The sequence below is a fragment of the Dermacentor variabilis genome, chromosome 11, assembly GCF_050947875.1.
Source record: "Dermacentor variabilis isolate Ectoservices chromosome 11, ASM5094787v1, whole genome shotgun sequence".
In the NCBI taxonomy this organism is placed as follows: Eukaryota; Metazoa; Arthropoda; class Arachnida; order Ixodida; family Ixodidae; genus Dermacentor; species Dermacentor variabilis.
In genome coordinates this window covers 30,741,387-30,813,475 of record NC_134578.1, presented here as the reverse complement: position 1 = coordinate 30,813,475, position 72,089 = coordinate 30,741,387, and the positions used below count along the sequence as shown (strand labels likewise).

Here is a 72,089-nt window from a genome sequence, read left to right as displayed (position 1 = left end):
CCGGCCTTTGGTCCAAAGAATCTTGAGCCGCTTCTGGACTTGCGAATGCCGAAGAGGCTGATTTGTCAAGGGTAATTTAATCAAATAAATTAAAACTAAAATTCCAAAGAATGCTACTTCTACTTCCCTAGCTCACTAGCATTAGTGACGTCACTTTATTCCTCCTTGCCGTCAGGCGAGCACACAACGGGAGGCGTCACGCCCGAGTGAAGCAGAAGCAGTCCCCTCCCTCAAGGTCTCACCTAAGGGGCTTCGGCCTTTCAGTTTCAGTTTAAAGGGGAAAAAATTTGTCAAAATTCATATCCCCTGACAATTTACGAAACTTTTCGGATGACAGGCTTCAAATCTCGGAATATATAGGATAGATTCTTCTCATTCAAATTTCAAATTTAAATTTGCTGTCCCCTGCAACAAAGCTTAGGGCTCCTGTTGGCCCGCGAGTAAAGACAGCCGGCTACGCGTGTCTCTTAGCTTCAGAAGCACTGCGCGGAATTGGTGAAGTACAACTATTGATACGTGCACCTAAATATCCCAAGTAATTTGCTTAAGCATCAGGTACTTTTCCATGTTCAAAGCGAATCTTTCTTTGTTTTCACGATGTCGCGTGGGTGCCTGGCTGTTGTTGGTTCGGTTGCTAATTCAGCGGATATATTCGAGTATACATATGCGACGGTTACTTAAACCTACCAGCAAAGTGGCTTACGCAATCCCTGCATTCTGACAGAACTCGCACATAATGATTAAATGAATGGTGATTTCAACTTCCAACATAGAACCTGAACATGTAATGCCGGCTCGCTGGCATCTCTCAAGCTCACAGGTCTGTTACTGGAATGGTGATACGTTTTCACGGACTCTTTCATTTACTTTACTTTTTCGAATTAAATATATGCGTATACCGTTGTTGGCCAATCCTCCAAAACAGACATGTTCCACTACAATTCCTACATAAAACCTGAATATTGCATTTCGCCTCACATATATCTCTAAAGCAAAGCGAATCGTTAATAGAACTGTCATACTATTTCCCGTATTCATTGATTTATTCATTCTGGATGTACCACTGTGACACAAAAGGTACATAATTCCTAACTGTAGCCTTCTTAGACATGTACAGAACCCACTCGATGACTGCAAACACTCGCTGTCACAACGTTTACGTGAAGAAGAATGGAACGGCCAGCGATTTAATCTTGGTGGTGCCTCTCGCTTCAGCGCGAACTAGGTGTGTGCAAACAGAGCGCGCGCGACGCCACTAGTCATCTCGGGTCGCGCAACAATTGTCCTCACCTCACATTACCTTCAAGATAGGGTGCGTGTGGCCGCGTTCAGCCGCGCCACGCACAACACTCTTAGGCAAAGTTACACCCTTTGGGGTGTATCTCTGCCACACAGCAATAATCCTCATCTGCCGTTCCCTTTCTTGGAAACGCCGCGCCCGCTACTTTCCTGTCGCGAATGCTATGTCATGTTGATAACGTGCATGCTGTTTGGTACTGGAAAGTACCGGGCTCACCCAACACCATCTAGATAGCACAAGGCCTTTTTACTCCAATACATGACGTCACGTTACCTGGCCCGATTGCCATAGAATCTAATGGGCACGCTCCCGAATAGGCAACACTGATTTTAATGTCATCACTTTCATCACGCCAGCCTTGTCAGTGGAAATTTGGGGCCAGGTAGCGTGACGTCATGGATCGGAGTAAGCAGGCCTTGTGCTTTCTAGGTGGTGTTGGCTCGCCGCCTTAAAGGAAGGAAATGCGAACAAGACAGATGGCGATTATTCTTGTGTGGCAAAAGGGTGTAATTTTGCTCAAGAGTGAAGCAGTATCGGGAGTAGAAGAGGAGACATGCGCTAACGTTCCCTGCGGTCTCTCACCTCCTAGGTCGCGCTCACTCCTCCCCCCCTCCCCCCGCTTATGCGTGCAAGAGATCGCGCGCATTGTGCCCAGCCTCCTCTCTTGCCACCATCACGCCACCATTCCTCTAAGCCCGCTCTCGCCCGTTACAGCATACGGCTCCAGCATACGGCTCACGGCCACGATCACGGCTCCAGCTACAGCATACGGCTCACGGCCACGATGTTATCCCACTTGGACTTCACACAGAAACTAACGGCGAAATCGATGGCGACGACGACGGCGAAAATTCACTTGCAGTGTCAATACGATTCCTATCGCAGTAAAGAAGAAGCTTTCCTGAATGTATCCCAATCTGAGCAACTCATACTTCAGAGACAGTAAAGCCGCACTTATCACGCCCCTCTGAAGTACTAAGGATTGGTTTGGCCACGACCCGAAATCAACCCTGTACATTGCCAACGCTTTGCTATATACGGCGCAATTCAATACCTGTTTTTTGCAATTTTTCACTATATCCGAGCTCTTTGAATGCATAGCCGAGCACTGTTGGTTGAAATATATCTGACGCAAGTTACTGTATTCTGCTCCGGCTCTGCCGGTGTTAGGTGGCGCGTTCCAATGGTCTCGTAGGGGTACCTTGCATAATACAGCCGACTGTGATGAGTCTTCATTTAAATGTCCCAACTGCACTTCGAAGGAATGCCCGAGGATGGAGCAAGATGCTCGTATTTTTCGAAAAATGACGACAGACCAGTCTTCAACTAAAGAAGCTACTAAATCTGTTCGCCAAAGTGGCCAGCGCTTGCGAAAGAAGCGCCACAAGGCCATTTCAGAAGAAGTCCATAGCGGGGCGCTGGCGCCCCGACCACCTCTGCAGGTGCGTGCATCGAGGACTATAACCGCGCCTACTGCTAATTCACGGTCGGTGAGAGCACGCAGCGAACATTCCCCTCTATCGGCTGATACTGACACGGAATAACCTTTGTTACCCTCTAGACCCACGGCCATGAAATCGGGCCCAATGGCCCTCTGCGCCATGAAGCCGAAGAATGATAGTGCCAGTGAAACCGGTGACACTACGGACAAGATAGACGATGGACATAATGAGAAGGAAAGCGTTCAAAAAATGCTGAAGCACCTGGTAGAGTCAGTGCGCGAGATTCTTTGTGGTCTCCCCAATGCGGCCGCAAAAATTGCCCTGCATGGCCTCACCGTACTGGAGCCACCTATCACAGCTGTTTACATGGTGTAAAGCTTTTGCTTGGCACCTGTGCTGCTCACGCAGGGGAGGTCCACCCACCAGCTTCGTCACAGCGCCTTTCTCTGAAGGTTCACTTGAACTAGTGACTACAGACAAGATATGTGACCCGGCAGTGGCTTCATGGATGACATTTCTGGATGTTTATCATCAGAATGTTGAACTTGCGTTATCCCTTGGGCATCCCTCTTTCTATGTCATCATCATCATTCCTCATCACACCTTTATGTCTCCCTCCCTCTTTGCAGAGTAGCAGGCTAGAGCTCAGGCCGACCTCTCGGCCTTCTTTTAAATAAGTTATCTCTATCTCCGCAGCGATGATTGTTTATTATTAACCGCATTTAAAGAGATGTTGGTGCCTGTTAGATGGCGCTGGCTGCTCCTCCTATTTCATTGACGTGCTAAAAAACGTGAAACGAAGAATACAAAAAAGGCTATCGTGACAAAAGTTCTGAAGTTCGCAAACACAAAACAAAAACATTTTCTGAATAGTTCACAAGCCTGGAAATGTTCATGTTGACGTACACATGGCAGTCATCGTCGGTGGAGAACACAGCGCACACAAACAGACAGAAAATAATCACAGGAACATGATATCATCGAGCACGGGAAATTCGTACCAATAAAAATGTCGTTAAATGAATCCCTTCGACAAATGCTGCGTAGTGATTCAATTTTCTCGAATAAAAAATCAGTTTCGCCCGAGCGACGAAGCATCGATAGCGATAGCAAATCAGTAGACAGTTATAAAAAGTTAGGATAGTAGTTCTATCGACCGTATAATCTTGCAAACATTCGCTTACTAGCTAAATTAATGAGGATGGTGTTACATGCGCACAGGCAAATATGAACACACCACACTGGATGATCGCAGACGCTCGCTCTCGAAGCGCTGGCATGAAGAAGCGCGGCAGCAGCAACGAGTGAAGTGACCTTAGTGCTGCCTATTGCTTCGACACAAACTCAGGGGCGAGAACAAGCGTACACGAGACTATGAGCCGTCGACACACCTAGACTGTCCCAATCGCAGATCGCTTTCAAAACAGGGCCCGGCCCCAGCCTGCGGCCGCTCCATATGCCATTGCTGCCGGAGTAGAAGGCCCGCACCCCCTCCCCGCGTTGCCTTTCGCTCGACAGAAGGTAGTGCGGTTCCTGCCTGCTTTCTTCACTTGCGAGCGCGAGGTCGAGCCATCCTAGTCTGCTCACTCTCGCACACTTTCACTCGCACATACATCATACCTGCGTGGTGAGGATGTTATCGCCCTTATACATTATACCGACCATGACTGCGACGGCAACAACGACGACGGCAGAGATGCGCCTGTAGTGCCTCTATAACGGCTATCTCAACAAAATTTAGTGACCTTCAGAGCCATCACGGACATAATCTGCGCGTTCTCACCGACGCCCTGGTCCATACCGTCCCGTCGGGGATCTCGCGCACGCTGCGTGGATGGCTGCTCTTTGACTAACATTTTATACCGACAACGCCATAAGCTTTCATTGCGTAGCCCTATAGAGCCTCGTACCTGACCTCCAACGCGTTGCCAGTAAAACGTGATGTGAGAACTAAAAAAAAAGTCGCAGTTTCGCCCGAGAGGGGAAGCATCGATTGCGATAGCAAATTAGTGGACGAAGTAAGTATAGTAGCTTTGTCAGCCGCATAAATTTTCGAACATTCGCTTACTAAATGAATTAACGAGCGTGGTGTCAGCGCCCAGAAGCAAGCATGAACACATCACACTCGATGAGCGCGCACACTCGATGTCAAAACGCCGGTGTGAGCAAGCGTGGCAGCAGCAGCGAGTGAAGACACCTTTGTCGCTTCAACGCGAGAATGGCGAAAACACAGCGCGCACAAAGGTATAAGCTGTCTGCAGATCCCTTTCAAGATAGCTGTGAAAAGCGCGCACTTGTGGGTGGAGTCAAAGCTGCCCCCCCCCCGGTCTTCCGCGCTGCCTTCCCACTTTCGTTCCTTCCTCCGCGCGAGACAGAGCCGCGATCGTCAGTTTTCCTTGCGCCATGTCGCGAAATACGCACTTGCTGCCGGAGCCCAACGTTACCGCCCCCCACCCGCCCGTCCCCCCAGAGCAGACGGCGCGTTTGCTCTCCGCCTTTCTCCCTCGAGCGCGCCAGATTTAGCCGCGATGGACGACTCTCCTCCCGTGCTTTCACTCGCGCATACAGCATACTGAGCGCGGCGACAGTGCTGTCGCCTTGGGTTTTATGCGGAACCTCACGGCGACGGCGACGCCAACGGCAGACACGCGCCTGGAGTGTTGATATAGTTGCTACCACAAAAAAAATTAAGGATTACTGCCTAAGGAACCTACCAACAAAGTTTTCTCCCTGAGTGACGTATACGCTAGGCAACTTTACTCTTAGAATTGCTGATAGTTACGTTTCAAAGGAAATTGGAGGCACCGACTCCCATCGATGCAGGTTGCGTTGCTGACAACTCTTCGATAACGACAAGGCCGACGCACACCCACCTTTTGCTGACGCTTTCACCGCACAAGAGTTGCAGAGCTCTCCCATAACAGCCTCACTGCAAAAATAGCGCAGTGTAATCACACAGAGTGAACTCAAACAACCTTCTCTTGTTGAAAGTAGCGACGTGTGTATGCAGTGTGTCTTCTTGTGTTATCGTGTCCTTCTTGAACGGTAATTCATCTTTCGATGATACTTCATCGAGTCCCGCCTCGCTACCATGGTCACCACCACTACCATCACCCCACCATCTTTATTACACTACCATCACCATCATTATTAATTATTATAGTTATCTCACAAGTCTGTACGTGCATAATATAACCTTCTGACGTTAGAGAATTAGTATCCACCTGTGCTTTGCTTTGCCAATCCCACACTTCCTTCTGTATATTTTATTTTTTTGTTCCAGATATCCTGCTCTCCGTCAATCCTGTAGGGGCCACACTATCGCCTCAAGAGACTGAACTCCTCCGCTCAGATGTCACCAACGAGGTTTTGAAATGGAAGAGCGACAACGACTTATCGGCACGGCCCTGCATGTACCTCGTGCACGCGAGAAAACGAAACGAATGAGTGCATTACAAGCGAACAACGCATTAAAGTTTCGTGCATTGTGTTTTTGACTGGCGTTCGCGAGCGGTAAATGCAATTTTCATTCGCGTGACTGCGAATGGGGTAGTGAGTGCATAAGTAATTCGGCGAAGTGCCAGAAAATAGCTCGTTATGCCTGCTGTTGATGCATGTAACTAGGCGTCCAATCTGAGAACTTCAAGTGGAAAGAAGAGTGAATACGCGTTGTACTGACTTCTGAATTTACTGACACATATATGGGGGAGAAAGGGCGGATCAAGATGTGTACAGTAAACCCTCCTTATAAAGAAATCATCCAGGTAGGAAATGCACTTCTTTAGAAGTGGTGTATGCTTAAAAATGGAGAGACTATAAAATTGACATAGTAGGTGGACACGGACACTCCAGCATCTTCCGAGCTCGTGAAACGTTTACTGAAACATATGCGCTCCAAAGTGAGAATATTTAATTGCAGAAATTTTAGCAGGCAGCTGCCTGGTTTGTCGATTATTATCACGCGGGGCAGCTACAGACAAGCACCTGTTTCCACGTGGTAGTGTGACGTTCGGAGTGCTGTTTGCATTTATGCGCATGCAAAGGTAAATGTGTGTGAGTAAACTGAGTTTACTCAGTTTCAAACGGGTCAGTCATATGTGGGCTCCGTTTTAAAATGTGTGGCCTAATTACCGGCAGCTGAAGTTCTTAATGCGAGTACTCGAAGCAAAGATACAGGTTTGCTGGAAATTATGATGTCATTCCACAAGGTCGCACAAGTGCCTGAACGATTCTCGGCGACCGTTCGAACCACGCATAGTAGGCTGGTGGTAGCACTGCTCACTCCCACGGCGGGATCAGCTCGTGCTACTCCGCCAACGGGCAAGAGCCAGCAGCTATCCAGGCCTGCGGGCTCCAGGACTTCCAGGGCTTCTGCTCGTGCAGAGAAGTCCAAAGCAACAGCAAGTGTAAGCCGCGTGTGGGCATCCAGCGCCTCGGCAGAGGTGATGGATACTCAGCCAAGTGCATCCGCCTACGAGACGCCGACGTATTGGCGCAGCCCTCAGTTCTGCGCCAAAGAAGACAAGCCCCTCTTCATGGGGTCCGGAAAGAGACCAGTGGGCTACCATAGTTTTCAACACGAAATCGTTTTATGTTTGGGTCTCACATTCAAGTTCCTGTAACGGATGTGAAGTCTGCGCGAACGCGTAAAATATGCTCTCTCTTGACAGGGATGGCGCCGCAATCCAGGAGCGGTTAAGTACTGCATCATAATGTCAACGTGCGCCAATAGTGAACGCTTAGGTCTAGTCCCAGCGCTGCGGGGGCTGAAACGTGGTGTAGCCTGGTGTATGTGGTGTAGGCCTTCTGCTGAGGTGGCGACGCAGCTTCCGCACATGGCTTGTCTTTCACTTCCGATTAGCATGTGACGCCTCGTCACCTACGAAGTACACCATCAATACTGAATATCAGTGCTTACACGCCGCTTACTGTTTCGCTTGCGATGACGCCAACTAAGAAAACTGCTGCGCTGAGCAATGCAGAAAGGAAGTCAACGACGTCCACGGGCGAATCTCACTTTTATCCGGCACGAGACACGCCAGCGTGAAGCATAACGCGTTCGCGCGTTCGCAGCGCACGCTGCTAACTCTGCCACTCGCTCTCTCCAAGCTCAGTGCGTCGCAACTTGACTGGCTGCCCGATACACTACGGGGCTGAACCATACGCTCATACCTTCGCCGAAGTGTATCGGCAGCTGGACTTCGCTCACCAACAGGAGGCCCCGCACCAAGCAAACCTGCAACACGATCGCCGACCCGCAAATCGGGCGCCTTTCGTTGCAGCAAACCGTGAGTTCACGAAGCAAACATGCCGCAGCTTCTGTGAGGACACGTTTCACCTTCCTATGAAAGAAATGTCTACCACAATTTTCTCTTAAACAAACAGTTATCAATGTGGATACACAAATGTTAGATTTGAACCTGAGAGGCTTTTTTCACCGCCTCGATGACGTTGAACAACTCTTACATCAATTTAATCGAAAGGCGCCGTGTGTCGCAGGCACACCTGAATACCCCACACACAAACTTTATTCATCATTTGGTGCCTGCAGAATTCACTACTTGAGCTGGCAACACAAGCCAAATAGAGAAATACGACATGGCATGCGGGCTCACGGTGGCCCTTTCGCTTGGAGCTGTGGTCGCGTTTCTGTATTATGGCAGCGAATCCAGGCGTTTTGTGGAAACCGAAAAGGTCCGAACTGTCGATAACCTCATTCTGATCGGTCTCAAGAATTTGAGCGAAAAAAGTGTGGAAATAGCGGCGCTGTGCATGCAATCGTCCAGCCAGTCAAGCGAGCCGCATCAATTTTTTTACCAGACAAAGAGCCTTTTAAGCAAGCCGGAGTTTTAAAGAAAGTACGAAGTTTTTGTGCGTAGCGAGCCTCCGAAAGGTACAAGCACTTGTTCGCGGTGTTGCCCAAGTGCTACAGGTACGACAGTTGACTCTTTTCGACCGTCATAAGCGATTTCGCACTTCGACTTGTGTTGCAGTATGCCACATATCTCACAGGATATAGGCAGAAATGTCTGTGGTGCACATTCTCCACTAATACGACGAGGCTAAGTGCTGTAGAGTTACCTGGTCAGTGTCTTCTTCGTATAAAACAAATGAGAGGTCTGTTTGCGAGTCAAGGTGTTCGTTCCTTGTTTTTTGTTAGCTGATATGAGTAACAAAGCCATCTGCTTCCAACGACTAGCCCTTGTTCGTGCTCGCAGTATGTTATTTTCAATCTAGGACCCGAGCTTTGGAACGCAGCAGGAACCTGCCTGCCGTTGAAATTATCAAACCCTGTGAAACGTGAAAAGTGAATTTCAAATAATGAGACCGAGTTGAGTTTTTTCGGACGGGTTTCAGAATTTAGCGAAGGTTTTCCTTGAACAAAGTCAGTTTTATCTGTGTAATTGCACGACTTGAAAACGATTTGAACCAGCTCTAATAGAATTTAACTGTGTGCACAGCGTTGGAAAGCAAACTAGGGGCGCTGTGCGCAGATGGAAGGCTCCAAAGGTGGAACGAGCGCTGCTTGCAGTGCCTTCCAAATTTGTTGCCAGCAAATAAACTGGCAATGCACCGAGTTGAAGGAGAAAAGACAACCTAGTGATTGTACGGCTAAACTAAAGCATGCTATGAAGACGATATGTCACTTCGTAGCGAAACATGCGTGATGATCAACTTCACAACTTCCGAGGCAGTTACCATTCCTGCTGCAGCGCCTGCAGACAAAAGCACATGCGCGAGAATATTCCTGCGGCTTAAAGCATTAGTTGCATTGAAACTCCTAGCATTGCAGAACTCATCGACTCACTAAAACAACTGAAAATGTTCGTTCGGTTATTTAACGTAACTGTTTCAGCAAATCACTCGATACATGTACTATATCCAGCCAATGCAAAATCAGAAAGTTGGGTGCTCTACATAAACTAGGCACTAGGCACTCATCAGCTAACTGTCGCCAAGTGTCACTCATTAGTAACCACCGTAAAATAGTGGAGCACATAAAATTCATGACTATTGTTAACTTTCTAAAATCTAATGCATCTTTTACACCTGCACAGTGCCGACATGGGAAGGCGTTCTCCTGTGAAACACAGCCTGCCTTATTTACCGACAAATTGCATCGTACCCTTGATCGTTCAATACCAGTAGATCGCCTTTTTTTTAGACTTCGCAGAAGCATTTGATAAAGTATGTCATAAGCTCTTGGTTCTTAAACTGAAACAACTCAACCTTGAGAGTAACGTCTTGATGTGAATTAAATGTATCTCAAGGGTTAGTGCTAGGGCCTCTCTTGTTGCTTATTTATGTCAACAATCTCCCTTACTCGCTCTCCTTTTTGCCGACGATCCTATTATGTTTCGGGAAATAATTTCTGCTGATGACTTTAAGGACACCCAGTGTGACCCTAATAACATAGGTAAATTGTACAATGATAGATTAATGGAGCATGATGGAGTACCGCGTGGAGTGGGTATCACGACCAGGGAGCCCAGATACAAATAATGTAGGTGTGCACATCACCACTAAGTTAACATCGGTGGTCCATACCAACTACATAATTAACAATGCGAACCGAATGCTAGGCTATCTACTTAACAATTTAAACGCCCCTGTGTCAGTAAAACAACTGCCTTATACACAATCACGTCCATAGTTGGATTATGCAGGCGCTGTGTGGGATTCTACTTCGGAGAAGCTAATCAGTGTATTACAACTTATTCTGAATAATTCAGTTTGTTTCATCTTGTGTAACTATACCAGAACCGCAAGCATACTTGCTATAATACTATCTGGTGCTTGCACCACTACCATGCCATCATACAATCTCGCGTATGACTCTTTTTTTCACAAGCTCTGCCATCATTCGAATGTATGCTGCGAACTAATTTCTCAACCACATTCTACTTGTAGAATAGGTTATCGTTATAAGGCTGACCTAGAGTTCTGTCAAACTAAGTATTAATTTTTCCATTTCATTTTGCCGTATTCATCCTTTGACTGCAGCCACCTTCCGGAACGAGTTTTATGTGTTAATAACCAGCAAAATTTTCAAGCCGCTTTAGCTAACATTATATAATAAGACGTGCATTCTTCTTTTTTAGCATTATAGCCAACTGCTCATATGCATATACCATCTATATATCATTACCACATATTCAGTATATCGTGAATCACTATCTAAATATGCATAATGGAAGGCTTATTCCTGTATTTTGGTTTTTCTATTTGCGTTTGTTTGCACTAACAACTCCCCTCGCAAATGCCTTCAGCCCTGAGGGTACATTAAATAAATAAATAAATAAATAAATAAAGTTGCCCAAGAGGCGAAATTGATTGTGATAGCAAATTATTAGAAAGCCATACGAATTAAGGATAGTAGTTTTCTCGGCTGTAGAAACGTGTAAACATTCGCTTAATAACTAAATTAACAAACATGGGGTCAGCGGACCAGAGGCAGGCAATGAATACATCACACTCTATCACCGCGGGCCCTCGATGTCAAAACCCCGGTGTGAGGAAGCGCGGCAGCAGCAGCGAGCGAGGTGAGCTTCGTGCTATCTATCACTTCAACGCAAACTCGGCGATGAGAGCACAGCACACGCGAAGCTACGAACCTACCTAGACTGTGCCCCGAAAGCAGATCGCTTTGAAAATAAAATCGGAGGACGCTTAAACTTCGCCTTCAAGAGTGGAACGCGATAGCGTTATCGCTCCTCGTTCGCACCGCCGACTCATTCGCTCGACATGCTCTTGACAAGACGAAGGGGAGAAGCGGTAAAGTCCCTCAATAATTTCAAAGTATCGACAGGCTTTGATCCAGCCGACGACGTCAGTGATAGGCTGAACGGTGACATGTGACCTTGCTCCGCCTCTTTGCCGCCATGAAAGTTCCTGCGCTCCGGGCGAAGTGCGCGCGTTGCGCCTGTTGTGCTATGCACATTGCTGCGATAATTTCGTTCCGGGAGGGCCGAAATGCCTTGTTGCTGTGCGGTTGGGTGCCGAAACCGGCCGAAGGATGGCAAGAAGTTATTTTGCATGCCGCGCGGCAGCCAGAACCTAACCAGAAGAAAAGTATGGTTGCACCGAATTTTACGGAAGGACATTGAACCGTCACTAACTGCACGACTATGCGAGGCAAGTAACGCAGAGCGATACGAAGATGTGATAGAAAGTATACACGTGCGTGTGTCGAGCTGTGATAGTATTTCACTCGCGTGCATGAATGTTGATGGCCGATGTTTGTGGTGAATATTTTAGTTCGTTATGACCCCGCTGAATAGCTCAGTATGACCTAGGATGCGAAGGACCGAAATGCCTTGTTACTGTGCGGGTGGGTACCGAGATCAGACGGAGGATGGCAAGAAGTTATTTTGAATCCCGCGCGGCAAACAAAACCTAACCAGAAGATAAATGTGGTCGCATAGAATTGGACGGAAAGACAACCGTTGGTAGCTGCACGACTATGCTAGGAAAGTAACGTAGAGCGATACGAAGGTTCGAGAGAAACTATACACGTGTGTGTGCAGAGCTACGATAGTATTTCATTCGTGCGCATGAATGCTGACAGCCGAAGTTTGTGGAGATTATTGATTTTACTGCATTATCAGCCCGTTGACTTAGCAAGTGCAGCATGACCTAGCATGCAAGTAAATAGTGTGGCAGTAGCGCATTAACTCGCTGACAAATATCCGCATTGCGTTACGTGCGCAATTTCAGCAAATTTCAGCAGCGAATTCTACTTTTATACTTTCCTGTGTTTGTGCGCGCGTTATTAACTGCGCCTCACAATATGTCCAAAAAGTCATCCAACTCTGCATGTCCTAATCGTATTTGGTGCATTGCATATGTGAATAAATATATTCCTAAGTGCCTGCATTACTCTGCTTTCGAAAACAAATTCTGCATAGCCACTGCTATCGGCCATCAAATAAAGTGTAATACAATATATCAAAGTAGATTACATACATCTGCGAGCCCATTCTATCCGAGTTTCCCTTACACTCGTAGATGTTTCAATAATCGGCGAAGCCATATTACTGATGAAAAACACACAACTGCAAATTAACATAAGAAATACGCCAGAACCGATACACGGATTGCCAGCAAAACACAGTGCAGTAATAGCTAGGCCAATCCGCGTGCGTTTCGTATAAGGGCCCTCTAATTCTTACGGGGCTTTAGCGGTGCACGGAGGCGAAAAGGCATAAACGAGAACTAGGAGTCGGATTCCTGATTAATAAGAATATAGCTGGTAACATACAGGAATTCTATAGCATTAACGAGAGGGTGGCAGGCCTTGTTGTGAAACTTAATAAGAGGTACAAAATGAAGGTTGTACAGGTCTACGCCCCTACATCCAGTTATGATGACCAGGAAGTCGAAAGCTTCTATGAAGACGTGGAATCGGCGAGGGGTAAAGTGATAACAAAATACACTATACTGATGGGCGACTTTAATGCCAAGGTAGGCAAGAAGCAGGCTAGAGACAAGACAGTGGGGGACTATGGCATAGGCACTAGGAATAGCCGGGGAGAGTTAATCGTGGAGTTTGCGGAACAGAATAATATGCGGATAATGAATACCTTCTTCCGCAAGTGGGAAAGACGAAAGTGGACGTGGAGGAGCCAGAACGGCGACACTAGAAATGAAATAGACTTCATACTCTGCGCTATCCCTGGCATCATACAAGATGTGGACGTGCTCAGCAAGGGGCGCTGCTGTGACCATAGGATGGTAAGAACTTGAATTAGCCTAGACCTGAGGAGGGAACGGAAGAAACTGGTACATAAGAAGCCGATCAATGAGTTAGCGGTAAGAGGGAAAATAGAGGAATTCCAGATCAAGCTACAGAACAGATAATCGGCATTAACTCAGGAAGAGGACCTTAGTGTTGAAGCAATAAACGACAATCTTGTGGGCGTCATTAAGGAGTGTGCAAAAGAAGTCGGTCGTAACTGCGTTAGACAGGATACCAGTAAGCTATCGCAGGAGACGAAAGATCTGATCAAGAAGCGCCAATGTATGAAAGCCTCTAACCCTACCGCTAGAATAGAACTGGCAGACCTTTCGAAGTTAATCAACAAGCGTAAGACAGCTGACATAAGGAAGTATAACATGGATAGAATTGAACATGCTCTCAGGAACGGAGGAAGCCTAAAAACAGTGAAGAAGAAATTAGGAGTCGGCGAGAATCAGATGTATGCGTTAAGAGACAAAGCCGGCAATATCATTACTAATATGGATGAGATAGTTGAAGTGGCTGAGGAGTTCTATGGAGATTTATACAGTACCAGTGGCACCCACGACGATAATGGAAGACAGAATAGTTTAGAGGAATTCGAAATCCCACAGGTAACGCCGGAAGAAGTAAAGAAAGCCTTGGAAGCTATGCTAAGGGGGAAGGCAGCTGGGGAGGATCAGGTAACAGCTGATTTGTTGAAGGATGGTGGGCAGATTGTTCTAGAGAAACTGGCCACCCTGTGTACGCAATGCCTCATGGCTTCGACCTTACCGGAATCTTGGAAAAACGCCAACATAATCCTAATCCATAAGAAAGGGGACGTCATGGACTTGAAACATTATAGACCGATCAGCGTAGTATCTGTTGCCTAGAAAGTGTTTACTAAAGTAATTTCAAATAGAATCAGGAACACCTTAGACTTCCGTCAATCAAAGGACCAGGCAGGATTCCGTTAAGGCTACTCAAAAATAGACCATATTCACACTATCAATCAGGTGATAGAAAAATGTGCTGAATATAACCAACCTTTCTAAATAGCTTTCATTGATTACGAGAAAGCGTTTGATCCAGTCGAAACCTCAGGAGTCATGGAGGCATTGCGGAATCAGGGTGTAGAAGAGCCGTATGTAAAAATACTGAAAGATATCTATAGCGGCTCCACAGCCACTGTAGTCCTCCATAAAGAAAGCAACAAAATCCCAATAAAGAAAGGCGTCAGGCAGGGAGATACAATCTCTCCAATGCTATTCACAGCGTGTTTACAGGAGGTATTCAGATATCTGGATTGGGAAGAATTGGGGATAAGAGTTAATGGAGAATACCTTAGTAACTTGTGATTCGCTGATGATATTGCCGTGCTTAGTAACGCAGGGGATCCAATTGCAATGCATACTCACTGACCTGGAGAATCAAAGCCGAAGGGTGGGCCTAAAAATTATTCTGCAGAAAACTAAAGTAATGTTTAACAGTCTCGGAAGAGAACAGCAGTTTACGATAGATAGTAAGGCACTGGAAGTGGTAAGGGAATGCATCTACTTAGGACAGGTAGTGACTGCGGATCCGGATCATGAGACTGAAATAATCAGAAGAATAAGATTGGGCTGGGGTGCGTTTGGCAGGCATTCTCAGATCATGAACAGCAGGTTGCCATTATCCCTCAAGAGAAAAGTTTATAACAGCTGTGTCTTACCAGTACTCACGTACGGGGCAGAAACCTGGAGGCTTACGAAAAGGGTTCTACTTAAATTGGGGACGACGCAACGAGCTATGGAAAGAAGAATGATAGTTGTAACGTTAAGGGGTAAGAAAAGAGCTGATTTGGTGAGGGAACAAACGCGAGTTAATGATATCTTGGTTGAAATCAAGAAAAATAAATGGGCATGGGCAGGACACGTAATGAGGAGGGAATATAACCGATGGTCATTAAGAGTTACGGAATGGATTCCAGGGGAAGGGAAGCGTAGCAGAGGGCGGCAGAAAGTTAGGTGGGCGGATGAGATTAAGAAGTTTGCAGGGACAACATGGCCACAACATGACCGGGGTAGTTTGGTTGAAGAAGTATGAGAGAGGCCTTTGCCCTGCAGTGGGTGTAAACAGGCTGATGATGATGATGATGATTATGATGATGATGATGACGACGACTACTCCCCTCCTCCCTCCCGTACCCCCTGGGGAGTGGGGAGTGTTTCCTCCCCACTTTTCTCCCTTACGCACGCGAGATTGAGCCGCAACCTTCGGCTCATCCTCGCACGCTTTCCCTTGCACATACAGAAATCCGCTCGCGGTGATGTTGTGATCGCCCTTGGACTTTATACAGACATCGCGACGATGGCGACAACGTCGGCACTAAGGCGCCTGGACTGTCCAATTAGATATGAATCGAAATTAGAACATAAATGACTAAATTATCATGGAAGTTTCTGGGCGTGCATTTATGCAGCAATATGAGCTGGAGCAAGTTAGTAAAGTTAAAAGAAAATGGCTCGATCTATAGGCGTCGATAATCCATAAGCAGTCTACTTCCGTACTGCGTCAAAACAGTAGTTGTACCTTTGTCTTGTTCACTCGCATTCCAAATACCACAATTTAGTATGGTAAAACTCTTAATTAGAAGTCCGGTTAGCAATAGAAACCTATTCTTTGTTTTTCACGTGATGCCTTTTCTTGACTGTTTCAAGCTGGTCCTGGCAGTTTTTGTTGATCACCATACTGAGCAGACTTTTCTTCATCCAGAAGCATTTGCATTAGTCGCCGTGGGCAACATGGTTTATGTACGAACTCAGGTTTCTCGACTTGGCCGAGAACAAATTAAGGCACTCAATTGCTTGACCATCAAATTGTAGCTCTTTGCAATATCCAGTAAGTGGGTATTGCTGATGCACTTCGATCAGCTCATGCGCTTCGCAATCAGACAGGAAGATTGCTTTTTGATCCAGATTGAAGAAGTCGCATTGTTTTTCGCAGTGTATTTATTTCTTTGTATGGCTTTGTATCCTGAATTGTTGAAAATATTTCTTTTCGGAGTAACTTCATAGCAGGTTCTGGGTGCGCATGTGTGCTGCTCTTGTTTTTTTTGCCAAGTGTTCGCTTTACAGCTAGCTGCACACCGACAAAATAAGCATTTTGTTGAAAGTAAGCGCTGTGTCTGGGTACTTTGTGTGCCTTCTTTGTCTCCATCGGTCCTCGCACTGTAGCCTTCCACTCTTTCTTTTCCTTGTTATATTTGGTATGTACAAGTTATACCCGGTTTGTTCAACCCTTGCTTGATGATGCTAGCAACGCTATAAATTTCTTTTATGGAATTGATGCATTCATTTCCATACTGCTGTACATATAACACGTGAACTCGATCAGTCTAAGGAATGGCCTTCGTGAACTTTGTTTCTGCGAACACGAGAAATACGGCACACAAGTTCAGCATGAGTCATTATTTTCTGAGAGCATGAAACCCAATTACAGGAGATATTTGTAGAGCTACCATTTCTGTTGATCAGACGAGTATATACCCCAGGCGTATCCGCTGACACCGGCAATTTCTCATATTTCCCCTCGTGGATTTGAACGAAAAATACAAGAAATGATGGATGCAAGCTCCGAGCATACGAGGTTGTACCTGGAGCTTCCCACAGCCGTACATAAAGCGAGAAAACGGAAACGAGCAGACATGCTCGCACTATCATTTATTTTTATTTTTTCATTTATACAGAAAACTTTATGCGTCCAAAAGACATTGAACTAGTGAGGGTACATTTCGAACAATACGTGGGCGATGCTGAAAGAGGGGAAAATATAAAAAATTCACAAGAGAAAAATCATGCGCAACTGCATGAACCTGGCACACGTGCGATACATGAGTTCATACGTGAGGCACACATGTCAGGCTAAAAAGAAAGAAAGAAGAAGCTAAACGTATATCGCTGCAATAATAAAGCTTTGCAGGCGCACACCGTGTATCGTATGGTGACGTTTCAGTAGCGGTCAAGTACACCGTAGCAAAACTGTGAATGACGAAAGTAACGGCTGGGCGACCGTGTGCCCCCTACAAGCATTGCAAGTGACATTCACAGCACAACGATAGCGGCGATCGTCGGAACTCTGATCTGCGGCTCGAGCGCCTCGGCTTTCATACAGAGGTTCCAGCGCAATCGCTGGTGCCCGCCTGCCTGCCAGAAAGCACTACACAATTCATGTCGCGCTTGCAATCTGATTAAACACGGTTCGGGGAGAACATACAGAAGAGATAGAATCAACGATAACATTCTTGTCAGTTCCAGGTAACGCCGGCAGTCTTGCACTGCGCGATAACATCAGTTTGTTACCGGTCGAAATGAAGACCCTGAAAAAAAAGATAAATGTGTACACGAGTCATTGGCACCCTGTTGGAAGCATCGAGCGGATGCAGCAAATACGAGAGCGAAAACTACCAGCGCACGCATAGCAAAGAAGAAAAAAAAAGAATGAAATAGAGTCCCGGTGTTCTTTATCAAAAAAAAAAATGTGCGGGCTCACCTGCAAAGACCATCATTATGAGGCACGCCGTAGCGGGGGACTCCAGAAGTTTGAACCAGCTGGGGTTCCCTAACGTGCACCTAAATCTAAGTACACGGGTGTTTCCGCATTTTGCCCTCATGAAAGTGCGGCCGCCGTGGCCGGGATTCGATCCCGCGACTTCGCACTGAGCAGCCCAACACCATGGCCACTAAGCAACTGCGGCGGGAAGTGTTTGTTATCGCCGGTATAAGAGTTTAGGCGCACAACATGAAATGCTTCAGGTTGCGCGCGGTGACGCTGGGATTGCGTAATTCCGTATGGCGCGACCTCATAGCCCAGTGCGCCGACACGGCAGATCATATCGTAGGATCATATCGTGTTGTAAGAAAACGTCACGTACTGAAGGATGGAATCCAACGTCTTCTCTTCGATGTCGATGTACATTGCAAGCCTATCGGCGACGGCCTTGTTCAACCGCTCCGTGAGACCATTCGTCTGCGGTGGTAGACAGTTGTGCTCAAGTGGCTTGTCTGGTTATATTGCAGAACGGCTTGGGTGAGCCCTGCACTAAACGCCGTTCCTCTGTCGGCGATGAGGGTTTGTGGCGCAGCATGTCGCAACAGCATGTTTTCAACAAAGAATATCGCTACTTCCACCGCACTACCTTTAGGCTAGGCTTTCGTTTTGACGTAGCGGGTAAAGTAGTTGGTGGCCGCGAAGATACACTTGTTTCCGGAAGTTGATGTCGGAAACGGCTGCAGCCAGTTCATCCCTATCTGCTGAAACGTTCAGCGAGGGGGATAAAGCGGCTGTAGCAATCTCGCTGGCCTGGTTTGTGGTGTCTTGCGACAATGGTGGTGGTGTCGATAGTGGTGGTGTCTTGGCGTTCTGGTGCAGCCAGCAATACTTCTAATGTCTCGCGACGTACGGGACAAGCCGAGGTGACCTGCCTTGGGTCATCACAAAGGGCGTGAAGAACGACTGTGAGCAGTGCTGAAGCTACAACCAGAATGCTAGGAGTAGAAGGTTTGCAATCATTCCAATCAACCGATAAATGTGGGACAACTCTGTCGTTGCGCGTAACATCGGAGTGATCAACGGAAACACGGGAGCCGGTCGAGTCTTTCAAAACTATATGTATGCCACGCACAGGTTTAATTACGCCCAAAATAGTATTGCACAATTTCTAGGGCAAGCGCAATTACCGCACAACTCACGGCATTTGGGCGTTCCTCGGAAATTAATATGTAGCATTTAGCGCTGTACGCAATAGTTTTGCGGAAACCCGCAAGGTGGAGGAAAGAGAACATTCCGTTTTTTTTTTTCAACTGCCAGGCTTTTCTTTCAATGAACCCGTATGGGTTTCCTTTGTGGCAATTGCTACGAACGGGCGGATGTCTGCTTTTCCCTTTATCAATTCATATAGTACTGTAGATTATTATTTTTGTTTTTGGCATGGAAAAGCATGAAGTCAGCTTTCCTCATATTCAGCTTTAGTTGACAACGCCAACCAAACCTGTACCTTGCAAAGCCACACATTCGCGTGCTGGTTAAGCTCTTTCAGCTCACAGCCAGAGGAAACGACATTAGAATCATAAGCGTATAGGATGATATTCTATGCTAAGTAATGCTCGCTATGCCGTTATTGTTTACAATAAATAGGAGGGGTCCTAACATAAATCCCTGGGGATACCAAACTTTATTGTCCGAAGGTCACAGCATATATTACGTAACCTTGTATATTGTAATCGGCCTGTTGGATAGCTTTGTGTTAGTACTTTAGCGGTACCGCGAATTCCATATACTTCCAATTTTCTTAGAATAACTTAGAAAAAAAGCTAGTATTTGGTTTCATTTCAAAGTTTTGAATTAGGGCGATATTGATATAAAATTATATGATTTCAGTCTACTTGCAGTGTCATAAACAGTGGTGCTAATTACTAAATAATATCTCAAATTGCGGGAAACCAAATGAGCAGGTGTATTTTTTTTTCAGCAACCATAGAGAAAGTTGGCTGAGTTGAAATCCACCGCTAATTACAGTGGTCTGTTTTTTTTTGGCCTCTAAATATAACAGTAACACGCGCTACTTTTAATTTACTTGGGAACCCTCCAGTAACAAACATTTTATTTAATATGCGAATCATGTGCCTGATGACACCTAGAATTAATATTTAATTGGAAATGGGGCAAGAATATGATCGCTTGGAGCACATGCAGGTTTAAGTGAACCTCTGACGGCTGCTATTTCTGCTTCTGTACTTGGCGTCAAAAATTTTGTGTCAGTATTTGTACACGGCTGAATGAAAAAGGTAAAATAGCATCTGATAAAAAATCTCGGGCGGTACATCTGCCTACTTCAAGAAAATTAGCAATAAGTTGGCTCATCAGTGCTGTGTCATTATAACGAATACCGTTCATCAGCATTTCAAGACGCTGTATCATGTTAGTTACCTATAAGAGGTTTAATTCCTTTCCAGGTCAGTTTAACAAAAATTTATTATGCGCGAGAATTTGTTACTGTATGAAGATGGGTTAGCCTTCTTTACACCTCTGTTCAGTATAATAAAACTTCCTATATTCGGCTAAAATATCAAGGCATCCGGCTTTGAGAAAGTCTTCGAACATCACGTTTCTTTTCGTTTTATTCTACAGTGGAGACTGCTAGTTATCTGTTACTTCTGAACCCTTCGATGCTTCCTAACCACAACCACAGAGAAAGCAGCATATTAATTCATAAGCATTAAGATATCGTTGGCTTCAGTTGGGTAAGTTTGCATTACAGAGGTACGTCCACTTGGTTGCCGTCATAAGTGCGCAGAAAGTAGCTGTATGATTTGAATAATTGAACCTGCGAATGTAAATCGTTTCTTATTTACTGGAAAGATGACAGAAGACGAAAATGTTTACTTAAACCAGATGAAAACATGCTAGAAAGTACCGCATCACTGGGGAAGTTCCAGTACCACAGATCAATTAATGTTGCCCCAAGATTTGTTCTCACACCTTGGGGAATCAATTATGTCAACACAGCCATACAGCGGCACTGATTCGGGCAGTGCAAATTGAATAAATCTCGCTATAACACCAATATTATTATCACAAAGTGCAATTATTTATTATTTATCTTAATTAGCGAACGCTAAGAACAACTCCGTAAACGAAGAAGAGCTTCACTGTTTCCTTGTGGAATGGTACAATACGATGATAAAAAAAAGTAGTCCGGTGTGACGTGCTTACCGACTCACAATCTTCAGTGACATACGCATCATCATTCTGGAAGTCAAAAGACAGACTTTCTTTTTATGTAACCCCACGCCCCAACCTCATCTATGTTTTGTGATATGAGTTACCTAGTTGTAGCCTAAAAATCGAGCAACACCAGCATCCGAGAAAAACCATGTCTCAGTAAAGGTGAGAAAAAGAAACTGCAGTTCAGCTGCCGCATTTATGGCTGAATTTCTTCATTCTCGTTTCTCAGGCTTTGTGCATTTAGGTGATAACAAGCGCCTATGCTTTGTAAATTTTTGCACCTGGAGGGAATTTGTAATTTCGTTCGTCTTATCACAAACCTCAACTTCACTGCTTCAATGGTAAGTAAACCAGGTCCCTCAGTGTAGCTTAACCAAGCGCTCAGCGTAACAATGCTACTCAACAAAACAGGCCATTGTTGTCAAATATTTGTTCACATGCGTTGGAGAATCAATTTTGCTAACACGACCATACAGCAGCAATGATTCGGTCAGGGTGATTTCAATAGATCTCACTATAACACCAATATTATGATCCATAAGTGTAATAATCCGTCATTTATTTGAATGAGCGAACTCTAAAAACGACGCTGTAGAACGAACAGATGCTTCAGTGTTTCCTAATGGGATGATATAATAGAACGATCAAAATATTCCGGTGTAACATGCTTACCGACTCAATATCTTCAGTGACATACCTGTAATCATATGAGGTTTCACAGTATGATATTTCTGTATTTCAGCATATTTTAGCGATGAAGCTTGGTGCCCTTCAGGCGCATTGTACTCTTTCATCAAGCTTCCGATGTAAAAAGTTGAAATTTTACCGTACTGAAGCCTACTTCATAAATTTAGTAATATCTGCTTCAAATTTCTTTTCTGTTTGTTTTAACTCCTTCCAGGCCACTCCTAGGTATCTGCATAGGTCACGGCGCTATATCAACGAAAAGAACCGGCCGATCACAAAACTTGGTGCTAAACCTTGGGCATCGAATCATATAATTCGACTAGGACGTTTTAGTCTACTTCTTTCTATCTCAACCATATTTCATACAGGGCCAAAGGTAATGTGAACTGTGGTGTAGTAAAAGCGGCACTTCGCAGAATCTTTTATCCACTACCACTTGCTCATTCGCTGTGTTCATTTTCTGCGCCGCATCTCAAGCAGCCTGTCATTCTACAGGGAAGACCTCATCAATTTTGAGAAAATATAGCCTCAAATGCCTTTTTCTTTTATACAACACTGCCGCAAAACTGTCGTTTGCAATCAACCAGTTACTTTCAATCCTGTCACTTACTTAACATGGTTGTTTGTGTCTGCCACATTTGTGCAGGTGCTTACGTCACTCGTCAGTATTCCAGAATAAGGTGGTTGTTCATGCTTTCATTGCAATCGGCATGTAGGGGTAGATACAAAGCTTGCTCTACCTTTCTTCATCTTGCGTATATTGCAGAGTCCTGAAAATGTAAAAAATACTGCCGAGAAAGCAATAATCTAAGGGATTTTGTGCGACGGGGTGTTGGTGTACTCCTAGACACATCACACATCTTTAAATGCATACTAATTTTCCAATCAGACGTAGGAGTATCTAATGGTGCACCGTGGCTTAAAACAAGACATTGACACTTGTTCACTATTTTTTTCTTTCGATTCACTTCATTTCTGCCTTCACGCTGCTTCCTGTCTTCTTTCTTGAGCTGCAGCTACTTCTAATATACTTAAAACAGGAGTAATATACTTTCGTGATGGCATCAGCTGTGTCTTCGGTTTTTTGTGAGTCACCTTTTTTCCGAGCATTTCCAATTTTTCTTGTTTCAGGTGAAATATATAACTAGTAAAGAGTTAAGTAGCTGTTACATCGTGAAGCAGGAAGGCTCTGCAACGGGTGTCGCATAGGATACTTTTCAGTTAAACACGATGCTGTAATAATGATGACTACTAATGAAGCAGGTTCATTTTTATCTAATGGCACCGTTCGAGAATTTAACGAAAAGCTGTGACCGTTTTAAAAAAAACGTACTCTCCTTTCACAAAACATCTCGAAGGCGCGCAATGGCCGTCATCGCCGAGACGTATATGTGAGCCTGGTGACTTGCGTGTGGCAAAGGACACCAACAAGAAAACTTGAGTTACGTGAAATACTGCTGCAGCACTAAGTGATCGCATAAGCAACCGCATAAGCGAATTGTCCAACCACATGGCACGCCTCGCATCAGATGGCCGATGTTCTGTAAAGACTAAAGTTACACATGTCGCCCATTTAGAGCCCATTTCCTCTAGAGCCTGTGTGACTTGCCTGGCATGCTTCGGCTGCTCGGAGGGAAAGTCTAATGTGCATTGTGGGTTTGACGGGTGGATGTCTCATTTTCGCTTAATTAATTTTGGGTTTCCACTATAGCAACAAGTGGGGCACGCAACACCAGTGGAGAAGACGAAGACGACGTTCGGCTAACTAGCCGAATCTCGAAAGGCAGTCAGCTTATCAAGATTGTCGTGACTACCTCTACGTGGCATCTGAATGAACTCCTCTCGTAGACTTAATATGTCTGGCCTTCACTTGCTATGGATAAAATCAGACAGCTTTACTATACAAAGCAGGGGGGATAAGATTGCCTGGTATTGCGTTGCTATTCTAATTGCTGACTGGAGCAGGCTGCCTCAAAACTGAGTCAAAGAGCTTGTGAATGCCGTAGTATGCTTTCGTTACCATATAAGGACCGAAAAAGCTGGGAGGCCAACATGGTCCCCTTTCACGTCTTCAAAAAAATAGTAAGGGACAACGACAAGCAACTTAAAATCTATACAAGCGATTCAGATCAGGCGCGAAGGAATTCCATTATTTCTATGTACGCTTCACAAGGATATGGCTTTCTTTTGGAGCGAAAGATCTACAAAATCATTAAGATTTGCTAAAACCGCATGTAACGAAAACATGTTACAGAACTATCGCATATCTCTTGGCCACCCACTACCCACCTGCCTTACATTGGCATCGTTCTGTGGAGCAAAGAAACTCATGTAGACACCTCGTCCACAGATGGCGCTATTATCGCGTCACCCATGACGCAATAGGAGCTAAATATAGCCTCGCACGCGGCGTGCAGAGAGGCACAGCTCGGCAGCACATCTGTCCATCCGAGCGATGATGATCGCGTTTTAGAGAGGTCACTATGCCACAGTACGTGTAATTTATCAAACACATGTGTGCTCATGAGCAGCTATAAAGCCAAGTGTACGACTTGTTCCACAAATTTGCCGCTTGCTCGTCAATGCCCTCCCACCCCCCTCCTACGTTCTGCACGTAGGAGAAACTCGGTCAGCCAGACAAAGGGATCTCCAACCCCTCGGACAGCGGCGGAACGTGAATGCCCGCAGCGCAAGCGCAGGAGGCTGAGCCAAGCGCAGGAGCGCTTACGATGAAACGTGTGCAGGCTCGAGCGGGGCAGGGCCTTTTCTGGTGCCACCAGTGGCGGCTCCGTTCTTTAGCCTAGTGCCCACATACGCTCTGCAAAACAAACGGGACAATTGCGAATAGGCAGCAACCACGATTGCAACATTAGACCGAAAGATGCCCGCAAACTGCAACGTAAGTTGGGCCTGTTAGCTATCTAATGCGTGAATAAGTGAAACTTTTGCTTTTGGATACACCATATGCTCACCCCAGTGCCCATCAGAGTTGCGAAGATGAAGCCTTCCCCCCATTCCATGCCCACCCCATTCCAGCAAGTGGAGATCATAATTCCACTGAGCTTTCCTTTAGCGCCTCGGAAATGTGAGAGTTTGACCATTCCCACTCCTGCAGTGGCTGAGATGGTCCATTTGTTTTCGGGAATTTGAATAAATGAAATGTTTGCTCTTTAATTGCTTACTAGCGCTTGCGCCCCCAGCGACAAAAAAAAACACTTCTTTTTTATTCTTAACAGTGCAACAAATTTTATTACGCCCTAGATTTTTTTTACAGAAATATAAACACGCTTGGTGAACTCCTAAGTCATTAATCATTCAACAAAGAAAGTACAAAATAACGTTAAACATGGCATCCTATGGTGGGTGAGCGCAAGGATTTGACACCGAGTCGTTGCGGTATGCTGCCTTTTGTTTCACATTTATTGAGATATCAAGGGGCACTATTTTCCTGCCCACCTCTGTCATTTCCTGCTATCGAACCTTGTTGATTTGCAACAGCGAGCGAAAAAACATTCAGCGCTTTCCAAACCACCGTGAACCCACGCAGGGTGCAACCGGCTGTGACGTGGCCGTTTCTCGCCTTTATGCCTTTGCCGTAAGTAAAGCCCATGCTTTTGCTAAATAAAACAATTGTTGGCAACTTAACTTCTGTTAATTGTTTCACTAAATCTATAGAGCTCACCAAATGAACTTTTAAAGAAGGTATTATGGAGTTAACTCGAACTAGGACTTCATATTTATATTGACTTATTAAGCAGTGCAACAAAAAAAAAACTTCTCCGGCCTTCAACAGTGTACGATGTGCACATTACTGTTCTTTATAGTTACCGCAGTAGAGTTGGGGTATAGATACTGAAAGAGCCGTTTTGAGCAAAAAATCAAGAAATGGGTTAAACATTTATAAGTTTCTCTCTCTCTCTTTCAGTAGAGATCAATGGCTCTACATAACATGAAAGGTTCCGTGGTGCACTTCTGCGACATTCCCGCTTCATTGTAGATGGGCCAGCAAAGAAAGCGCGGCCCTTTACTCGGACAATTTATCAACGTCATGATATTAAAGCTGGTCGACAGGAAAACAAAGAAAAACTGTTCAGCTCTACATAAACAACCTCAAAAGCAAGATGGCGGTGTCCGGTCGAGCCCCAACGATTGAGTTTCCGGGGCTAGTTTGTAACGATTTCTCGTATCGACATTCTCACAGCTGTTAGCATCAAGGTTTAAGGCCCTTCGTGTTATGTGAGAGTAATATAAACATTCTCACAGCTGTTAGCATCGAGGTGATAGGCCCTGCCTGTTCTGTGAGGGTAATTTAAGCTCGACCGTACAAGTATAGGTAGTCACATGCTTCTTCACACATTTCGCATTGATTGCTGCAGATCCTGTCAACGACAATTCTTTTAGCCAGGCCGCCACGTAGACGAGGATTCCTTCTGCACATACAGGTGAATGAAGAATGTCCTTCTTTGTGGCAAATTTCGCTGTTTCCTTTCCGACATGTTTCACACCCCCATATATACATGTCGGGTGTCCCAGCTCCCTTGGACCAAGATTTTGAAAAAAAAACCTATGCGTTCTTCAGAACATAAATCGCGTGGATGTTGCTACCGTTTATCTAAACTCACGGTACCATTTTTGCTCGTCTTCTTTTGAGTAATTAACAGAGATAAATCAATTCCCTTCTTAAATACAGCTTGAAATGTTCAGGCGTCAATAGGAAAGTTGTGGAGCCCAACTAATATTGCCCAACCCAGACACTTCCAATAATATACGCTTAGCGTGGCCGTTCTTATTCGGGAAAAACGAAAGCCCGCGGAGTTTAAAAATACCACGCGACAGCGCGCTCTGTGCGCCCGAATGCGCCACGATTACAGCGCTTTCAACCGTGCTTTGTAAAAACATCGCTCGCTTCGCGCCTTTCGTGCTGTTCACGACAGAGCTTCGCGTTGTGCTTGGTTCCGAGATAAACGCCAGTGGGTTCGGGCGGCAGGTGAAATACAGCGCGGCTCCAGTTTCTGCGGCGATAATTGCACTCTCACGCTAGCAGAATGCATGGGGAGGAAAAATGACAAGCTCGTGAGTTCGAATTTGGGAGCAAGAACCCAACATGCAAACACGCATTATAACAAGCTTGATAACGTCGTGTGAATTACGCTGGTTTTCACAAAAGGAAGAAGTGTAAACTGACACGGAAGGTGGCTTTTTAGCTTCCTGTTCCTTCCTTGTCGGCAGAGAAGTTGTAATTTCATATTACTTACGTGCCCTTTCCAAGTCGTACAAAAGTTTCACACAGATGGCTCTTTTCATGGATAACGGTTGTAGAGATTTCTTCGCTGTGATGTCTGTCTAAAGAATGTGTTCAAACAAGTCGCCTTTTGCCGTAGTGCACTGCTGGCACCTTTTCAGCACGTCCGATGTAGTTTTTCTGATGACGCAAGACGGTATCTCCCTGTAGGTCTCAGCAATCTCTGCCTTTAGCGCTTCTGGTGTAGTTGTAGGTTTGCGGAACACTCGGTCTTTCACATGTCCCCACAAGAAGTCAAGAGGTGTCAAGCCCGGTGACATTGCAGGCCATGTCACTGGTCCATGCCGCCCGACCCACAGGCGTTCGAAAGATTCGTCAAGCTAGGCTCGGGCAAGGTTGCTGCTGTGAGCTGGTGCACCGTCGTGCTGATACCTAGTTCGCTTTAAAAATGCAAGAGGAAGATCACAGCGAAAATCTTCGACTGTGCATTCTAAGATGTCGTTCACGTACCACTGAGCAGTAAGCATGGGATCAAAAAGTATGTTGCTGACTATTCTTCCGTCAAATATACCTCACCACACAGTGAATGACCATTGATACTGGTGTCTGGTCTGCGCCACCAAATGCCGGTACGTTTCGCTCCAGTAATGCGCATTATGGATGTTGACATGAGAATTTCTGGAGAAGGTTGCCTCATCTGTCCAGAGCACTTTGTCAACAAAATCCGGTATTTCGTCCCTGTTCCCAAGGATCCAATTTGAGAAATCAAGCCGCCATTTAAAGTCTCATTCTTGCAGCTTTTTATGCAGTTGGAGGTGATACGGATGCATTTCGGCCTTCCTAAGAACTCTTGACACTGCAGACTTTGAAATGCCGACCTCACCACTCACATAACGCATGCTCGAATGATGGTCTGCAGTCATAAAAGCCAAAATGGCTCCTTCAGCCTCTTCACTGATGGTCCCCTTTCTGTGCCGCGTCTTCTTGAAGCTACCTGTTTCTTTCAGCGTCAATTAACTCCTCCTAATTGTGTTCGCGCTATGTCTTCCCCCACATTGCCAATTTTGGTATAACTTGGCAGCTTTCCTCTTGCCACCCCGCGCAGCTCCCAAGGCTAAGACCATGTTCGCAGGCACTTCAAATAAATTCTTCGAAACGGTTGCGCGGCACGACAGTAATAGACAGTCGAGCTCACATGCATCTAGCCGCTGGCACAGCTTGGACAAAAAGCGGCGTTGTAACAAATGATGCTCTCTCTCGCACAGGTTGCAGGTGTATGATGCATGTTCTGTGTCTATTTTTTTTTTATTCCGCATAGCCTTGAACGCTGGAAAAAATTGCTCTTCTCGCCATATCGGAATAAGCGGCTGATGACGGCGCGTTCTTCGGCGACAGGCGCGAGCGGCTGCTGACAAAACGCTTTTTCGGAGCGCCGTCGCCAGCCGCTGCCGGTGATGTCAGAGCCGAGCAAAAGTTGAAGCCTTTTCTCGTAAGTGATGGGAAGGCGCGGTGCTGGCGCTGTTTTTACAAATAACTCATGAGAGCGCTGTAATCGCGGCGCATTCGGGAGCGCAGAGCGCGCTGTCACGTGGTGTTTTTTAAACTTCGCTGGCTTTCGTTTTACCTGAATAAAAACAACCACGCTAAGTCTATCTCGTTGCAAGTACCTGCGTTGGACGATATTTGGGAAGCTCCACAACTTTGCTATTGACGCCTGAATGTTTCAAGCTATATTTAAAAAGTCAGTTAATTTATCTCGGCTAATTACTCAAAAAAGACGAGCAATAGGATGGTGCTGTAAGTTTAGATAAATGTTAACATCGACGCGATTTCTGTTCTGAAGAGCGCACAGGTTTTTTTCAAAACCTTGGTTTTGAGTTAGCTGGCACACTCTGTATGTATGTATGTATGTATGTATGTATGTATGTATGTATGTATGTATGTATGTATGTATGTATGTATGTATGTATGTATGTATGTATGTATGTATGTATGTATGTATGTATGTATGTATGTATGTATGTATGTATGTATGTATGTATATATATATATTGTTGTTCACTCCAATACCAAGCTAGAAAGAAAAGCCTTATGAGTTTCACAAACACAGCTTCGCAGTTGACGGAAAATTTGTCCTGGTCCAGGTCCGGGAATATTTCCTCAACTGTGAAGTTTTCTTTCTGTGAAAACCGTGTGGGTTTCGTTTGCGCTACATTTGGGTGGCCGACAATTTTCCCTTTCATGGCACTTCCTCTACCTTGCACGTTTCCGCAGGACTGATTTGCCATATATATATATATATATATATATATATATATATATATATATATACTGTCATCACTGCTAGTGTATAACCTTCAGATGCAGCCTCGGCGTAACAAAGTGTAGTGCCTATAGGCCTTGCTGGATGATTAAACAGAAGCAGAAATGCTTTGTTCGTGTTCTTATACCAGACTGATTTCATAAGTTAGGCAATATTTCATATTTATACTTATGGCAACGTGGAAAGTTGGGCTAGTTGGTGAGTGATCATAGTGCCTTGCTGGTGAAGCAGCGCACAAACACGGACACAGTGGAGACAAGCAGGAATAGACGACACTCGCTGCGAGTGTCGTCTATTCCTGCTTGTCTCCACTGTGTCCGTGTTTGTGCGCTGCTTCACCAGCAATATACTTATGGCGTTGCCCTCATATGCGGACTCGACTTACGGGAAGACTAAAAAGAAACGCTCAATCTCTTTGTATCGATATAGTATTCGGTTTCGGAGCAATAGTTTCATAAATTTCGCAGTAGACGGTTGGTCACTGGAAGACAACATGGACGCAAAACTTTCGTTTTTACAATTCCAAGGTGAAACTCCGGCGCCGAATTTCTATTATTGCTTATTACCATTATTAAGCAACGCGTACCCTAATTGATCTCAGTTACACATATCACATAATTTATACACTGAACCGGTAAAGCCAAGGGAGGGGGGGGGGTTTACTTGTTACAAAAATAGCGATAACCATATTCAATAAACACGGAAAAAAGAGCCTACGTTCATGATCGGCAGTCAACCTAGCTGGGAGCGTGATCTCGAGAAAGCAATTTATAGTCGAATAAAAATGGGTAGCTGGTAATCCCGAAAAAGTAACGGAAGCCTACGGACAATTTTACCGTGGCGCTGGTAATTGGAGTTCCTTAGCTGTTTTCATGAAGTGGCGGTGAAGTCCCGTGGCAGCGTGAGGTACCATTTATATTGGCGCGTAATTCACTATTTGATAGTGCTTTGCGGTAAGTCGATAAACGGCACGTGATATTTTGAATATTCCTTAATGCTCTTCACATACAGAAACGTTAGCAAATATTTGGGTACATTTGGGACAGTAGCAGAACCTATTCTTAGGACTTCTGAACTATGACAGAACAAGCTAATAAATGTTGGCAGCCATTGATGTATGGGTCACTCGGTTTCGCATACATATGCGAAGATTTTTTTTAAAGAAGTGTACAATCAGAGCATTCTAGCAGTACTAACCCCGGAGGCTAACTACACGTGCGATGAGCAAAAGCGAAGTTGAAACCTGTGCGAATTCTGGCCACCTAAGAGCGTACCTGAAATATCTGACAGGAGAAGACGACAGTGATAGGCACAAAATTTTATTTAAGGCACACTTCCTGCCATCTGGAATACCCATCACATTTTTAATTGCCATAAAAACACTGTAGTCAGGAGAAAAATTAACGCGGCTACACATCTCTCTAGTGACCCGCTACAACCCCCGAGCCTGGCGGGATGCAAGTAAGGAGAACGAGCAGCTTTAATCGTGTGACATGCACAGGCCGACATGGCCTCAGTGGGCTAAACCAATCATACCTTCGGCGCTTCCAAACAAGCTTTAACCCAGGGCAGACTAAGATTTTCCTGCTCAAATACATGTAAATTACAGAAATGGGTTTGTTAGACAGCCGCTGCACCGATTTGAACGCAATCTTTTTGTAGCTGATAGCGAAAGTTCTAGCAGTCATACGAAGCAGAATTTTTGTTTAGTACCAGGCAATTTTTAAGAAATTTCTTGAATATTGGTATGTGTAAAAAAATTACAAGCCCGAACTTTATAAATCGCTAGAGCTGCACAAACACACGTATTGCAGTTTCGTAAACTGCATCTGCTGGTGCAATTGAGGCGGATCGAATCCTGCTCACAAATGAATGGTGTGCTGCAGAGCAGGGCACAACAGAGCCCTGCAGGGCCCAGTTGTTCTTACAAGGGCCGCCATTAGAAGCCCAAGCCTGCATGACCAGGCGTGACCTTGCGCCACGCTCGGCCTGGACCCGCGGGAGAAACTCAGTGTACCAGCCTTAAAAAATCATTGCGTAGGTGGCGTATGCAGATTATAATGCAATAAAGGTGTACTCACAATAAAAAACCGCGAAATAGTCGTTGCCTTCCCCTTCGGAAGAACAGATCATCACTTGAATCTGTGACGCGTATTCTAAAAAGAAGTTGCAGCTTTACTGCACATTCGCAATTACAAGCCAACAAATGTGCAGTACATTATTAATTACAGTTTCGCTCGAACGTTGAAGCAACGACAGCGATCGCAAGCACGCGCGACCTGTGCTGCTGCGTGGCGTAGACAGCACCCCGCAGCTTACCAGGGGTCACAGGTTGGTCCGACGCGATGCTGAGTGCCTATCTGGCGAAACTGGGTCGTTATATAGCCCCCGTGCCATCTCGTGCGCGTGCCAGTACACCTGTTGAAAAGTCAGTGGACGCGCGAAAAACGGAGTGAGCCGACGCGGGGCCAACTGAGTGGCGAGGATTGTTGAGGATCGCCTTCGAGAAAATACCGAGAGTTCTGCCACAAGGCCAAATCCCTGACAGCGACAGCTAGGCGTACATACGGCACGTCTGAACGTTTTCTAACTACACGCAATCACAGCTATACGCTGTTGCGACCATACATGGGTTGGCCAATATTCTTGCATTCTCGAAAGATTTTACACGCCGCGTTGGGCCTGTAATGGCATCGCCCCTGCCTTGCCCGTAAAGAGCGGCGCCACTTAAAGCACATAAATTCCTGATTGCGAGTACCAATAGTATTTTGCATTTTTCAACACACGAACGACTTAAGATAAAAGGCCCAGGCTGTGAAAGAAATGATTAATTAATTGTGTTAGTGCGCCACAATTCTCGTCAATTCAGGAGAATAATTCAGACAAGAAGACAACCCCTTCCTCATCAACTTAGGCTGTCGAATGTTATGGCGTCTTCCTTGCATGTACCGCATAGAGAAGCAATAGATACTTTCCACGAACACCGCTGCCCGTAGACGCCCATTGGGCTGCTGAGCACGAGGTCGCGGGATCGAATCCCGGCCACGGCGGCCGCATTTCGATGGGGGCGAAATGCGAAAACACCCGTGTGCTTAGATTTAGGTGCACGTTAAAGAACCCCAGGTGGTCGAAATTTCCGGAGTCCTCCACTACGGCGTGCCTCATAATCAGAAAGTGGTTTTGGCACGTAAAACCCCAAATATTATTATTATTATTAGTAGACGCCCAATAAGGCTGCAAGATACTTTCAAGCACTGCCACTTTTCGAACCGTACTCCAGGTATACTCCCATATTTTTTGCAACACTACTCAGTGATAGAGCAAATATGGTTAATAAATAGCATCACTGAAACAAATAAGCTTCATCAAGAGCACAATTTCTTATCAAGCAAGGATTTCGAACCTCTATATGCCTACTTATTTTACCATTCAAGTAGGCACCATAACATCATTGCAACAAATAGGCTTCATCAAGAGCACAATTTCTTACCAAGCAAAGATTTCTAACCTTTATATGCCTACTTATTTCACGATTTAAATAGGCACCAAACGGAACGATACGCCTGCAGGACGTCTCCAAGCGCTGCTATCTTTGCTACCTTTGTAGGTTTCCACGATGACCGCCATATTTTCCTCGAAATTACTCAGTAACAAAAGAAATCATACATAAATGAACAACTGGAACAAATACGCGTCATCAGCACAATTCCATTTATAAAGCAAACCTTTCTAACTTTCTATACCTACTGTTATAACCATTTGGTAGGCCAAAAGGGTAAAATAATACCGTTTCGTGGACTCGCCTGACGAAGATTGTGCGCCGTAAGTACGTGGTACAAACATTTCGTTTAACACTTTGAGGGTCGATTTTCCTGCGCCAAATGTAACCGGCAGGGTCGATTTTTTTATTCTAGAAGATCCTCAGAGTGACCTCCCATCTAAAGAAGAAAGATTACCGTAATTTTTTAGAGAAACGATAAAGTGACGAAAAATATTTTCCACAGGTAAACATGGTTCCATGGCTACAGATGGGCTTGCATAAATACTTCTAATAAGAATAAGAATGTAGATACACTGGTGTTTATATATATTCCATTCGTCACTAGGGTCCGCCTCGAAGTAATCGCGACTAAACTTACTTGAACAACCTGCGGGCACGTTCATAGCGTAATCACACTGTATATGCAGGCGTACAGAACCAAGCTCAATAAAATCAGTGTTTGTGCGCCCGTCAAGGAAACCAAGCCACTCAGAAACTTGCAGTGATTCTTCGTCGTATCGCTAAAGAGGGGCAATCCGTTTTACGAGAGCCTCAAGAAACGCAGGCATATATGGCACATCGTCTGTGTATACCAGCGCCCACCTGTGAGCAGACGAAGTAGCACCCCTTTGACCAAAAAAAAAAAAAAAAACGAGTGAGCGAACATCTCGCGGCAACCTTTTTAGTGATTAGAACCCCGCTAGACACTTTTTTTTATTTTTTTACTTTCTTCTTTCTTCTATTTTTTTTTTTTTTTTTTTTGCTAGCGCGACAAACGGAGACAGCCGGCGAGACGCAACTAACGCTAATTGCTGCGCACCCGCCCACATGCTGATGCGTGAGCGGACGCTGACGCGCTGGTCGCGGACATGTCGGTGGGCGCGAGTCTCTGAGGCCATCACGGAGGGAGAGAAGTTTGTTGTATTCCCACAAGGCGGCAGCACTTGTTCGCCATTAATAAGTGGCGCGTAATGAACGGCGCGTTTTTAGAACATACAGACGGTATCCTAAATATTTGGCGTCGATTTTTGGGACTTGTTCGCGGCGCCGTAAATTTACGTATCTCGCCCTCAAAGGGTTAGAACTAGTGTGTACGCTTTATCTTGCGAGCAACAAGAGCTATGCGCACTTGTAGAATGAAATGTGGCAGTTTCGCGAAGGCCAAGCACTGACAGCGATAGCAAGGCTTGGCGTTACGCTCGAGTTCCCGGCACAGTGCTCGCAAGACGCGAGACTACTATTTCTGCACAGCACGAACATTACGCCAGAAGGTACAGCACTTGTAACAAGGCTGGCGCGACGAGTAACGACCGCAGCGTCACCAGCGTCTTGCCTCGATTGTGCTGGAGATGTGAGACAGGCCGAAATCCGGGCCGAAAAATTATGCGTTCATGTTAGCGCAAGATCAATGACACAATATTGATTGCCAATGCTAAGGCAAATAAGAGAAAACCTGGAATTCCGTGTAATAAGGTAGCTGTTTCTTCCTAAATAGTTGCACGAACGTTTTGTATCTCCATTGCAAAACTCATTTGAGGTGTTGTATATATGTGGACTGCAGTACTGTATGTAATAAGGCCTCTAAAGCGAAATAGTTCGTTCAGAGCCTAATCTAGACTGGAATAAATACGTGTGTCCCGAATGTGAAGAGGGGCAAACCAGTGAAGTTGTCATGACATATGTGTTATTGTGCAGTGCTAACATTTTGTTGAATAACGTTTCTGGTCGCATGAACGGCAAACTCTTTGACGCCGACGATAAATCAAGGCAAAGAAGCTACTCTGAAAAAGAGGGCAGCGCTGTCATTTTTTTCAATATAGGCCATGCTCCCTCTCATCATTTACCCGAAATTCGTTCTCAATCCTAAGATTGAACCATTTCATTTTTTTATGGACGGGCTTTTAATAATGCTGCGCGTAAAAATGTTTGCATAAATAAAATTATCTTGCAACACCCTCTGTTCTCTGCGGGCCTTCTGCTCAACTTTATATGCCTAGAAAAACAATAACTGCGCTCTGGTTAACGTTGGCCGTGCCCCGAGAACACCACTTGCCTCTTCTCCGTGACGTCACTCGCCGAGCGCTCAGGCCTTCTCTTGTAAAGGTGGTGTTGGATCAGCACGTTGCAGAGCGGCACAGTATCCCCATCAGTTTATCTACAGCAGTACAGAGTAAGCTGTGAATAGCGCGTTTAGCAACAGTTCGCTAAAGTGACTGCACAAGCGAACATGGTTGTTTGACAGATGTGGGCGAACATCAAGTCTTGTAAGCAATATCTTTCTTAGCGAGTTACCATCGCTTTTCCGTATTGGATATGTTTCTAGCCCTTTTCGTGGGCCGATCAGAAGATGGAACTGTCCAGAAATGTTGGCTGATATGAGCCATTGGGGCCTTATGGCACATGTGGCAATTTACAAATTCTAGCGGGTGAGACTCCAAGGCATATCCATTTGAATATAACTGTGCGATGACACAATTTACGAAATATGCGCCGTCAAACTTATTGTACAAAAGCATTGTCGTTCCACTTTGTTAACAAAAGGTGGGTAATGAATGGAAGCATAAAAAATTAAATGGAACGCCAGTGCATTAATCGCAGAGTTCGGGAATGAATATCTCGAAACCGGTGTCATCCTGATAATTCGTTCTATTTATCACCCTTGAGAACTCCCTTGCTAGAATTTGGAAATTTCAATATGTGCCATAAGGTAATGAGTTAAAAGCTTAATTAGTGAATTTTCGTTCATTAGTTCTATGCCTTTCAGTTTCTTGTGCAAGTAATGTCCGCCTACTAGAGTATACAGCTTATGGACTAGAATTGTGCTATCGGCCAGAGGCAATTCAAGAAAATGAGAGTGTTCGATGAAACCCTCGGTATTAATATAAACAAATGCGGGATTTAAACAGAGGATCTCTAGCCCTGAAACCCGACAACGTAACCATTACGCTACGTACGCTCTCACCTATTATGGCGCGCCTCATAATCAGATCGTAGTGGCACGTAGAACCCCTGAAGTTATCTAAAATTATTTAACTGGACGTCATACGTCCAAATGTGGGCCGATCCCGAAGACAGTGCCGTAAACAAATGAAACAGTTCGACGCTCCTCCTGCTTGTTGCATGTTGTGTTCCACTTGTTCCAATGAAACAGTTCGACGCTCCTCCTGCTTTTTGCATGTTGTGTTCCAGTTTCCAAACGAGTTGACCGCTAGTGCCGCACAGTGCAAAACATTGCTCGCTGCACCATGTTCCCTTCCGCTCTACGGGAAATGAAGTCATTCTTTGTCTGGCCGGTGTCGATGTAATTCGCACGTCTTTCTTCGGCGGCGCTTTACGGCCCAGCCGTTAGGCCTCACGCCGTAGGTCCCGCATCCTGCCGCCCAGGCAGACATAACAATACTGCTCCCCTCATGCGTGGAGCGTTGCATGAAGTGTCGTGCCGAGACGCCCCGTCGCACTGACACTTCCAACTCGCTGCCAAAGACCCCCTCCCCCCCCATTGTATTTGATCCACCCACTTTTCTAGAATACGAATCGAATATCAAATTGTATATCTAGTAGCCAGACTCGGTTGCGTGTGCTTAGAGCAGGAATATTTATTTCGGTATAATTAGGTGCTAAGCCTGCACCACGGAGTAAGACATTTAGGAGGTGAAACTCCCGTCCGCGCGAGCGAGCGCGGGCGACCAGATAAGGTCACAATTATTGTAAGCGACGACGGGGCCGTATACAGTGGCAGCGCCATGCGGCGCGTCGTAGAAGCCGCAGCGAAAAAAAAAATGCAGCGGCCGGGCAGGCGGCTTCGGCGCGCTCTCAACGGCGGTAATTTCTTTCCAGGCCGACAGGCACCGCCAGCACGATAACGGCTCCGCGGGCTTGTGACCTTTTCTGGTCGCCGCAAACAGCGGAGCTCTACTCCTAAATGTTTCTTGCTCCGTGGCCCACACTGACCAGTGCGATAAAGACAGCTATCAGCACAAACAATCAGTCTACAACACATCTCCATTTTTCATGAAGAAAACTGCAAGAATAGCCTCAACAACTTTGAAGCTGGTTGCAAGCAAATTTTTCAAGAATATATCGCTGCTGCATGACGTGCTCTCTAAAAATTCTAAATAAACTGAAGCCAGAAAGCTTCACCGACAATTACGACATGCACTAATGCAAGTTTTGAGCGCAGCTGTTTAGCTGTTTAGAATTCGCAGACGAACGCGTCCACCAGTTGCGTCGCTCATTGTTCGGAAAAAAACTGGCGGCACTATTCGGTATTTATCATTATATTCTCGCATGATAGTGACAGTGAAGAACGACACAGTGTCTAGACTGAGTTACAAATTTAACTCTTTATTGGGAAAACTTGTGCGCAGCAAAACCTGTAACACTAAATCATGGAATTTTACGTGCCAAAACCACCTTCTGATTATGAGGCACGCCGTAGTGGAGGACTCCGAAAATTTCGACCGCCTGGGGTTCTTTACCGTGCACCCAAATTTAAGTACACGGGTGTTTTCGCATTTCGTCCCCGTCGAAATGCGGCCGCCGTGGCCGGGATTCAATCCCGCGACCTCGTGCTCAGCAGCCCTACACCATAGCCACTGAGCAACCACGGCGTTTAACATGTAACACTCAAGCACAACGATGGTGGCGAGCACAGTCAGCGTCGTCAGAAATCTGATCGTATAGAAGCGCGTCGGCTTCTATACGTGACTCGTCGAAGGTTCCAGCGTAATCGCTAGTGCCTACGTGGCTTCCAGAAAGTACTAAACAATTCACATCACGCATACAATAAAATTACGAAAGTCGCAAACCATGACAATCGATATGACATGACAATCATGACAAATCATGACAATCGAGCAAAAGATATAGGGCGGGTCCGCATGACACCAGTTTCCCCCAGGCACGTCGCTCAGTCTCCGGCGTTCAAGTCTCACGTCATTCATCTTTCTCTATGCTCGTTCGTTCGGTTACGCCGACGCAGGAACGGGCGCCTAAGAGCTCTAAAGTGTCAGAAGTTATGGGAAAACCTAGAAAAATGCTGTTGAATGACTTGTGCGCCGTAGACATATGTAAAAGGGGCAAACTACCCGCTGTTTATGAAGTATTCCACCGCTAAACCGAAAAGTACGCGAGCACTGAAATTTTCACGTCACTTGGAAAAATTTTGTTGTTTCAATGCTAATAGTTTGGCACACTTTTTAACAGACAGAAAACAGTAACATTTTACTGGTCGGTTTCTGCGAAACAGTAGGTATGTTTCGAATATCCGGAAACGACGGAAAGTTCTGTTTCAAATGCAAATGCGAATAACATTCTGAACATCGAATATTCGCTCACCCCTAATTATTAGGTAAGGTGGCCTACCAATGTTAAAGTGTGGCTACGAACGAAAAGCTTCGCGAGTTCGGCCTTAGAATTTGTATAAGCGTGATTTGATTTCCGGTACAAACTTCTTTCAGGGCCCGTATCCATTGTAATCTGCTCTAGAACGTGTAGGCCCAACAGGGTACATGCTGTGTGATTGTATGCGCGGAGCTCGAACTGATTTTTTGGGCTGTTACTAAGTAAGGCTTGTGTGTTAACTGTCGGAAAATTAACGTAGCGTACCCCTTATAGTAGGTTGCCCAAATCTAACTCAAAAACAGTTTGGCTTCGCAGGTATCGGGAACCATACGCTTGCTGTCAACGCGCAACTGTCATATCGAGAACCCCGACAGGTCGCCGAGCGAAGCAGTTCTGGTGGCATCCCCAAATTCTTTTCAAGCCTCTTCCTACAGCAGCTCAACATGCACACGAAAACGACAAGCAACCTCGCATATAACTCCCAGTCGTACGCCAACAACGACGAGCTGCAACGCATCGTGAACCTCAGGGCCTTGGACTTAATCAACATGATGTTTGCGCCAGCCAACACCGAGAGCCAGCAGTTCTTGGACATCGGCTGCGGTACCGGGGACTTCACCAGGGACTGGCTACTGCCGAGATGTCCGCCCTGTCGAAGACTCGTCGCGGCAGACGCGTCGGAGGAGATGCTTTCGTACGCTCGCGAAAACAGCGCGCACCCAAATATCCAGTACGATTACCTGAACATCGGCGATGACGTCAGCGACTTCATTGAAAAGTATGGAAGATTCGACCGCGTGTACTCTTTCTTTTGCCTCAACTGGCTCAAGGACCAGGTGGAGGCGACGAAGAACGTGTCTCGACTGCTGACGCCTACCGGAGAGTGTCTTCTGCTATTCCCTGCCTGGTCACCTACGAGGGCGCTGTGGAGGACGATGGCAAAGCTCGATCTTTGGAAAAAGTTCTCCAACGTAAGTTGAAATACCGTCGACCCCAAGCCAGCTTTGCATGTTTTTGCTCATGCCCCCTTCAATCATTAATTACGATGCACTGTTTTCAATTGAGCAAAAGTTACATTAAGTTATTCCATCATCCAGCAGACGTCAATTAAAAAAATACACCACCGATTACGACAGTCTCTAATGCGAAATTGGAGTGAAGGTAAAAAATTTGAGAGAGACACGTAGCATAGCCGTCAGTAGTCAAAAATCAGATCTGCCGGTCAAGCACGTACGTAGGCGTTTATACGATTCGTCGAAGGTTCCAGTGTAATCGCTAGTGTCGCTTGTCTTCCAGAAAGTACTGAACAAACTGCGTCGCGCATACTATCAGATTGCAAAGCAATCGCAAAACATCACAATCAAAACAAGCGCGAACGAGAGCGAACCGTGCAAAGCAAACAAGCGCGAACGAGAGCTGACACGAGCAGACGACAATACGAAATGAGTGGTCCGGCTGATCCCACATACAAGTACGCATCGAGTGGTCGGGCGGTTCCGCATGAAACCAGTTCCCCCGTAAAAGTCACGGGAGCCGCATACGTCACGGCTTGCGTCTTTCATCTGCAGCTCCGCGTTCGCTCTTAAATCTTTCACTGTTGTGCTCGTCAGCTCGGTTACGTTAAAACCCCTCCATACACGTTTCCGCCGACCAGGTTAAGTACCGCCAACCTCCCCTCCTCCTCCACGCTCCTCTCCCACTCACCCCCTTAGCTTCCGGCGTCAAGCGGAACTTGCGTAGTTGCAGCTTCCTGTACCGAGTGGAAGTGACGCCTTGTTTTTTAGCGTTGTTTACTTTCGCATCGCTGGAGAGGCTTTAATTGCACCAGCTGCGGTTGAAACTGTGAATGCGATTCCATCCAAGAACCACCGCCTACTGTAACCAGCGATCTGCTCGTGTTCGCTGCTTCACGTCAACCTGCGACGGGTTGTGGCACGAGCGACAACGTAAAGTTGAATGTAGTGTCTGGGCGCTTGGAGGCCACTGCCGTTTTTCGTGCATTTGGAAAACAGCGACCGCGAACTACTACTTCAGCGGAATACAACAGCTTGTCCCCTTTGCATTCTTCTTATGGTGACTGCCACAGCTCTGCTAAGCACGCGCGGGCGTCTCACCATAGTCTAACAGTAGTCAAAGCGGAAATTTCCGCATGCAACTCCAGGAAGCGGAAACACCAGAACCGGAAATTTTTTAACCGGAAATGCGGGAACCGGAAATACCGGAAACGGATTTGGTGTAAGGGGAAAGACGGCGCACAACAAAGGTTGTCGCTAGTTAAGAAAGCGGCGGTGGCGCGTGGATGCAGGGGTTTTAGGTTACGCCACCGCAGCAGCCGACGCCGACGATGACGCTGGCTGCAGAAACGGGCCATTAAGAGCTGCGGCTCTAAAGAAATAAAGATGATAGAATTGTCTTGAATGCATTTTCTAGTGAGTCATAGTAGTTACGGAATAACTAAATTTTCCTTCAGCGTAGTCTCACACGACACGCGTTAAATGAAAGAAAAGTATTTCAGTCACTAGCTCAAAACTACTACTTCACCACTGCTGTCAAAACAAGCGGCGTCGATCTTCCCCTCAAGCTTTCTAGTGCTTTTAGTAATTTTTCCTGCTTGTTGGGCTGCTGAGCACAAGGTCGCGGGATCGAATCCCGGCCACGGCGGCCGCCTTTCAATGGGGGCGAAATGCGAAAACACCCTTGTGCATAGATTTAGGTGCACGTTAAAAAACCCCAGGTGGTCGAAATTTCCGGAGTCCTCCACTACGGCGTGCCTCATAATCAGAAAGTGGTTTTGGCACGTACAACCCCATAATTTAATTTTTCCTGCTGCAGTGGCTGTGTTCCGATGCTCCTCGTAAATGTCAAAGTAGACGGCTAAGTAGTTAGCAGCCATTTGAAGCCTTGTTACAATCGTGACGATGCCATCAAAGATAGCTCCGCGAAAGTAATGTCAAAGTCAAAAGCGGTGCAAGCTACGTCTGCTGCTGGTCTGCACACACGAAAACGTGGTCAAGCTTTACTAATCGCTAAATATAAGCTACGTTGTGTTTTCCATATAGGTTCGCACAGGCGAGATAGTACTGGCTCTATTTTTACATTTGTATTTTGACGCCATGAGGTGCCGTCACTATGCAGAGATGTCTTCCAGGTGGTTGCAAGCATGTTCCATACCTTGGACTCGAGGCTGTCTTTCTAGCTCTCTAGGTAGGCTGAAGCTGATGATGGTCAGAATTGACACACACACACACGCTACTATTGAAGAGACTGAAATGAGTTGTTGTCAGTCAAGGTGACCGCAGGGATCAAATGACTTTTAGCGCAATGTCCGATGTCTTTGTCTTGCAAGTACGGGACAGAACTGGCAAAACCAAGTCGCGCACAGAATAGTGTTCACCTTGGCTATGCGAAGATTTGGTAATAAATAGGTCTCTGTGTTGTTATGATGAGTTCTACTGGCCATCTCCGATAACAAAGAAACGTTGTTCATACCTTTCAAGGTCTTCGCTGGGTTCATGCCTAAGAGCCAAGACTTGGAGGACGACAAGGCAAGACTGTCTTACCTGCATGGCATACTTGACTCTGCTGACCTTACGGCAAACACGTGCGAGTTACTTTACCTGCAGCTCAATTACGAAAATCCCCAGGAGCTCATCGGCAAGTATTCGAGAGGTTCTATGCTTGTGTTCATTATAAGCTAACTGAACTTCAGCTATGGTCATTATTTCTTTCGCAAAAGATGTTTTAAAAAACTACTTTTTGCACTTGGAATTGCCTGCACACATAGAAAATGTGAAATTTGTGAGCGATTTTCTCGGATTGTTGTTACCACAGCGATGTACACTATTAAGCGATTTAAGGCATTTATTAATCAGGCAAATACAATTTTTTGACTGATCAACGTTTTAAATGCTGTTCTCGTTTGGCCGATCGTAATAGCAGAACTTGAGCCCCATGGTCAGAAGTCTCTAGCTTCATATGAGTTGAAAAGACGGACGCTGTTGATTTTGGCAGAGTAACTCTTTGCCACACGGCATATGTATATATTTTTTTTACAGAGCTCTTAAAATTTCTTGCGTGGAATGAGAAAATGAAGTACTTTGAAATAATTTGCAATAGTTTGACTTTTCTGCATCAAACCGCGTATTTTAGAAAAGTGGTGTGTATTTGTCCCACGGACACTAATAGTCTTTCTAAAGATTAGACGCATTTTTCTCGTTAACCCTTTACAGTCCCAATGCAAAATTGTTCCTGACGACTTCCTTGTGGAACCAAACAATAAATTTCCTTGTTTGGCTTATTGGAATGGGGCCCTAAGGAGCAGTTTTCAACTAATTACATTTCTGTAACAAGTCGCTTAGGTTAAGAAGTAGTACGTATTTGACACTGACGTTGAAGAGTCTCAATGAAAAATTATGTAACCACTTCGCCCCTAAAACGGACGAAGCACGACAGACAAAGTGGCACAGCGGAGGCAACGAAAAATGTATGTGCCCACGCTAGGCCAGAGCGTTAAGCACCAACGGCATCAGTATCTTTTTCAACGTGCACGAGCGTTCTTGAGGGCAGGTTTTGCGTATTCGTTATCAGCTCAAGATAAAAAATTGGGGGCTTATTTTGAGTGGTAGAGATGTGAATCTATATGCAGGAAAGAAGAATAACTTATCGGGTACCTTGATCATTTTCTTTCTAGCGAGCAAATGCGGGGCAAAGTCAGGAAGCGTTCCAACAATAACAGCAATTTTCTAGATTTTGCACGCTTGTCGCCAGTTCTATTCTAGCATAATGGCTCAAACGTTGGGATGGCAGGCAGCATCAAATAAATTATACAAATGGGTCCCTTTGCTGCCGAGAAGCATTTTCGCGCACATAATAAAGAGAGACGTAAATGACCCATTGTACTACCAAAAGGTAACGCATAACAGTCACCGAAATGCAGTAAACAAAGAAAAGCCATTGCAGGTTTATGGGAATCCGAGTGACTCATACATGAAAGACCGCGAAGTTGTGTAAGGGAGGTTGTACCCCTTCTACAAAATCGAATGCCTTAAAGTGCCTCAATACAGCAGAGCTTACCAAATCCTTACCTTGTCGCTACAACTACCATCGTCATCATCAACGCCACCACAACATTATGACCTGTCATTGCCATTATCTTTACTAATTATATTCATCGGCACACTGGTTCATAAACGTGCAAATGCAAACTCGTGAAATGCGACAGCATTATTGTCTGCATCTGACTTGCCGATCCCACCAGCTGCACACTTACATATATAAATATTTTTTTGGCCTTATAGACATACAGCTCTCCGTGAATCCTGTGGTGGCCAGATTATCGCCTGAAGAAAAACAACTCCTCCGCAAGGACGTCACCAATGAAGTTTTGAAATGGACGAGCGACGACGTCTTCCCAGCGCGGCCCACTGTATATCTCGTGCACGCGAGAAAACGCCAGGATTAAATGGTTTGCACATTTTACAAGTCCTTTACAAGTTTGACAAACGGGCCTGCATGCTTATATTTAACTACAATGTTACGCTATCCGACGTGGGAAACCAAGTGAGAATAGAATAGTCCATGATAAAACAGCGCGCTAAAGTTCCGTACGTTGTGTTTATTAGTGGGATGCGCCAGCGGCACTCGCATTCATCATTTGGACGGCTCTGAACGAGATATCGATATCAGAGGAATTGGTTGAAGTACCAGAAAGCTATAAATTGCGCTTGCTGGTGATGGACGTCTCTGGCCACGCAGTGGAGGAAACTTGCAAGCGAGAAGCATACACACGCAGTGACGATTCCTAAATTTGTTAAAAACGAATTCGGCAGTGAGATATGCACAGTAAACTCTTGTTAGAGTGAAACTAGCGACGCAGTAAATGCACTTTTTTATAAACGGTACTTCGTTATAACCGGTGCTTCGTTGCAGCTGCATAGGCTGTAAAACAACCATAGTAGGGCGGGACGCACAATGCATGTACGAGGATGGGAGCTACTTAACATTACATCCGCAATCGATAGTGGGGGGGGGCTACGTACGGGGGGGGCCTACGTTTTAGCTCGGCCTCCTCCTCACAAACTTTGTCAAGGGATCAAATACATGAATAATAACTGCATTGCCTGTTCCAAAGATGCTGCAAACGAATTCTTAAACGCTACCCACTGTCAAGACAAGTAAAACACGTATTTTTCCCAAAAGAATATACTCGTATGTCGCATAACTTTTGCCCGAAATAACTGATATCCATTCTTCCATGTTTTTGTCTGTTTACTAAGCAAAAAACACCACACGCACTTTAGAACTACATCAGTTCGAAACCAACAACAGTGCATGCCGCTGATATGAAAACTGTAAAGGCCATGCAATTAACAAATTGAAGACAAATATTTTAACGAAACTTTGTCATCTAGAATCTTGTTTGCATTTTTTACATATGTAACCACCAGGGGAAAATCTCTATTACGCTGTCCTTTGCTCCAATGTGTTGCGCAGAAGCAGATGTCACCGGTCGTATATTGTGAGTGTGTATTTTGCACCGAAATTATAGTAAGAGTACATATAAAAAGCAAAAGTTCTCCAAAATATACGAGGGCGCGAGTCAAATAAAAGTGAGCAAATGCGAATATGTGACAAAGGAGGTACTTTATTTAACTCTAGTCTCCATGAGCATTTAGACATTTGTCCCACTGACTAACGAGTCGCGTGATTCCCGTCTCATGAAACTCCTTGGGTTGCTGCCTTAAAAAGTCCGTAATTGACTTTTTGGCGCCATCGTCCGACGCGAATCTGGTTCCCTTAAGCTGTTTCTTCAATTTCCCCACAATGTCTAAGTCGCAAGGCCACACGGCTGGACTATATGGCGGATGCTCCAGCGTTTCCCACTTGAACTTTGCCAGTTTTGTGTTAACTATATCGGTGGCGTAGGGACTGGCATTGTCGTGGAGCAAGATAGCCAATTTCATCAATTTTCCACGTCGTTTGTATTTTTTATTGCAGCCGACACGGCGTTTCACAATATCGGAAACGATTGATAGTCTCTCCAAGGCTAACAAATTCGATCAGTTATGGCCCCCGACGATAGAAAAAATAAGTCAGCACCTTTCCGGCGGAATTGACGGCCTTTGCTTTCTTTGGGGTGGTGAATTCGAATGTTTCCACCGCGAGCCTTGCCGTCGTGTTTCAGGCTCGTAGTAGTGCCACCATGATTCGTTGCCGGTCAAAATTGCAGACAAGAACTCGTCACCTTCATTGTGATACTGGATCAGATGAGTTAAGGCAGTGCCGAACCTCTCCGTATTCTGGCGGTGGTTCAAAATCTTGGGCATCCATTGTACACACAAGTGCCGATAACCGAGATGTTCATGAATTATGATGTGAACCGAACCGTGAGTGATGCTCATACGCTCTGCCAGTTCATCAATGCTTATCCCCCGTTCTTTCAGTTCATCAACTTTTGAAATTGTTTTGGGAGTGATTGCACGGTGGCTTTGGCCCGGTCTTGGATCGCCTTTGCAACGTTCACATCCTTATTTGAACAGTTTGCTCCAACGCTTCACAGTGGCCAATGCAATGCAATGTTCAGCGTACATGGCAGCCATACGACAACCAATTATTTTGGAAAACACCTTCACGTGTCAAAAACCTCACGATACCACGCTGTTCAACATTTGCAGTATCCATTTTGTCACGCAACCATGTTCAACCCACTGTGGGAGAGCATTAAAGTACATTTATCCTCACACCTGCGCGTCACTTTTGTAAATGAGAGATGTCTGTGTGCTACGCGCATGCCCTGCAGATAATGAACCGAACCATTATTGCGCGGGGTGGGTTGGCTCACTTTCATTTGACTCGCCCTCGTGCATTAGACATGCGAAGATGCAATCGAATATACAAATGCGAAGACGCAGCTTGATAAAGGGGGAAAATAGTGTCAATGGAAAGAAAGTTCACTGCACGTATACACAAAACATCGCAAAAAGATATTTAAATATAGGTATAAGTCTCCAATAAATCTACGTGCCTAATAAAAAGTCACTGTATATAATGCGTAAAACAAGGCAAATAAACGTGTTGCGCAATCATAGATACACAGATCACAGATTCCTAAGGCCCACCGCCAACCACCCACCCACTTACTCCCCCTTGATGTATCGCGCGCGAAGGAAGACGGCGCGCTTCCTCCCCGCTTTTATCCCTGGCTCACACAAGACTGAGCCATCATCGTCGGCTCACCCGTGCCACCACCATCCCCCTACGCTTTCGCTTGCACATACAGCATGCGCCGCACGATCACGATGTTATCGCATGGGACTTAATTTATACGGAACATGAGGGCGACGGCGACGGCAGGAATGCGCCTGGAGTATCCATGTAATTGCTATCACCATAATATAATAAGAGGATCCGGCAACTGAAGCGTCCCGTGGGCTATTATTTTCCGCAAAAGAAGAAGTAACAAAGTCGAACTTTCACCATACGACAATTCGTTGTATCGCAACAATGTCTTCTTTTTTTTTTGTGGCAGGGGCACCGAAATGAAAAAAAAACCACAAAGGAAAGCATATTGGCCACAATTGAACGCCTACTTTGGGCACCTATAATGTAGCTACCGAAGGAATATCGAAGAAAACGTGAGACGCTTGGTCCACAGAGAAGCATACGCATGCTGCTCGATATCCTGCACCGGCGAGACAAGCCTTTCCGGAGAGGTTGCGCCCAAGCGAACGCGTTGCAATCCGTCGAGTCCCCACAGTGATGCCGGCGAGCGACCATTGTTTCTTTTTCTCGTCTCCTGGCCAGAAAGCGTTCAAAATTCTGCCAGGCGAAAATGCACTCTGCCTGAGAAAAAACGAACGCGCACTGAGGTTCGCCGCGCGCTGTTCGGGGCAACACGAGAAAAACGCATGCGCTCTGGCTGGCACTGGCAGCCTGAGGGTAGCGAGAACAAGAAAATATAAGAGACTGAATGTGTCCTCACGAATAAAAATGAATGTAGAAAAATAGTTACCTTTGCTGGCTTTAGTGTCTAGACATGGATGCTATGGCGCAGGTAAAAAAAAAATGTTGATATTCTTTTCTTTGACATGACGGCACAAATGAACCACCAAAACGCTTCGTCTCATCGACCTCGCTGCGGGCTTTGTCAACTTGCCTGATAGCGTATTGATTTGACCTGTCTCGTTTTATTGTCCGACCTGCGGCTTTGGCAAAGTCAATGCACCTTTGGCGTCAAATGTTTATAAAAACTTTAACCCATAATGTTCAATAATTCAAAATGTAAGGCACGACTTCGGAACTGTTAATTCACCTTTCGCATGAAAAGCTTGTGAGAACTTTATACCCATAAGGTTTCGGAATTGAAATTAAAGCGCTCCCTAGATTCCGCGGCCTCAGCGAGATGCCGCGACTGGCCCGCTCGCCATCAAACTGTCCTTGTAGCTTTGTGCTCCGATGGAGCTCCCCGCGTCATGTGACTCCCGGTGCATGGGCGTTGCAGCGAAATGAGGCCCGAGTTCGCAATGTTCGCGCTGAAATGTCTTTTCGAGCATGAAATAGACATCCTAGCTAAAATCCAGAATGATTTCTCGATTGGGGGTTGTTTTCGTCGGCGGTGCATGACAGCACGAAAACAAATTTCGGGGGGAAGCTGAAGCCCCATAAGCCTCCCCCCGCTCCGGCTACGACCCTGGATACAAGGAACCTCCGAAAGGTGGTCGACGGCCTTCTTTGTGACGTGCGCAGTGTGTTGTACCCATCCAGCTTCACGCAAAAAAAATGCAACGTGTCACCGCGTACGGTACACTGAGCGAACCAGTGTGGTATTCGGGTTTCTCACTTCGTACTAAGCGGTGTGGCGTTCAATTTCGAATAACCTAGTTCAAAGTGCGTGCACCGTGGATGGGACACTGAAAAGCTTCTACCAAAGCGATAATACCAGTAAACCGACTCAGCTTCAACAATTAGTTCCCCGCACACTTATGATCGCGGCCATTCAAGAACTGGGTACCATGCGCTTCACGGCAGAGGAACTTAAGAAAGCAAATAGGTATATATTTCAGATACAAGTCAGACTCTAGACAGTTTCGAGTCATCCATCATTTGGTAGAAAAATATTTCGGTCAACTATGTATTTTTTTCTAGTCTTCTGATGGCAGAAAAACTGAACTTCCCACTTGAACTTCATGTCACAACTTCATAACGGTGACGCCACTTGGCTTTCCCATCTTTTTTTACATTACTAAGACTCGTCTCATGGTAATAGTAATGGTTTCGCTACTGCAGAAGCTTAATTTCCAAGTGCATTTCAGCTTAAAATTTCTCTGCAGTGCTGTATATAAGGGTCGGAAAAGTTTTAACATGCATGAAAGACAATTTTTGATTTATTTTTTGTTTGTCCATACTGTGAGCCCTTTTCGGCCTGTTACAGGGTGAGAAATGCAATCTCATATCAAAACAGTGGCATGCGCAAAAATAATTGATTAATAATTATCTGTTAACATAAGGATTTTAGATACGAGGCATATAATAAGGCAGATAATGTATACATATTTACAAGGCATATATAGACTTTCAATTAGTAAAACAGCATTTTCAATTTTTTTCAAAGAAAGCCACAGATTAAACACATTCAAGAACCTCTGAATTAAGTTTGTTGCGGTCGACAATTGATTTGCTTAAAAAGGAATACTTAAAGGCTCTGGAGGTATAACGCTTGAAAGCATAGTTGTGGTTTATCCTTGGAGATATTCTGCTAAGAGGTTTGAAAGCACACGCTGGTATCCACATTTACGTGTCTCGTGTGTAGTTGGAACGTAAAATTCAATTTAGCTACCTTCCGGCACTCAGCAAGTGCCGGAAGGTGAGCCCTATTAGGCAACTCTGTAACTGATTGCGTTCGGTTGTAGCAGGAAAACCGAACGCAATCATCCGAAGCCAAACCGAAGCCAGTCATCAGGTAAGGTACCAGTGTCTAATGATGCCTTAAATATTTGTGTAAAAAATTCTGCAACCCAGTGACTATAGCGTTTTAGAAGTTAATGTGGCATGTGATGTGGCTCTGATGATTTCTTTAAATTTAATTTCAATAGGAGTTTAACACTGCTTCTTTAGAAATTTGAATTTCGTCTCCGCAGATGCCCCGTGCTTCCTGTATCGCGGAGCCGATTTGACCAGGCGAGAGCACTTAGCAGAAGGAATGACTCAATTCTTCTGCCATGAGGACTAGCTTCCTACCAATGTTATCATTCACACGGACTGCAGTTATTGCTGGTCTTGAACCAGCCAGGTATCTCCAGAATCTGTCCGGACTATTTATCATGTACTTTGTCAAAGTAGTGGAAAGGAAACTTGTCGTGGCTGTCTTTAATTCTTTTCGAACCTGTGTGCCAAGAAAAGAAATCGTGTCAGGGCTTCTTGGCGTAGCTTGTCGGGCGTGCTGTAGTCGGCGTTTCAACTGAATACTTGTCTTAGAGATCTACCGGTTTGCCTTTTCTACGCGTTTCCGTCTGACAGATGCAAACTTCGATATATAATCTGCAACTGTGGACCTAAAGTAGGTCGAAGGACGCTGCGCATCATATCTGTGCGGTATCGTGTCAAGAGCTATCTCCAGACGCTCGAGAATCGATGTGTCATCTTCCCTCTGAAAATTTAGCACATGCGTATTACGATATTTGGCACAGCCTTTGTCGTCTCTCCGAAGAGTAACTGCTATGACTCTATGGTCGGGTACTCCAATTTCCACATCGGCCTGGTAATTAAAGCTATACTCGGATAAGTACAACAATCGAATAAAATTGGCCCTGTATTCGCGTTGGCACATTTAGCTATTCAATTAGACTATATTTTGCCATTATTTCCGACATACAGTCCGCGTGTTGCCTATCGATAGTACTTGATATGCGGGCGCTGCAGTCAACACCAGGCAGATTAAAATAACCCATCAGTTAAACCTTCAACTTTTTCTGGCTATGTTTCCAATGTAATCATGAAGCTTCTGAAAAAACTCGGAGGACCTGCCAGGGGGAACGATAAATAACACAAATTCATAAAATGAATCTATCCATGAATAATTTGCACCATGTACTCTTGTGCTCATCAAGACGGGAAGTTGTTTACACTTAATTGAGTTCTTGATTAACAAGGCAACAACACCACCCCTTTTAGAGCGCAGCTCTTTGGCGTCCGTTCCTGGGTTTCGCGTCGTCGTCGTCGTCGGCGTTGTCGTCGGCCTCGTAACCAGCTCCGCCCCCCTTTCATCCCCCCAGCGCTAGCAGCGACCGACTGATACCGCTGGATGCCGCTGACGCCGCTAGAGAGTCAAGATAACGTGACTGCATAGAACACCGTCGCCGCCATGCAGAAAGAGGAGGAAAGGGTCCCCCCCCCCTGTTCTTGTGTGGCGGATAGCTGGGGTTGACTCACTATCGCCGTCAGCGGCATCAGTCAGTCGCTGCTATCTCTTCCCTCCTCCCTTTATCGTGTTGTCCGCTTGCTGCGGGCGCTTCTGCCCCCATCGTTTGCCGCTGGGTGTACACGCCGCCCCCCTCCGCTTCCGCTTACTGCTGGTTGCTCTCGAAGGCGGCGATGAGCCTCCGCTTCGGCGGCGCGAACTGCAGGGTCTTCTCGGCGGCGGCGATGAGCTTCTGCTTCAGCCTCGCTTACTGCTGGTTGCTCTCGACGGCGGCGATGAGCCTCCGCTTCGGCGGCGCGAACGGCAGGGTCTTCTCGGCGGCGGCGCTTAGCCTCTGCTTCCCCCACGGCTGTGACAACCTCGCGAGGCACTTGTATAGATCTCGTCTTTGAGAATCAAGCATTGGTGTACCAAGTCGAACATATATCAGTCTATTTCTCCGACCACAAAGCTTCCTTCATGACTGTCAAGAACTGTTAGTGGAGTCTTTGTTAAAGGAATACGTGTGAAAAATAAAAAAAAATTATGTGATAGCGCAAAAATGTGTTGCTCGATTTCTTTGCCTCAATCTATCCAAAAGGTGAAACAGCTTATTTGCTGCGCTCACATTTCGCATTAGGAAGTAACGTAATCGTCGGTAATTTTTTGTTCTGTCATTACGTATGGTATGAAAAGAATTCAGGGAAACTTCGTCATCTTTAATGTCGCGTTGTAACCACGTCTCTGTGAGGCGAACAACGTGAGGGTCATGTAATAAAGTCAAGCATTCGAATGGTTCGCGCTTATTAACTGTTCGCGTTTATATTTAGTTGCCTTATTCTTGGGGCTTCCGTGGTCGCCAACATACACGTGGCCAAGATTGCCAGTTAGGGCGCGCTTCGACCCGTCTATGTGCCATCAAGTCGCATGCAACGTTGCCGATAAAGAGTCTATCATGCACAAATTTAACCCTTGCGCTAGCCTGCCTATCAGACTGCGCTGAATGCCAAAGTAGCCTTCCTTTTTTCACCGTTTCTTTTGAATAATCATCAGAGAGTGTTATCTTCGTATCCTTATGTTTTGTGCAGTTCCTAAAGATGGTTATTTTCTCTTTGTACTTATACAGCTTCAGGATAACGGGTATATCTCGGTCTGCCTTTGTTTGGCCAAACTTACAAATCCTCGCCACTCAGGACACTGCCACACCGATGCGGTCACCAATCGCACACCCTGAATTACTTTGTCTTTTATGCCCTTCTGCGTCACATTCGTACTCTCCAGTAAACCAACAACGTAATATTATTGGGTATAGCTCTATCCTCTAAGGCATAATTTTTGCTGCTGTAGTATGATAGCGCACCCAAGGTTGCGCGTATTACGTTGAAGTTCAATTAGCTTAGTGCATGACTGCTCCACCATGGCAAGCTTTCCCTCAATACTCGCGAGTCTATCGTCCGTCACAGCCTGCTCGTCCAAGATAAGCTGGAGCATATCCTCAGTTGAGGGGCCAGCATTACTCTCTGTCTCCTGCCACCAAGAGTTGCAAGCAACACCATAACGTGCAACAAATTTCAGAGCATCTCATTAGGAGCGGCAGCACAATTCGACAATGACTATTTGAGCGGAAATTATAATCAGGAGAATGCTAACCAACCTGCAAAGAAAGCTAGCAATATTTTAGCGACATGGTCACTTCTGTGCTCCGCTCCTACTCTATATTAAGTCAAATTTTAAGATGACCTTGAGTGAATTATTAGCTTCACGAGGTGTAAGCGTCACTTTTACCTAAAATGCGGCCTTCGTAATTCAGAAAGCGAAGTAAACATACAATTGGCGCCACTATGTAAAAATACGGTGCCAGTTCGCATAAAACAACTCGCATATCTTATTTGGGGGGTATTTAAACATTCGTTAATAGTTTAATTATCGCTCGCCCAATATGTATCGCGCCTGGTGTTCTCTCTTGCGCTGAATATTTCAGCACGTACAGTCAGGTTCAATGTCATTTGCAACACCGTGTCCGCGGACGAAGGGATCCCAAGACGGCACAGCGTTGCCGACATGCGGAAAACTGGAGAACTCAATACGCTCCTAATTAGGGGTATTCATCAAGCCAATTCTTCCTATGTTGGTGTAGCCATGCAGTCTTCTTCTCCTTCAACCATGGCCACCTTGTTGTGGCACGTATTGAACGTGACTGCACATGTGCAAGCCAGACGAACCAGAAGTTCTACTCAGATCTTTCAGCTAGGCACTGAAAACAATACCCCCAATTATGATGCTCAACTTTGGAGACAATGCAAATTCGCCAATTATATTGAATTTTAGCGCACAGGATTATGCTCATTCTCTCTGTTTGCAACACTTCGTCGGTGATACTTGCTTCTTGATGATAATGATTGGATTCGCGTTTTAAACGAGGCCGCGGAATGCGCCTCACGCTCTAGCATACCGGGCAAGTTCTGAAGCATCTTAACTCTGCTTAAATTTCCACTCTATTATCAGCACCCAGTACTAGGCATGAAAAAAGAAGCGCGTGTTTGCCACGAGAATGTGCATATTCGTAAAGAAAGAGAAAGTTTCGCCAGGTGAAGTGTTAAAGTTGAGTGGCAGCGTTCTATTTGAACGTAGAAATTATCGCCAGCAATAAATCAAACAGGCGCATTTTTTGTTATTAGACTTCTCATGGCTTGGCAGGATAAGCTCATTTCGCGGAAACCAAGGGCAAATTTTGTACATCGGCACTAACTTCAATCAAAAACGTTGTGAAGACCTCCGATTTTGTATGTGTGTGTTCGCAACCATATTCATTGCCACCCTCACCTATCTGGTTTGTACAGCTGATACTCCCAACTGGGAGCACGCGCGTCGTTATCATCGCAGCGTGTCAACACCGACAATAAAAAACAGAAAGATAAACATTTTTTTAAAGTGTGCGTGACGACGTTGTTGCAATTTGGTGCCATGCAGCGGCAGCTTGAGCAATTTAACCGAGTAACAGGCATAAGACGGTTTAACCTTTCCTTCACTCAGGAATGCGGGCACCGCAATTGGCGTACCCCAGCCAATTCGATAGAAAAATCAATGGGAAATTCAGAGTCCAGTTAGCCTGCTACCAAAGATAACGTTCGCCGTGCGAGAAGAGAGAGCGATGAAATGCGAGTTGAAATTTCCACTTCGAGTGCAGGCGCTAAAGAACTAATTGATGCAGTGGAACTTGGCCCCGCGTGACGACCATCAGCCGAAGATGACATTCAACTGGCCAACGAGAACGAGGAGGACGCAAGACCGTCGCTGGCAAGTGAGTTCCTCAATTCAAGGTTTCGGGCTTCTTCACCAGAGCAATTACTTGACCTTGAAAGCAATGAAGACGTCTTGGGCAGTGTGAGGCACGGTCAGCACCAAGATCAAAGCAATCTCGAAGCTATGGCAAGCGAGCCGCATTCCCACAGCACCCGCTACGCAGAAAACGTGATGCATGACCGAAGTAAAGTTGAGCAGAGACTGGGTGCCTTTCTCGTAGTTCGTCAGCGTTCCGAAAGCAGTACCACTCAGAGTTATCAAGAAGATAGTACTCCTGTTAGTCAGGATGCCGACGCCGGATTTTCTCTCGAGCTGCCTGCGTCGATCGCGTATCGCGTTCTAGGACACGCTGACCCTGATTTGTCGACGGAGCGCGCCGCATATTGCAGCCTTCCATATCACCCCGCAGAAATGCTCAGCGGACCTAGCAGCATGGCGCCATACTTTACGCAAATGGGTTGGACGGTATCCCCCACCGCAAGTTCCGTGGAGCCTTTTCCATTTGTCATGCCCGACGCGCCGCAGACTTCACCGGGAGAAGCCAGGACTAACGGTAGTCAAGGCTCGAGACTGCAGAATTCCGCTGAGATGTCAACCCCACCCCGCATTCTTCATCGCCATAACAACAGTGTCCGAACTGACTTGCCTAAGACCCCACACCTCCTGGCTGAGCGGCGTTCCAGGAAAATGCGTAGGAGCTCCAATGACCTCGAGGATGATTCTGTGCTAACCCGACCAGCGAAAGTCCGCAAAGGAAATGGCATTGTTCGGACGGCCAGTGCCCCTGCCGTCATGACAGAAAGAAGTCGCTCTGAATACACTTCGAACATGCCTACAAGGCTTGCATCGTCCCAGCCGCAGACGCCAGACAGTTTAACATGCGCTCAGAAAAGCGCGTCGCCATCAATTGTTGAAGCGTGTCGAATATTGCGATCATTGTCAACCCGTCTAGTTGCACTAAGTCCTCGCGGTGAATATCTTAAACGCCTCACGGATGATGTCGGTGCCTCGGTTAGGGTGTCTGGTAACGCGTCACTTGGGCTGGTGGCGTCAAGCGAGCAAAATGGGAATGAATCGCAGCAGGCTTCAATTCCTCCGGTCCCTCATGACCCACGCGTGGAGGTCGAACGTCAGAATCAAGCCAAGGGACCACCGGTACTTAGCCCTTACAGCGTTCACGAAATCAGCACCAGTAGCGACTTCGATCAAGTTCAACGTCATTCAATGCCGGTATTAGAGCCGTTCACGTACTTATCACCACATAAATCAACCGAAGAGTCACGTGGCTCGAAAACGCCCGACACCACTATTGCAAGTAGCAGTAGCATCAGCCAATTAGGCCATGTTGCGCCTCCGTCGCCATTAACAAGGTGCCCGCACTTCCCGCCTCAGAATTCAAGTGAAGATTCAAGGAATTCGGCAACTGGTTTCGAGAGTCTGCAAACTCTAAACCCAATTCCGCAGAAACAATCATCTTCATCGGAGCAGGTGCTGTCTGCACAGAAGCAGGAACGTCGTAATGCAGAAAGCCACGCGTACGTTATATCGCCAAGCACTTTACGAAAAGCAATTCCTCATACAATTAACAGCAGACCGGATCAAGAGGACGCCAATGGCGACCAGCAGGAAAGAGACTCGTTAAACCTAACCGGCCAGCACGCACTGCATTGTTTAAGAAATTCCCAATCTGCAATGTTCCGCGCACCACTACCAGCAATGCCGGATTCCTTGGGCACTCCGCTCGCTGAAGAGCCGTCACCAAAACAAGATTCGTGGCTGTCAACAGGTTCGCATGCTGATGAGGCCACCATACAGCTGTTGCCCGTTCAGCCTCAAATGCCTGAAGAACCGACGTGTCCCGACAACCTCTCGCATAGTGCGGAAGACGCTCGATCTCGAAGTGGCACGGTTGAAAATTCGCCACGCGTGCTCCAGGCGAGACAGTTAAACGCTCCACCGCTAGGGTCTGTGCCGAGGCACCGGTTGTCTCGTCCAACACCCATAAGACCTATTCCAACTAGAGGCACGCAATCAATGTATGCATCATTTACTAATGAGCAGCAAGGCGATCTAGCCTGCGCACCCTTATGGTCGTCAGCCCCAGTGCGACTGCCCTATTCCTGGAACCTGCCACTCGTCGGACAGCCTCAACTGAAGCAAGAGTCATCGCTTCCAGCAGGTTCGCAACCACAATTCGCCGTCATTCCTCAACTGCCTGGAGCATGGACAACTCGGCAAGGTCTCTCGTGGTTTGCAGGAGAACCTCGACGTGAAATTCACACAGTTACAATGCCGCCACAACTGTTTCAGCCAAGACAGGTGACCTCCTGGACGCCAGAGCTTGCACACAGCCAGCCCTTCTCAGATGCTGTAGTCGCCGGGCACATCCCAATATGGAGCGCACCACCTATGTCTGCCTCCCCCATGTTTCAGCAACTTCATGGGCCCGACCAACTGATGATGCAATCAGGCCTCTACTCAGGGTCTGCGGAATTACGTCCATGCGAAACAGGTGTATTAGCGCTGCCACCATACGCGCCCCCATCGGTACGGTGGGTCACGCTGCCAACTGGACTAGCACATCATTACGGAGCGACCCATGGGTCAGCGAGATCGGAACCCACAGTACAAGTATCAGATCTGCAGGGCTTACCATCGTACCACCCCACGGGAGCTCGGCCGCCGTCTTTGCCAGAACTGTCTTTACCTTCCCGTCCACCGCCCGTTACGGCTACCAACTTTTATGCCGGAAATAGCGTTCTGGGACCAGCCGAGTATAAAAATTTACCACGGAAAAGAACACGCTCAGCCCATCAGGAGCCTCCTGGCCGGTTCATAGATTCGCTTCGCCCCGTTACGAAGAAACGCGCCGCGCGGCGGAGACCGCGTCTGTTGAGAGCGCCGAATAAAAGGCAAATCCTTCAAGTACAACGCCGAGATTTCCCTTTGCCCGATGACGCCCGGTACCCTGAGCGAGGTGCGCAGTCCTCAGAGACCGCTTCGCAGGGTCCAACTAGTCATTCTCGCCAAGGGCCTCCGTCACCTTCGAAGACACTAACGGCGGGTAATTCAGCTGCTGCTCACGCTCCTGAGCAAACTTCGTCGTCTCTTTCAAAGCAACCTCATACCGCGCAAACGGAAGAGCACGTGGTGACAAGACAGCCGTTTCTTTTACTTTCGCCGGAGGAGCGAAGAGAATACGCCAGATGTAGCTTAGAGCCTGACCTGACAGAGATTCCGCAAAGAACGAACTCATTTTCGCCTGCACACATGATTAACATGATTCCCCATCTGCTCACCCTCCACAGCGAAGCCCTCGTTTAGAGTAGGACCTTACGTATGGAGAAAACGCCGTCTCGCCGTCGCAACAGGGTGAACAAAGGGAACGGACACCAATTCCAACCCACTAAGTAACGACTCCACGAAACCTTGTGCCCATCTTGTCGTCAGAAGCTGTTGACTTGTCCCGGTAGACAGTTGCTATCTGATCAACTTAGCGCCAGCTGCGAGGAAACTGTTAAAATTCAGTAGATTCCGAGATAGTTTCCCTACCCTGAAAAAAAAAACTGCTAAGACAAACTCAGATTGCGCAGCCTGTGCCAGTAATGTACAGTAGCGAGAAAAAGTCTTTGGACCACGGATGCAACGAAATCTTTCTTCGCAGCCTGTCACGTAGGCTGAAAGCAAGTGATTCAGCAACTCCTCTACGAACACAATGAATTGACAATTTCACGTCGCAGAATTTTACTAGAAGAAATTTAAATGCTTCGCTATTGCGGTGGTCCAGAGACTTTACCTCTCGACTGCACATGCGCCCGGTAAATATGACGAATACGTATCTTATACAAAATCTAAGTTGTATCTGTGTATTGACGTTAAGTAGTTCTTGCGTTATTTTGCTCGCTTTCGTACTTTTATGGGTTTTAAGAGTTATATTTTATGTCAAATAGATGCACCTGAATTTTCAACTGCCTTAACTTCCGAAGTAAATGTTTTCGGAACAAAAAAAAAACATGCTCGATGGAAACACCGGCGGAATGTGTTCTGTACTGCATTTCTTTTACAATATTCATTTTCTTCAGCTTACCGGAGCTTTATGCTATTTTAATCTCTTATTTGTAGCATATTTATGGCTTGTCCATTCTCAGAAACAGCTGGCATGCTTTTCTGCTGCTGCCTTATTTCGGTAAGCCATTATGAGCACAAAATCTGGCTCTTACTGTAACGTGTGTTGCATGTTCCCATGTCAAAGTAAAGAAAATTGCACATCATTACATGGTTAACAAACAAAAACTTTAAGGCCATGAAACAGGCACTCCGCACTAATTCGAAACAGCGTTGCTCACTAAGGCGGTATTGCTGACTAAAAACAAAGCTTTCTTTTATGTTTGTTCTCAAAGTTTATGTAACTCTTTCAACAAGTCACATTTCACGTACCATCAAAAAATATGAAACCTTTCTGCTATGTTGACACGCGTGCTTGTTATACACTTTGCGGCTGTATAGGGGATTATCACATTTATGGGGTTAGCGCTCGACGCAGGAAGAACTGAATGTAACCGACATTTAATAGAGGTTATCGCCGATTCTACAGACAAATGCTCTAGTCTGATCAGATTGCGCGGGGAAATATTGTTGTACATTTACGAGTGCAAGCGATCACGAGTAATCGTTCTTGAATGGTATGCGATACCTGTATAAACAGGAAATGTGTATATGATGGCGTCCGTGACGTATGTTCGCCTCTGCAATCAGTTCTAATGCATTCAGCCTGCAAAATCAGGTCTTTTAAGATTGGTTCCCGTTACTGGGAGCGAGCCGCGGTGTGTGCGCGTATTTGGACATGACCTGGAGTGGACAGACTTGACACGTGAACTTATATTTCGACGATCGACGACTGTGCTCGCCCTATATATGTGCTTTTGGTGTTGCTTGTATTTGCAAGCATAAGTTCACGCAATAAAATGATCTCTTAACTCGCCGTCCTGCCAGTGCTTGACTCAACGGTCGCTACGACGGGACAACATGAAACCAATCAAGATTCCGTCCCTGAATAAGGCTATTCATGCTGTCTCCCGGCATAGCTGAACGTTACTGCAGACAACTTTGTCCGAGACGAGCCAGGTTCAGAGCCACGCTTATGTTAAGCTTGCGGACTGCGTATACCTCGCTACCTGAAGTTCAGGTTGTCGCTGTATGGTTGATCTATATTTTTTTCATAGCCAAACAACGGACGCCACAACGGAGGGTCACTGAAAGGGCACAGCATTCTCAATAGTTCCTTGTAATCACCTTTTTTTGTCTCGGAGCTCTCGCGCGACAAGATTGAAGCCCAATTTCATGACTGAACGGCAACGACTTGAAAAATATGTCCCTACAGAAACTGCCACGCATGTGTACTGCGAGGGCAAGTCACGCAATTAGGCGCGCAGATTTGACGCGCATTGAGGAGGTTCGAGGCAGTTCCTTACAATATGCGCTGGCACATGTCAATCTCGCAAGAATGTTGCGCGCGCAGAGCTTCTACATAGGGGAACTAAAACTTTCGATGCACCGTCTACACATTGCAGGCCGTAACGCGAAGGCTTAACTAAGTGCTCGCATTCGCGATAAAAGAACGTGCTTCACCCATCAAGTATGTACACTCTAAAACAAAATTACACCCTCTGAGTTGCATCTTGCCACACAATAATAAACGTAATCTCGTCCGCATTTCCTTTCTTTAACGCTGCGATCCCGTTACTTCTCAGTAACGAACGGCATGCGCGTTATCAGCATCACATAGCATTCCCGACAGGAAAGTAGCGGGCGCGGCGTTTTGAAGAAAGGAAACGAAAGCAAGGCAGATGACGATTACTGTCGTGTAGCAGATATACACCCCAAAGGGCGTGCCTTTGTGTAAGAGTGTAGGTATACGCACTACAATTTGGTACATTATTGTGTCACACCTTTGTGTATCAATATATGACGTAATTATGACACGAAAGTCGTCGCAGATCTCAACCTATTTATAACCAAACTAGGGAAGTGACACGTTTCTCCCGCCAGCAGCCACAGCGTACCACTGGCGCTCACGACGGAAACATAGTACGTCGCATACTGGATGCACTAAGATGCATATATGATGCGTGAATTCATGTAGGCTTAAATCCACTTGTAATATACTCACTAGACTTGTTTCGTCGAAAGCATAGTGGATTAATCACTGCGAAACTCACGAAGTGAGACTTACATCACGACGCCACTTCCTAAAGTGTGCAGCAGCATTGCCTGACCAGCAAGAGACGAAGTATACATAGTCGAGCTGCTCTTGGCGACCAATCAAAGAATAATGCAGCACGGATTTCTTTGGGGGTCAGTTATTATGCCCTGATTGGGAGCAAAGTAATGGTGTGTTGGACCGGTCGTCTTGCTCCTCAGAGTCAGTTTCGACATATCACTTGGCCTCTTAAGAGTGCGGGCTATGCAAAGATCACCATGCAAGCCGAATGTGCATCGAAATACCATACACATTCACTTTGTATCTTGCAGTGCCAGTCAAGTGACCCCAGAACCGAGGGTCATTTGAGAAGGGGTGGCATTCCAGTAGTTAATCACATCCTAAAGGGTTAACAGCGCACATAGACGGGGACATGGCGCTGTTAACCCTCGAACATGCTTTACCAACTAGCCCACCAAGCCATCCTTGTGAGACAATCGCAGAAAAATGAGGAATCGCTGGAGCCACGTCAACTTTATTTCACTGCGCGCCTCGCGGAAGCCGAGGAGCAGGCACGGAGCAGCAGCAGCGCCGAGCAAATGTGGTCCGTGCTCTAGCAACTACCGGTACTTTATAATTGGAAGTGAGGCGCCGCCGCCATGTCTGCTGGCTCTTCCCGTGCATTCCGCGGATACCGGACGAATCGACATAGCAGAAATATAAAACGTTGTGCGTCAGAGCTCCCGTACAAACGGATGTCAACTATATTTCGCTGTATGCCGCTTCGCCAAGCCAGACACACATGAAGACAGCGGAAGCGTGGTGACGTGAGGCGGCTTGTCGCGGAATCGGGGCGTATGCTGCATTTGTCACTGCGTGCGACCAGACAATATGCAGGCATAATTTTTTTTGTACGTGGCTTTACGCGTTTCAGGGGGTGTTGTCACTACGTGTCCGGTAACAGCGTTTTACGCTAATCTGAACCCGTATGCGATGGTCTTTTCTTGTACAAATTGTTTCGTGCAAATTGTTTTCTCAATTACCAGTGTTGCCAACACGCGGCACTTGTGATGGCGACGCTGTCGGTGCTGCGAAGAAAAATTCCGGCCACTTTCCCAAACGACATCTTTCGGCCTGCTTATGTGGTTTATACGGCACAACACGCAGGTATTTTTAGAAGAACAAGAGAAGAAACGCCGAACAGCCATGCATGCGAAGTGGCGCTGCAGAGTCACGAAGCGCCAAACTCGGAACAACACATGGTGGAGGAGAACTCGTTTTTCTCAGCATCCACAGCACCACATTCGATGAGGTTTGTTGCAAATTAATATAAACAAGTTATAATGTAGTGCCTGTTGCCAGCGAATTTTCAATTAAGGTCGTCAGTTCTTCAATAAATACTGAGGAAAATCGAAAGTTTTCATAAAACGGAACAATGAAGTTCAGAGCTCTGTGTTTGGGCAATGAAAAGCGATATGACAATTCTGTAAACTGCATTTAATAGCACATCTAAAGCGGCCAAAATTTATGTATTTTTCACCTGGCTATCAAATATACCTTTAATATTCGAGTATGAATTTCGAAAAACCGTTGTAAGCAATGTAAGTTCAAGTAAGATATAAGCTGATATATGAATTTCCCCGCCTTGGATTCTCTAAGGGACACAGTTCACAGAACAGCGGTATCTACTCTTGACAAAGACCTACGTATTCCCCCAACTTCTTCTTTTTATTCTTTTTCTAACTTGCAATTTTTCGAAAATTATATTCGATAAGTTTACGCCCTGTATCGAAATTCTGTCATCAAATCAAGTCACCAGAATTTTCTTTTTTTTTTTCTTGAATGCAAGAAATATCAAAATCAGCCCAGTTGTTACCTTGTAAAAGCGTTTCTGCGTTCTACATCTGTTTGAATAGGCGGCATTGACCGGAGTCTCAAAAGGCAGCCCAAGGTGTCGGTTGAGCCTGCGGCTGAAGACGGCAAGGAAGACCGGCGCCTTGGAAAAAGAGCTTTCTTTATCGATAGCAATTATACGGGCCTCCCAGGAAAGTTCCGCCGTCGGCGTAGCCATGTGGGTCCGCATATACTTAGCTGTACTCGCGGACAACTTTCCGTGGGAATAAAGAGAAAGCTACGGGCGCGTGCCTGCTGCACATGTGTTAACGCGCCAAGTAGTCCGGCGGCGTTTGACAGTGTTTTCGGTTACTCGGAACGGACGCTGAATCGACGCAGCTTCCACGTGCGACGGTTTTGCGTTTACCCAGACGCGGAAGGGAAAAGCCGCAAAATAAGTAAACCTTGACACTCAGTGTGTTCTGTCTTATTTAACTGCTGCTAGTAGGGTGCTTATATTATGTCTTCCCCAGCCTAAACGAACGCGGATTAAGACGCGGGACTCTTTTCAGATGCGCTCTCACTTGTGTGCGCTTTGCCTCCGCAGCTTTCCCTTCGTTGCCACAGAAAGTTGTCCGCGAGTATGCATGTATGGTACGTGTTTACACCTGCCGTATGTGCCACGTATAAATGAATGCTGTGCTATTGAACCAATAGGTCGCACAAACCAGTTCTTATATTCTCGACTAAATTATACCTCAGAATTTTCACAATGGCGTCCCGCAAACAAAAGTCATGAGACTTAACATTCTCAGCGCATGACTTTTATCCTAAACTTCAAAAGGCTACTAAATATTACAAAGCTGTAAACAGTACCACTGTTCAAACCTGAAAGTGATATAATTTTAGTGGCGCGGCTCTTCATAGGGGGGGGGGGGGGGGGGGGGGCGTAGTGTAGTGGTTTATGTGCAATCCCATTACAAGTGTTATACGGCGTGTTAAGCTTTTCAAGGTGCCAGAAATTCTGGCACACGCACGTAGTCGCACGCCGCGTTTGTAGGACCCACTTACATTTAAAAAACATGTCGATTAGTCCAAGGGCGAAAAGCTAAATCTTCGCTGTCGCAGTCAGTGCTTCGACCTTTTAGTGCGCAAGGCATGAGCGGCACACGTGACAGCGAAATCAAGGAATCGATAAAAAGACGCGACGACACGACATATAGCAGGATAGCTGCCAAAATTTAAAGAAAAAATACAATGTGCGTACGAATGCACTGCGATGCACAGTGTCGTCGCGTGAACGGAAGTTAATCGGACCTCCCTAATTACTCAGGCACAACAATGATCTTCATGTTTTTAACAACCTAAAAAGAAATTTCTCTATTATTGCTGCTTCGTTCTTGCTGCTACAACGCAAGAAATAATGTGTGCTTTGGTCCTGATCAATAAATATATTTAACAGACTTGTGGCGCTGTTACTTGCCTTCTCTGTAAAGAAAAATTATTTGAACTTGCTTTCGTCAGAATTGTCCCGTGATGTGAGAAAATTGGTGGACTAGTACTTATAATTCGCTATTCAAGTGAGGTTAAAGCTAGCAAAAGTTTAATTTAGTGACACTTAGAGACGATAAATTACCGCAAAGGCGCAGCGACCACGTCGATTCATAATGAAACGGGAGCCACAAATATCGTCATATATGGTAGTTTCGTTTCTTGCCGTAAGTAAACGCTAAGTACAGTTGGCGCCAAAAGCTTACGGATCGCAGCTTGTAACGAAACGTTGAACTTGGGAGCTGTTTGTGACCGTATCGAGAAAAATAAACAGCACTTTGGTCGCACATATTTGAATACAGGCTGCAGTTTAGAATACCAGATTTTGTGCAACGGCTTTAAAGATATTCTCAGATGTCACGGTGCGCGAACTTTCCGCGCACACTGTACATCAGAAGCCAGCTGCAACAACACATAAAATGTACATAGGCTAAGTTTGTCAATCCAGGGTCGAATATATCAGCAATGTAATTACGACAGAGTCGATAGTAAGGCTAGAAGTTGAACAATTTGCAGTGCACACCGTTCATATTGCTTCGCTGTACACGATGGGCAACCTTTGCGGTGTACCGCGCATCTACACAGTAACATGTACAGTGCTCGCGGAAGGAAACACTACAGGGCACATTTAGTAGAACCCTGTATGTGTGCAAAATACTCGAGAGTACCATATTATGCCACTAAGGATCTAGTCATCAAAGTTAACGGGAACTCCGATGTAAGTGTACGCGCCAAAGTTATATCGCTGTGACACGAACTGAAGCCGGTGGAAAGGAAAGTATGCGCATTAGGCGGCCCTGAATTGAGGCGTTTCATTCCGTGAGCACTGTGCATGACGCAAACCTCAGAAACGTGCACAGCACGGTCTGAGCTGTTCCCATGCTTCTTTTTTTTTAACGCTCAAGCTGTCTGTGAACGCGGCAAGGTTATGTGTGTCGCCGCTAGGGAAGCAAGCGTCTAAGCAGAAATGCCCTTGGAGGCAGAAAAGAGCATCGCGCGTCAGGGCAAGTATACGGACAATGACGCCAAGCGCGCGGAATAGCACTGTCACCTAGAAGAAAGTGTAGCTGGCGTTGGGCAAAGCGGGGTAACAGAAAGGAGGCGAAGCAAGAAAGGTGGCGGAGCGCTGGCATGACCGCCTCTGACAGTTGCTACGGGTTCTGTGTGCGCTATGAACGCGCCGGGTTCGTCACGTGATCGAGAAGCCGGGCGCCGAGCGAGAAGGGCGGACCAGCGATGCAAGCGACGGCAGGCCGAGCGCGAGTCGACTGACCCTCGAGCCGTCGTCAAGCGACGGGAACGAACTGAACAAGTATGACAAAAGGCGCGGGCTTGGCATACCCAAGAGACTTCAGAAGAGGAAGAAGGAGAAGGGGAAAATGAATAGTGTCAATAGTACATTACGAAAATTGCCTGAAATAATAAATACTCCGCATTTCCTTACAGTGTCTTACCATCTTTACTAATTGCACATTCACTGTACAAGAACCGAAAAACGGACATGAAGCACGAAGCAATCGTATGGAGGCCTGCAGAGTCTGTGTTGTGCAGCCGCTAAGGGCAGTTTTATTACAAAACATGCAAAATAAAAAAAGCCTTGAAAAAACCGGCACATTTACTCAATGAAAGACTTATTAAAACGTTGTTCGCGCAATGAACAGAACGGTAATAGCACCCATACGCTCGCGCGTAACCCACGTTCGCGAAGTGAAACGTCATTATAACTTCTTTCTTAAATAATTCAAAGAATTTATTCGCTCGCTCGACGGGTACCTTGATCGGCGTCCAGCGCCATTCAGGTGTCCTCGATCGCACGCACCGCAGCTTCAAAGGCTGTTCGCCGCAGGTGCTGGAGAGGAACGTCAGGCGTTCTCTCTCTCACCGTCTCTCGTACGCAGCAGCTTTCACGCGTCTCCTTCAGCGGGTCATTGTGCTTGCGGGTGTTTGCTCGTTAACTGATGTATCCTGCTTTGTACTCCAGGTGACGCTAGGCGTTCTGCTATCGATTGCGCTGGGCAGATTCCCGTTAGGCTTGCATATGAAACAGGACGTATACATTAGTCTGCTCCTGATAGCCCGGGTAGTCGAATAAATTTAATCGCGGATACACCGCCGCACTGTTGTTAAACCTGCTGTATATTGTTGTACCGCAGATAATAGGCAATTGGCTGCCTGCGTTCGTGATAGAGGTGTTGGGACTCACACCTCGTCAGTTAAGGTGCAGTACCCTCGTGGTTCTAGTAGTCATGTGTTCGTACAGTTTCGAGACCCAGGAATACGTTTTCTACTTCAGTTTTGACAGGCTGTTCCTCACACGTATGGACGCACCCAGCGCGGCAACGCCTGAACCACAACGGAAGCGTGCGAACCTCGTAATGAACAATGTTTAACGTTGTGCCAAACGTGTTCTGCTTCAAATGGTGTAACGCTAAAGTGTGCATAGCGCATCTACTTGGGTCGTTGTCAGGCAACTGAAAACGCATCTCGGGCATTACGTACTAGCGCTCAGACAGTCGCGGAGTACCGTGAAAACACAAGTGTCCGCGCGTGTCATGGGCAGCAACATTTGACGTTGTCGCACCGACTTCTTGCTTGGTCACAAGAATTTTTTACACATAAAGCATGTGTTTGGCGCTGTGTCGGAGTGTATTACCAACCACAATGCGGCGCAGAAGCACACACGTCTACGTCATTAACCAGATGGACAAAAAATATGCAGGATCCATCTTAGGATCAATGTTGGCTTTAGTACGATCATCAATGAAATGATGCATCGACACAGCTGTTACCACTGGCGAAACACCTCATGTACGAGGCGTGTTTGCAGCTAGGCTCGCGTCTTGCCCTTCCCTATCGACACGCTGCGCCATCTAGTTCCACCGCATCGAAGCTGGCACGTGCGTGAATACATATTTGCACAAAATTGTCTGAATATATATGACGCGGATCAGTCTGGTCCCCCCGCCGCACAGGAGAGATTTAAATAATGGTTTGGCATCGAAGGGCGTCACATATATAGGGGCACTTACGGTGGTGACCCAAGTTCGAGGCTAAGAAGTTCATATAGTAATGCCGCGTATGCCCAGTTGGACATGACCAGTGGCCAAAGTTGCCGTAAAAGGCACTCACTGAAGAGCGAAACATACCCATTGACTCAGCTTTACGTGCAAGAGGTTTATTGAAGGGCGGCATAGACCCAGTTTCGCATATTCAGTCCATTCAAAGTGACATCAAAGTTAGGCTAATGGAAGTGTGGCACACGCCTGGTGTTACATACCCAGTAGCCCAAGTAGGCAGTAAAAGAGATTCTCTGAAGAGCGGCACATAAGCAGTGGCGCATGCGCAGTGACAAAAAAAAGGGTGTCAAACGGGTTAATTGATGACCAGCACATACGGAATGTCACGTAGCCATGACTGACGTTGGCCAGGTGATTGGTTTCTTATCTGGTTCCCTCATTACAGAACTTGATGCTCTAGCCCCTGGACAATGGTCTAGCAGTGACCCAATTTGGCAGCAAAGTGGTTAGAGGCACAGACAGACAGACACAGACAGACAGACAGACAGACAGACAGAGTTATGTACGATGGATGAACGGATCACTGGAAGTACGTGAAGTACCCTAATAATGTCAATTGCATTAATAAAGAATCACAAAAAGCGAGAATGGTATAACGTTTATTCACATCCGCTGTGCTGCCTTCGCATTAACATCGATCATTATATGGCGTGAATCCCATAATTTTTTCCATTTAACATATTCCACAACTGCTCTGAAAAGCAGCCATCCCGTGACAATAAACATGCGTTTTAAGCAGCCAACCGGCAGATCCGTTCGGGTAAGGCAGGCCGGCTGAGCCTGTGTTTGGTCCTCTTCCGGCGAGTCGTAATAGTGGCGCTTTCTCCGCTTTTGAATTAGAGGGGATGGATTATTTGCAGTCTTTTGTGACGCACCCGATCACATTCCGCACTGATCCTCCTTGTTGTAGCAGTATCGTTGCAAATGATTCTTATACTATGCAAAATTTATCAAAACGCCGGAGATGTTGAGCTGTAAATTGTAAACAGAGCTTCATGCTACATTCGGCTGGATAACAATTTTGTCTCTTAAGTGTCATCAATATGAAACATAGTATGAATATTGGAAGGTCGATGCCGTAAACGGTAGAAGACTGGGAAGTCATCGCGAATAAAATTAGACAATTGTCGGGAAACGCGAGCTATTGTGCTCTAAAAAATTTCGCTCCCGAGCGCAGGTAGACTGCCTATCTTATTCACCTAAAGTCGCCGAGGCTATGTTCGGCTATTGCTTATCAATTCTAACCTGCATCACTTGAAAGCAAGATTTATATGCCGCTATCCGTGCATGACAGACAATAGCTAATCTTCGCTTGAAAAGCTTGAAATACGCTGAACAGTACGGCAGGCCCAGAACTATGGTCTTATATTCTACGACACACAAAAGGCACCTTACTATTCGTTGGCCGTTGTTAACGCTCCCTAGACTGCTTACTTATCCTAAAATAGCCTGCTCAGCGTTACGTGGCCTAAGATACCAAACTGCTAGCATCACTCATTACAAGCATCGCATTCCAAAGACACCTATTGACAATAGACACCCGGTGGCGCTATTCGCATTATGTCCAGTTTCACTACAAGTGGCAAATGCGCTTTTCTTTCAAAACGATTGAAATTCGGGAATGAAAAATTCCCTGAAAGAAAATACCGCAGTGCTAGAATCAGAAGATGACTGACTCAGACTGACTGAATCAGACTGACAGTTTTCAATATGCAAAGTCTAGGCAAACCATCAATCACTTTGCAGTCTTTATACGTGGTCACTTGCTGATGGTTCAAGCAAAGTCAAGGTTTTAGAGCTACCAGAAGCAATCTAAAGTTCAAATCGTCCTAAAATTTGGTACCACCACCTTATACCCGTGATCGATATAAAATTTTGACAGGCAACACAGCTAAGTAGCAGGGGCATATGATGGTTAAGCTCAGAAAATCAAGTTAGAATGCACTTATTCACCATCAACAGCTGTACTTTTTATAAATGACGTTCCATTTTCTTTCACTGTCTACTTCACTCTGGCCACACTTCCTCAACAAACCACTTGGCTTCGGAACGACGGTCGTCTCTAGGAAGATCTCGGAAATAGAAGGCTGGAGGAACTGGTGCTGCGTGGGACGTCCGCGACGTTTCTGGTGTTGAAATAGATGACTTGAATTGCAGTGCAGTGTTCAGCAGGGATGGTAGTTGGTAGCAGTCACTCATCAGCGCTGGTCGACTGTCAAATGCGTGATTTGCATGTGTAGTCACTAGCGTCGGCAACGAGGCTACCCGTGGGGTTTCATTTCTACAGAGAGGCTTCTTTGGGGCCACGTTCCGCCTCTTCCGTGAAGAGTTTGGTGGCTTTCGGGGTTGAGCCTGAGCGGCCGAGGGGCCTTTCGGGGGTGCTTGCAATAAACTTCGTAACTGACCTTGGTATGGTGAACTGGCCTGAGGATAACCGAGTGAAGGTGATTCTCTGGCTCTCTGAGCTTCTTCATGACTTCTCAAGGCTTGATACAGCTTCACTAGTGGCAAACCACCTTCATTCACCATGGGATGCATGAAATGAACTTTTCAAGCTTCTATTCAACTATTTAAATCCAGACAGCAATAGAAGATAGCTATGACGTCAACGTCCTCCTTTTCGGCGTTTTTCTTCGTTTGCCTGATGCCGAACGAAGTACTTTCCTTCTGGAAATTGGCTGTCTTTCTCGAGCAGGACGTAGAAACGTATCAGCTTTCAGCTGAAGGGCTTCAAGAGCAGCGGGGTAACTAGTCAGGACACTGTTGATCTTTTGACAAGATCTGCGTCAGAGAAGTAAATTTTTCCCCACGCACAATGACTATTGGTCTTGTATCAGTCTATCGAAAAGTCAACAGTGATCGTGGCGGGGGTCAATATCGTCATGTAGACGTCATGAAAGACGTCATTAAAGGCCGTGATAAGTGGGCCCTTTTGGTCCATTCAGATATGGTCTGTTTACAGGGCGTGTGTTTTTTAACGCTGTCATTGGTCTCGCAATATTTGGCGGTACAGCAGCATCCACAAGCGGCAAAGTGCTTGTATTTCCCAAACTGAATCTGCCTTACAATTGTGCATCGAAACGGAAGAAGTTACCATGGAGTAACCTACTACATGAAGGATTGCTCTGAAGGCTACCCACGGCTTACCACGACGGCGAGCAACTCAATTTGTCGTCTATGGCTTGGAGTTGCTTTAGTAATATCTACTCCTACCTCATCGGAATGACATGAATAGCGAGACAAATAGCAAGAATAGGCTCAGAGACCACAGCCCACCTTCTGCTCGATTGTCGCCGTTTCAATGCACACATAAACGTCTTCAGTGTCACACTCTACAAGATTTATAAACATCCCTTTAGAAAACCCTAATTCTTGGACCCTGTTCTCATATGACCTCGGCCTGAACTGACTTCAAAGCGCTAGCGTGTTTTTAAAGCATGGGACAGATTGAAAAATTATGGTGTGTGAACAGAAATCTTTATTCTCATCTTTTCAGTCCTTGCCCATGCCTCTATACAGAGCAGCCAGCTGGGCAGATAATTTGGTTAGCCTCTCTGCTTTTCATTTGTTATCTGTCTCTGAAAGTTACCGTATCTAAAAATATATTTCTGTATCTTTAACTACCTTTAAATTAGCATGGCACTGTCTGATAATTGATAATTAATAATTATCTCACAAATTTCTGCTTGTTGCTGTGTTTGCTTGCTGCGCTATGGAGGAAATTTTAGTGAAGTTAGTTCACTAACACTGCTGTCACGTGGCACATTAATCCTTTCACGCAATACATTCGTCATTTATTTGCCTTTTACACTTTGCATAGCCCACAATGAGGCCTGAAAATGTGCTTTTTACTACTCATGTTTGTAACTAAGTCTTGTGGTTGCTTTTCTTCAACTGATATATTTTCATGCTTTATTGCGTTACCAAACTGCTTACCTGTGTCAATAGACCGGCTAGGTGCGTTCCCAATGTTACCTCAGTGGAAAAAAATGGAATATTTCAAGTTCTATTTGAATAGTATTGTTTAGATTTCTCTATTAGGCAACTGTAACAAATGTAAGGATGTTCGTTGACTGTCTTATAAACGTCCGCCGCGTCAAGCTTTCGGCATAGTTCGTCGGTTTGATTGCTTACCTAGCTCCGATCCTCGCGAAAACCCTGCAGAAAGTGCATTACTGTGGAGGATGCCACGTCTTCGTAAAAGTCGTGCATCAAGCCGGTATTAAGCTGCACCTAGGACGTGTGCGAACATTCGAAATTATGAATATGAATCGAGTAGTCTCAGCTGTTCGATCCGTGTTTATTTGCAGAATTAACTATTCGAAACTGTCGAACTCTCGTTTCTTTCGAATACGTGAGAGGTGAAAACGCTTATTGGAGACTTCAAGGGAAGTAAGGGCTGCTCTGGCTGATTCTGCTGCAGGAGAACTGCCGCGTTGCTGGGAGAGTGCAATGGAAGATAACGAACAATTCTGCTCGACAATTTCCCGACATTCGATCGAATGGCCCCTTTTGAGGCATCCGTCGGCTGATTTGCTGCCTCGATTGATTGTTTGGCCACTCTCACGATGTTTGCCTTCTTTAATTTATTACGCCGCGATTCATAATATGGCACTTCTCGTCCTTCAGCGAATACAACATTTTATGCATGCATTTGGTTGCGTGCTTTTCTCTTGTTTCACTTCCCACCATTATCACGATGCCCCAAGGAACGAAGCGCAGTTGTTTATTACAAGCTCCTTCATTATCCGTACTTCCACTTCCGAGCGGTATTTACATGCATGCATAAATAACGCATTGAAGCCTAATTTATTTTTTTACTAAAAGGACTCCGCAAGAGCTTAACATTTAATGTCGTTTAGAAATGGGAAAGTAGTCGACATCCGATTCGATACTCGTAGATTATTTATCTCGAGTTATTTGTAATTGATTCACTATGAAATTTCCCCATACCGAACATCCCTAGCTTCAACGCTGTTCGCACAAACTCATGTCAGTTTTTCACCATGTGCTTTTAATTAGCGCGTGTAATACGATATTTTTAGAGACTTGGCGCGTCAAGTATGACTTCTCTTAATTTAAGGCTTTGTGGTTTAAGATTTTAAGGTGTTCTTGTTTTTCTTGTTTTTAGTGACCACAGATACTAGTACA

The 72,089-nt window shown here is 45.9% G+C and overlaps 2 protein-coding genes across 4 annotated transcripts in view; both read left to right on the top strand.

Moving 5' to 3' along the window:
- Positions 1–6,217, top strand: part of LOC142564985 (juvenile hormone acid O-methyltransferase-like) — an 11,794-nt gene extending 5,577 nt beyond the window's left edge. For all 3 annotated transcript variants that reach the window (XM_075676219.1, XM_075676218.1, XM_075676220.1), the window contains one exon: positions 6,026–6,217. In XM_075676219.1, coding sequence (XP_075532334.1) covers positions 6,026–6,189 — 164 coding nt within the window. In that variant the 3' untranslated portion in view covers positions 6,190–6,217. The remainder of the gene's footprint in view (positions 1–6,025) is intronic.
- A 21,279-nt stretch (positions 6,218–27,496) lies between these two features.
- On the top strand, positions 27,497–44,042 carry LOC142563183 (juvenile hormone acid O-methyltransferase-like). Its single transcript, XM_075673733.1, has 4 exons — positions 27,497–27,559; positions 38,956–39,552; positions 42,079–42,235; positions 43,879–44,042. The coding sequence occupies exons 1-4, from the start codon at positions 27,497–27,499 to the stop codon at positions 44,040–44,042; spliced, it is 981 nt and encodes a 326-aa protein (XP_075529848.1).
- The last annotated feature ends 28,047 nt before the right edge of the window (positions 44,043–72,089 follow it).

Coding starts and splice junctions, on each gene's coding strand:
- LOC142563183 (XM_075673733.1), top strand. CDS start 27,497: ATGCCGCCCGACCCACAGGCGTTCGAAAGATTCGTCAAGCTAGGCTCG. Junction 27,560..38,955: donor GCTCGGGCAAGGTTGCTGCT/GTGAGCTGGTGC, acceptor GAACCCCGACAG/GTCGCCGAGCGAAGCAGTTC. Junction 42,236..43,878: donor AAATCCCCAGGAGCTCATCG/GCAAGTATTCGA, acceptor TTGGCCTTATAG/ACATACAGCTCTCCGTGAAT.